The sequence below is a fragment of the Ursus arctos genome, unplaced genomic scaffold (assembly GCF_023065955.2).
Source record: "Ursus arctos isolate Adak ecotype North America unplaced genomic scaffold, UrsArc2.0 scaffold_20, whole genome shotgun sequence".
Lineage (NCBI taxonomy): Eukaryota > Metazoa > Chordata > Mammalia > Carnivora > Ursidae > Ursus > Ursus arctos.
Window position 1 is genome coordinate 33,771,923 of NW_026622875.1, and position 72,089 is coordinate 33,844,011.

Genomic DNA, 72,089 nt, shown 5'->3' on the forward strand with positions numbered 1-72,089 from the left:
ATCTTGCTCATTTCCTGTGCACCCCTACTTTGGAGACCGCTGCTCTAGGAGAATAAACGTGGTGGTGGCAGTACAGACTGGCCAGAGGGGGGAGAGACGGAAGGCTGGAATCAAGAGACAAACATGGTTTTCCAGGAACACCCAAGAAATAAAAGACATGTCTGATCTCAAGGAGCTTTAAATCACATAAAAAGACAGAGCATATTCTCGTGTTGCAATTCCAGGACAGTTACAAAGCAGTGAATCGATGGTTTGAACAGGGCTGTAAATTGAGGAATATGAAGAAGAAGGAGCCTGGCTTTCCCCAAGAATCTCTTGCTCTCTGATGCATGAAGTTGTAACAGAGTGATTTATTTCTGTTGATTATGTCAGCTTTATCCAGGCAAATAACTCTGAGGGGAATATAGGAAGTCCCAAACACTTTAGTATGAGTGAGTTTTAAGATATTTTCACACTTTTTTGGGGTCGTGGTGGGGACTAAATGTCCACCACAATGCCTGGCATCTCATGTGTGCTCAGCAATGAATAGCTGTTACCATGAGTGACAAGGTCAGCATGAGGGGGTCGGTTATGGGAAGGGAACATCCTTATGTATGTCTGTGAGATGCGTGCTGCCGGAAAGGCTGAAGCAATGAGGACGCAGTTCTGCTAGGATGGACGAAGGGCATATGTACACTCTGTGTGTGTGCACTAACTGAGGGGAGTGAATAAAATGATTCGTGTGCTGAGGGAAATGGTTATGTCAGTCAGGACCTTCATCTGGGGAAAGGAAGTTTGGGGAGTTGAATTTTGAGTCGAGAGGTGGCCAAACAAAAGAGAGTGGAAAGAACAGAAAAAATTCCCGGTGGGATCACTGACATTAAAAGAAAAACCAGAAAAGGCAGGCCATGCCTAAAACTTGAGCTTCTACAGTTTTGTGTTTTTGGAAAATAAAGTGGTGTTTACTTCCACACTTGCAGACAACCTTCTCATTCATTCATTGTCTAAACACATTTATTTAATTTCTATATGTGCTAGGCAGTGTTCTATCTATTGCGACTATATCATCGGACAGAAGAAACATTCGGTGCTTTCATGGAGTTTACATTTCACGGGGGGAGATGGACATAAAGATAAGTGATGACAAGCAACCAAGAGAAATAACACAGGGTTAGAGTTTGGAGTATAGCTCTGTGTGTGTGTGTGTGTGTGTGTGTGTGTGTGTGTGCGTGCACACGCATGTATGTGCACACAAGCATGTGTATCTGAGTTACATTCCCCAGAACACCAAGCCTGAGATAGAGCTTACATCCTAGTACTTTTGGGAGGTACAATCTCAGGGCAGTAAAATGAGGGGAAAATGAAATGTAAAGCAGAGAAATCAAGGAAAAAGAAGGTGTGCATTTTTGAACCGGCCACAGCATCAGAAGAAACAGATGGTTGCTGGATTACTCAGGACTTTTCCCAGAGAGACCATATGGAGCTTTTTGCTTGGGGGGAATAAGGGAGAGCAATTTATGTTGATTTCCTTCCATCCCTTGTCTCTCATTGATCAAAGTCCACCTAACAGAGTGTTCCACTTCTGGTTGTGTTATCTAGCCTCTCAAAGGCAGCGCCTGGAGAGCCTGAACCCTTTGTGGGTCCAGTTGGGTTGGACCTGGATTCCAGAACTCCCCAATGGAAACGTTGAGTCATCCAGCAAAGGTAAGAGGTGAGCAGATGATGATGACAACCAGGGCTTTGATCACATGGATTATGTTTGCTGGGGCTACTCCATCTGGGAAGTAGGGCAAATGGGTGATGCCTGGAGACAGGTGGAACAGAATGATTCTAAAGAAACACACAAACTGAATCCAATACATGAGATTTTCTTGTATATGGGGGTAAGACCTCCCTGATAAGGTATTATTTGAGCAGAGTTCCAAAGCAAGTGAGGGAGCCAACAATACGGATACCGTGCAGAAATTCATTCTGGCAGAGAGTACAAGTGCAAAGATCTTTTTGAGGCAGAAGGTGGGGGACATAGTGTGTTTGAGAGCAGAAAGGGAGCCAGTGCGGCTAGACTGGTATCACTGAGGGCAAGGGTAGTAAGAGATATGTCGGAAAGGCACTAGAGGCTAGGTTGTAAAGGGCTTTCTAAACGATGGTAGGTCTTCGGCTTTCACTCGAAGTGAGATGGACGTCATTGGAGTTTGAAGCAAAGGTATGACATGATGTGGTTTACATTTTTTTTCACAGGGATACATGAACCCCTATGTTTATTGCAGCATTATTTACAATAACCAGACTATGGAAGCAGCATGATTTACATTTTTACAGGGTCATTCCTGTTGAAGAATGGATGACAGAGGAGTAAAGAGGGAAGCTGGGAAACATCTTGGAGACTCGGGTCAGGTGGTGGTTGTGGATATGGTGAGATGCTGGGTTTTGGGTGTGTTAAATTAGGTCTGTTAGGGTTTGCTAATGGTTGGATGTGGGGTGTGGAAGAAAGAGAAAACACGATTCCAAGAGTTTTGGCCTAAGCAACTGGAAACAAGAAATGAGTCCCACTAAGGCCAAGTTCATTTCTTTTGGTAGGACTATTTTGTGTGACTATATAGGGCTGTTTTGATAAAATATCCTACAGGATATTTTGATAGAAGAAGCTGAGCAGGATCCTCTGTTGTAAAGTATTTTGAGTTCACTCATAATGCATAATATGTTCAACTAATTTATATATTTTGGATCCATTTGGTATGAGTAGAATGAAATTTAAAATTTCCATTATGCATTAAGTTTGGTTATAGTATCTCTATTAAAGAGAAAGGCTTAATTAACCCTGGAAGTAATAACTTGTCTAAGCGGTGTGTGTGTGTGTGTGTGTGTGTGTGTGTGTGTGTGTGTAGGGTGGTGAAATGTACTTATTTTTGTAGTCCTCCAATGAAAGCAGGCTGGAACTCCCTGTATGATATTTCAGGTTGCTTAAGATGTTGTCATGTTGGTTTTCATTGTTATTGATGCTAAACACTCTAAGAATGTCCCTGGCTCATGCAAAAGGTCCTGAAATATTCCAATGATTTATGAAACAAAGAGGCTTCCTTGATGTCTGCGAATCAACCATGATGACTTCGACGAGTGCAGTAGTAAGCATTTATTACAGCACATGGAACTCGGTTACCTGGCTGCTTTCTGTTCCATTAACACGTTGCGAAAAAGTCTTGATGGAGCTTTTAGCCATAAAGCATCCTAGAGTGTAATCTGTTTTTAGAAGATTAATTTCATCTGAAATAGTGGAGCAAATGATAAACAGCTTAAAGGAGACCAGAGAAATAGATCATGTTATGGCTGAGGGCAATAATATTGTTCCACACTTAAGAAAGCTTCGTAGGAGAAAAAAAAAATCTGGTAAGAAAAATGGGTTGAACTGTGTTTATTGGACCAAATTGGTTAGGATATTACTGTCAATGTGTGTTAAAGGGGAGGGAATATATAGGACCTTTTCTAGTTAAAAGACAAAGAAGTTGACAATTTTATTTTATTTTAAAAACATTTTGAAAACTCCCCCCAATCTTCCAAACTTTTTATCTATCATCTATCTATCTATCTATCTAGCTATCTATCTATCTATCTATCTATCTATCATCTATCTATCTATCATCTATCTATTATCTATCTATCTATCTATCTATCTATCTATCTATCTATCTATCATCTATTTTCAACCTGAACAAAGTGGGCTCAACCCCAAATGAGTCCTGGGGCCTAGCCAAGGAAGACACAAATGAGATCTAGTTGGTAGAAGTTGTCCTTGGGGCAAAGATTTTAATTAAGAATAGGGCAATAATTTGACTTGGAGGGGTTATGGTTAGACTGTAAGATTTTTCTTTTTATGCCTTAAATTCTTTTTTTAAAAAAAATTTCATTTATTTATTTATTTGAGAGAGCACGCATGCTCCAGCATGAACGGGAGGGAAGGGGATGGTGGAAGGAGGGAGGGGCAAAGGGAGAGGGAGAAGCAGGCTCTCTGCTCACCCAATCCCAGGATCCTGGGATCATGACCTGAGCCGAAGGCCGACGCTTAACCCGCTGAGCCACACAGGTGCCCCAAAATTCTTAATAATAGATGTTAACTCATATTTTTACTGGCAATGTCAGTAAGAAGAAAGTACCACCTCTGTAACTCACCACGGCTGAGCAGGTGAAACCGATCCAGGTTTTGGTGTAGCTCAAGACACACTCTGAATGATTAGCAAACACCGAGTACCTAGTTTATGCCCTGTGGAAAGACACCCTTGATGACAAATAACACTCTTTAGTGTTTTAGACAGACAGGCACAGAGAAAGGATATGCTACCTACCCAGGGGATAGTAGCATATGACATTTACCACCCCAAGGAGATGTTGCAGATGGAAAACATTATCCATTCCAGAGGAGTTTTTAGACATATTTACAGATGATACATCCATGGAACTTTGAGTGCTCCTGGAATATTCCAGAATCTTTGGACTTTGATATCATTCACTAATCATGCTTTGATGATGAGCCTGATGTGCCATTCTTTAGGTCTTCATAATATCTTTTATATTCCAATTCCAGGGAAACCTGATATAGTGAAATAGTCATGCATTTATTTATTCTTTTAGTCAACATTTATTCAGCACCTATCTGTAGGGTATTACTCTAGGTGGTGATAATTAACAAATGAGAGACAATTTTCTTATAAAGATTGTTACTATCTGATAAATAATAATAGTGATTATTATTAGTATGCTTCCCCAAGCTACGTAAATCCTGGTTGAAATGGGATGGCATTAGCAGTAACAGCACATACTTCTTGATGCTCCTCTTATCTATAATTGCAGGACCTCTCCTTCTGGAAAAGGGTCTGGTAGTCATTGCTAGGAGTCCCGTAGTGTTTCTGATGGGTACCACATATGGCCCCTGTTGTCTCAGGCTGCCGCTCTGGCTTCCTTCTGCTTAGGCCTTGAGTCTCTGGCACTTCACTGGCTCAGGAGCCCGTGACTGAGCTGCTCTCTGTGGCTTCTGCCTCTTCCACTGTGTATCATTGCCGCCCATGTGGGGGATCCCTTAGTTGGCAACTGTGCGTCACACTTTCTGGACTCCTCCGGATGCCGTAGCCACATCATATTCTTAGAGGAAGTAGATAAAATATCTCTCTCCCAAATTGGGGTCACGCGATGAAGCAGGGCTATTTGTGCTGTCTTATGGAGCTTCTTCCTGGTTTTCTTCATAGCTTTTCCTTCCTGATTCTTCTTCCACTCTCTCTCCTTCTGCTCACCCCCAACATCACCACAAATTTTAAAAAAAGTTCATTGGGATTGGGGGTGGAGGGCAGTGAGGGTATACAGACAAATCCAAGTGACACCGCTCAACTTGGGATTACGCCCTCCTCCAATAACCACTGTCAGTAGACTGGCTTCAAGATCTGCTTCCCTTTCCCCAGTTGGCTAGAGTTCTCTTAGTTCTTGTTGCAAATAGACTTGTAGCTGGCCCACTGTATCAGGCCTGAGGGCATGCGCCAACATGATGGGCTGAAGTCAATTAATAATCCACATCTGAAACTCATCACAAAGTATTTTCATAGATAGCATCTCATTTCTCTCACAAGAGCCCGGAGGTTGTTTTTTGTTTTTTTGTTTTTTGTTTGTTTTTTTGTTTAATCCATTTTACAAATGAAGTCATTGAAGTTCAGAGAGGATAACTCATCAGGGTCATACAGTTTAGACTCTCCATGCAGATTCCATCATGTGGCTCTTTACCCTCTGGCCTCCACGTATCTCTGTGAATTTCCCCTCTCTCCACCTCTCCATCCTTCCGTGTAACTGCTAGGCCCTAGCCATCGAGAAAGAGCCGTGAGCGATTTTCTGAAGGCTCCGTGCTCCCTTTTACCTTTGTGGCTTAGATTGGGTTCCCTGGAAAGAGATTCTGAGATGGATAATTATACGGGAAGTGCTCTTGGGAGGTTCAGTCACAAAGAAGTGAGGAAGGAAAGATGGTAAGGAATTGAGGAAGGTGAGTTTGTAAGGAAGTGAGAAAGGCAGGATTTGGCTTTGGGAGAAGCTCATGTGCAATGGGGTTGCAACTAAGGCTTAGATAATCCTATCAGGAACATAACCTTGGGCAGGATAGTTCCTGAGGCTGAGGGCAATTCCCAGTGAAGAACGAAGATGCAAGCAGTCAGCACCTGGTATTACCAGCTTGTGGGGTGGGGGGGGCTGCGCTGGGAGCTGGGGCCTGGGAGTGTCAGTCCTGAAGAAGGCATATGAAAATATCCACTACACATATTTCCTCCCACTTTAATGTCCTTACCCAGCTTATTGCTCAAATAAACTATGGCCGGATTTTAGTTTCTTTCATATTTGAATCATTTTTTGGTCTTATACAACTAATTTTTCTTGGGATTTCTAATTGACATTCTCCCCCTTCCCACCATGACATAATAAACATATGTTTTAATCTAATTGCTAAGCTCAACTTAAAAATGAATGAAATGGAATATACTTTCTTCTTAGAAATGTTTTTCTTGGATCCCCCTGACCTCCCATTCTATTTGGGAACAGCTGTTTCCTAGCTCCCTTACCCAGCTCTACTCCTGGGATATGTTTGCTCTGAACTCTTGTGCTAGTGATAATATTTCTTAGATTCCACATCTTCTTCCTTGTGTTTCTGTTGAGAGCCTCAAGTTACTTTTTACAAAGGATTAGTGGAGGCAAACTTTTCAGCAAAAAATGCATTCTTTTGCCATGAAATAGAATTCTAGTTTCAGAATAATTTCCACTCCTGACTTTAAAGAATTACTTTCTTGTCTAGTACCTAATGTTGCTGATGAGAAGTCTGTGGCCTCAATGATTCTCCTTCCTTTGTAGGTAACCTATCCTTTTTTAGCCGTCATTTTTGGATCTTCATATCATGTTCTGTGATTTGAAATCTCATTATCACTGAGCATGAGTCTCTTCTGTTTTTTTTTGAAGATTTTATTTTTAAGTAATCTCTACACCCAACATGGGGCTCAAACTCACAACCGAGAGATCAAGAGTCACATGCCTACTGGCTGAGCCAGCCGGGCGCCCCTGAGCCTGAGTCTTCTTAAGGTCATCCTGTGAGGCACTTGTTGGCTGCCTTTAGTCTCAAGGCTTCTGTCTTTTCTCAGTTATGGAAATTTGTCTCCAATTATTTTCCTTTCTTCATTTTCTTTGTTTCTTCTTGTATTTTGTTCCTGAATCTCCTCAACTGATTTCCTGTGTATTTTCCATTTCTTTATAATTCTCCTTATTGTTTTGGAAAACTTACTCTTCTTTTTTTCCCACCCTTTCTGTCAAAATTGTTATGTCATATTTTTAATTGCCAAAATCTCTTACTTTGATTGTTCCTTTTTATGACAATCAATTCTTGTTTACAGATGCAGCATTTCCCCAGCTCATGGCAAGGGAACTGGGCTTTCTTCATGCCTCTGAACCTCTCAGATGTTAGAATGCACAAAAGTATGTTCAAGTGGCTTGAAAGCAGTTCTAAAAAAAAAAAAAAGATACTGAGAGATCTGTGGGAATCTCGATGGAGCACTGAGGTTATACCCTATGATTACAATTTTGACTGTGGTGTGACATTTTTTATTGAGCTCTATGAAAATGATTTAAATGAGTTGCATGTTATTTTAAGTTTATTAAAAATCCTATCCTGGAATTTCCCGAGGTTCGTTATGACTTTTCAGGTATTCTCTGGGCCTCACGTGTTGACAGAGTATGATTAACCCAGGCAAGGCAGCAAAAAAGGTCGAGGTTAATTGCATTTATTCAAAGTGAGAAATATTAAGGACTGCTATTCCATTAAGATGAGGGAGCCAATAGAAAGAAGGAGACTGGGGCGCCTGGGTGGCACAGCGGTTAAACGCCTGCCTTCAGCTCAGGGTGTGATCCCAGCATTATGGGATCGAGCCCCACGTCAGGCTCCTCCGCTATGAGCCTGCTTCTTCCTCTCCCACTCCCCTTGCCTGTGTTCTCTCTATCTCTGTCTAATAAATAAAATCTAAAAAAAAAAAAAAGAAGGAGACTTACGGTGGCAGTGTGGTTTTTTTTTTTTTTAAAGATTTATTTATTTATTAGACAGAGAGAGACAGCCAGTGAGAGAGGGAACACAAGCAGGGGGAGTGGGAGAGGAAGAAGCAGGCTCCCAGCGGAGGAGCCTGATGTGGGGCTCGATCCCACAATGCGGGGATCACGCCCTGAGCTTAAGGCAGACGCCCAACCGCTGTGCCACCCAGGCGCCCCTGGCAGTGTGGTTTTTATGAGAAGTCCACAGAATGTGGTCACTTGTCTAAGATTTTTTTTGTAAAGAATAAAGGACAGGCTTCAATTTAAGGTATATATTCTCCCTTATCCATGATCTTCATTGCTGAAGTGATTCCAAACAAGCATTTATTGTAAACAAAGGATAAGGGACTGAGAAATAATTTCCAATGCCAGGAGATAACAGTGCTGATGACTCACTTCCCTTCTAAGAACTGTAGATAGTGGAGATTTCAGAATCCACTTTCATGTAATATATTACCGGTATTTTTACATTATAAAATCTGATATTTGTAAGTGTTGCCTAGGTTATAATAATTGAGGTTGAATTATTCCTGAAGCTTTTTTGGTAAAACCTTTACTGTATTTTCTTTAGGCATGAGAAAAGAGAAGTGGTAACTTCCAGCCCTGGCAAAATTTCCACAATTCTCCCTAACCCCTCCAATAAAAGTATCTTTATTTATTTATTTATTTATTTATTTATTTATTTATTTTAAAAAGCACTAGATTGGGAATTTAATGCCCTTAGGAAAAATCTGCAAAAGGGTTTTCCATTGATAGATGACCTAGTCTTTGCCTCCAAGGGTTATAAAATATTATCATTAATATCATTAATATTATATGATGGCATTGTTCAGAGAAATACTACCCACCTATTGAATAACTTGTGTTTTTTTTCAATTAATGTGACTGGATTAATAAATGCATTCATACTGGAGTACTAAGTCCAATCGACCCCTTTATACTTCTTTGGTGTGGCTCCAGATGAAGTAGGGCTGGGTTTTGGGCAAGTTGGGATGGATGAGGTAAAGGTTATTGACCTATTGATTTTCTCTGAGACTTTGTTGGCAACCCTTGGTAATATCTAATGTTAGTATAGATTTTAGAGTTTACTGAGAAATATGCTCTAAGAGAATACTCAACTTTGGAATTTTGAGAAAGGGATGTCGCGGTCACATGGACATGGAGATGAAGACATTTGTTAAATTTAAACATTAAGTGTAAAGTCAAATGAGCATTACTCTTTAATATTCTAAACTGTAAAATAAAATAAATCAAGTCCAGTAGCTTCGAGTTGACACAAAGACATGTTTCCCCCACTCTCCCCTCCTAGGATTCATCATATTAATACCCATACAAAAATAAAACCAAACATCATTATGCATTTTCTTCTATTTCACCACTCTCCCTTTTTTCCCATTAGCCCCTTTCTTGGATTTTGAAATATAGAGGCATTGATAACAAATTTCAAATAAACACACACACACCAGTGGGTATGAAAAACATTTCCCATGGTTGAGGAGCTCTCGATATTTACCACTCAACAATTTCTCTGGCTACCTTTAAAAAGGCTTTCAGGTTAACTATTGCAAACCCAAACATTATAGTTTCTACCATCCATCTTCAGAATCCAGGAAACAGATCAACACGTGAGCTACAGGCAGTTGAATCTATGAGCAAACCTTCCAAAGGAGCTTAATACGAGCTAGTGCAATTCTCTAATTAATCACATTACATTTTAGAAACCTATTTTGTTCCAAGTACTCACTATATAAAAATTTGGGGGCTTTGTTAATGGTCTGTGATAGGGTAAGTGTACAGATGTATGCCTAACCAAGAAAAGTCCAACGGAACACATTTTGTTTAAATTAATAAAGAACTGTGGAGGGAATTGGGGGTTGAAGGATTAGGTAATGAATAAGAGAAACAGATGCAGATGAAATATGACTTCCTTCGTGTGGCGTATTTCAGGGAATCTTTAATTTACCTGAATATGGCCATGAGTTATGCTTAGAGTATTGTATTAGAATTCCTTGTAGAAAGGGATTTAGATATACATGTAAAGTTAAATATGGTTAGACAGTAAAATATTGATTGCTTACCACAAACAATGCAGCAGGGTATCTAACACTTGTTTTCCTTGTGGAACATAATAAGGTAATTAATTTATCTCTAGCTGAGTTTTATTTGCGAAAAAATTTTTTTTGTGTGGAATAGATGTGAATGTATTTTGTGTGTATTTCAAACAGCTCTCTATTTGTGCTGTAATAACCACGTGCCGTTTGTGGCAGCACTTTAATAATCATCACCTTGGAAATGGGGCTACTTCCTTCTTCTTTTAAATAGTAAAATACAAGGCTCAGTAGTAAAACAGCACTCCGGATATAAAAGCTAATGACTAATAGGAGAGTTCTGACCCTCTGAATTGCGTTTACTGTTCACCAATGATTATGTCATTAGGAATGAATTAGATAGTCAATGAGGTGAATCTTCAAATCAAAGCTGCCACTTTGAAATTTTCAATAATTTGTTCACTTGTAGGATTAGGCTAGTATTTAACAGCCATTACTGTTCTATTGCTGGGCTTATGTGGCCGTGAAAAGCAGTTTTCGTCTGGTATCATTCTTTCCGTCTCTCGCTGTCTTTTTTTTTTTTTTTTTTTGAGCAACTGTATTTTTTAAAGCTAGAGTTCTCTGATTATTTACTCCTGATAAGAACAGCAAGCTAGAGCCAAAATAATCTACTATTTACTATCTGGAAATCACAGGAGAACACAGAGTGGGAGGGTTGAGAAGAGGTCAGAGGACTGTCCCGAACAGGGGACATTCCAGAAATGTTGAGGGATGGCAATTCTTGCTCCTGCTTCGTACTATTTTTCTGCCTAGTGTTTTTACTATCTAAATATGTGGAAAAACATAATGGCTATCTTTTTTTGTTCGGTCTACTGGGAGAATTCATTTATGACTCTTTACGTCTAGTTTTGCATACTCTTTTTATTGCAAAAACATTAGTTTTTTTTTTTGTGGCTACTCAACTGCTTGTGCAAATTGGAATAATAGCTACAACAATAGCTTCCACTTCTCGCGTGTTCGCTATGTCTAGACGCCATGCTAGGGACATTACCGGCACCCCCACGCAGTTCCTACTGCGCACTGTGGAGCTGCAGGATGGGGAGTACAAGGCACCTGGCTGAGATGCAGATAGTAACATGCATTTTCATTGGTCGCACAGAATCACATCATTGCTTGCAAGCCTCCCTCCCCCACTTGAAATTATTAATTTAGAAGGACAAACCTGCAATATTTCCTAAGAACACAGAGAAAAAAGATATGGTAAAACTGACTAGGGGGGAAGAACTGGAGGAAAGAAAGCAGATGCATGCATAATAATTAAAGTAACAAGGAACAACCTAAGAAGAAAACTTGCATTAAAACCAAACCAAAACAACTTGGGGCCAGTGGATTGGAAGAGTTTGCTATGATTCGGACAAAATTCTTCAACTGGGAATTATGAAAATAGCAATTATTGACAAACAAGTCTGGTGAATTTTCTAAAGTCTAAGAATAAAGAAAAAATTTCCTTTGAGATCCCCTCTTCAACCCAGCGATCATTTAGAAGTGTGTTGTTTAAATTCTGGTTTCTTGAGATTTCCCTGTTGTCTTGAAAGAAAGTTCCTGTGAAGGTGGTCCACGTGATGTTGGGCACCAAGTTTGAATCGGAATTTCCTAAATGTGTTTGGTGGAATACTAAGGTAGGATTTCTTTCTTTCTTTTTTTTTTTTTTTTAAGATTTTTATTTATTTATTCGACAGAGATAGAGACAGCCAGCGAGAGAGGGAACACAAGCAGGGGGAGTGGGAGAGGAAGAAGCAGGCTCATAGCAGAAGAGCCTGATGTGGGACTCGATCCCATTACGCCGGGATCACGCCCTGAGCCGAAGGCAGACGCTTAACCGCTGTGCCACCCAGGAGCCCCTAAGGTAGGATTTCTAAACAGTTAACATGAGGACGAAGTCCAAGAGGTTTGGGAAATATCTGGGGGGAACAAAGTTAAACAGATTTATTTCCTGCAAATATTAGTTCCTTTAAACAAAGAGGAATTAAGAATTTCCAAGACGGGAATAAAGTAAGTAATGTTTCCCAAACCTTCAGTCATTAAGTCCCCTTCCCTATTTTTTTCTCGATGAATTCTTTTGGACTTGACTCCGGGGAACAAATTTTGGGAAATATCTTGAGTTATGATTGCTGAGGAAATTTTTGATGATGCTCTCCAGGAAGGGTCACAGCACCCATGTTTCAGAGCAATGGGTGGTTGATGGTTTCTTCCTCGAGGCTGCAAGTAGATTTACACCAAAGAGAGCTTAAAAATACCACTCCCTTGAAAATAGACCTACCTGACCACCCAGCAATTGCATTACAAAGATACAGTTGTAGTGATCCAAAGGGGCTCCTGCACCCCAGTGTTTATAGCAGCAGTGTCCACAATAGCCAAACTATGGAAAGAGCCCAGATGTCCATCGACAGATGAATGGATAAAGATGTGATACACACACACACACACACACACACACACACACAACGGAACACTACTCAGCCATCAAAAAATGAAATTTTGCTATTTGCAATGACATGGATGGAACTAGAAGGTATTATGCTGAGCAAGATAAGTCAATCAGAGAAAGACACTTATCATATGATCTCTACCCGATATGTGGAATTTAAGAGACAAAACAGAGGATCATAGGGGAAGAGAGGGAAAAATAAAACAAGATGAAACCAGAGAGAGAGAGACAAACAATAGGAGACTCTTAATCATAGGAAACAAACAGAGGGTTGCTGGAGGGGAAAGGGTGGGGGATGGGGTAACTGGGTGATGAACTTTAAGGCAGGCATGTGATGAAATGAGCACTGGGTGTTATATAAGACTGATGAATCACAGACCTGTAGCTCTGAAACCAATAATACATTGAATGGTAATTAATCGAATTTAAATTAAAAAAATAAATAACATAAATCATAAAAACAAAAACAAAACAGAAAACACCTCTCCTATGCCCCATGGCTGAGGAGTTTGCTGATTTTACCTGCCCAAGGAAAACATGGAGTCCCTGAGCCCTTAGGTGAGTTGGGGGTTGGGGGGAGAGAGGAAGGGAGGGGGAGAGAAAGAGAGCAGGAGAGAGAATCTGAGACTGGTATCTGGTTCACTGTGTGTGTGTTAAGTCATCTATAGTTCTCGCTACAGAAACAAAACTCAGTTATTCCGAACACATTCTTTTGTGGGCATCACGAATGCAAATTTCAAGCATCTCTTGTTTTCTCTCAGATAGCACATAGAAACCCAGACCGAAAGGGATTCTACAACGCGATTGTGAATCAAGATTTTAGTGGTTAGCCTCCAATGACCTGGTCATTTTAATGGAATTTTGGCTTATCGAGGCTTATCTCTGTTCAGTGGCTCTATGTGTTACGAAAGGGCTGTGATATGCTGCCGATGAAGGAAGGCAGGCTCAGAGAGTTAGGGATTGGCTAACGTCACACACACGGCGCGTGGCGGAGCTGCTGCTAGAACTTTTTCTAATGGCCAGGCTTGTTCCCGTTGGCCACAGTCCTCAGAATAGGTTGTAGTTCTTGCACAATGAGGCCATGAAATAATTCCCAAAACATCTCAAAGTGATGAGTTAGTAGGAATTTGATGAATATAATGTTACCATGTAATAGTCATTTATAAAACAGAAAAAATTGTATGCGACTTCCTTCCCTAAGTAAGAATACTGTTCTCTGCCCACATTGAAACTTTTATTTGGTTCATAGTCTTTGCAAATGAAAAACTGAATTATTTTAACAGGGTATTTGAGATTAGTTCTATATTGTTTTCAGAGTATCTGCTCAAATAACTTATTTCCTGAATATGCCTCTTGAGAAAGTAACCAGTCACAACAAAAGTCTGATTTTTAAAATTATCTCCCTTTGAAACAAACAAAAAAAAAATTTTTTTTTTTACCACAAGAAGATACAACCAATTAATGTTCTTTAGAGCAAAGGACATTCAATTAAGTTCATATTTCAAAGTTAACCTCTCTGAAGGACAGAGTTCCTTGATTTAAAAAAATGTCCTTGATTCTAGTCGCCATACCTTATTCACTGCTAATCAAGCCCAATTTGGGGGAGAAAAAAATACCTGGTTTAGAATGGAATTGTGTGAGAACGGGCTGAATTTGAATTTTACTTGATTGAAATAGTCGATCCACTTATGTTGTTAAATGGCATTCAAAGTTGAACCAAGTAGAACCCAAATGCACAGAGACCAGGCTATAATTTTTGTCCTTTTAGAATTCATTGATTTTTGAAGTTATTGGAGCATTTGTTTGTTTTTTCAAGATGTCTGCCATCTGACACATCCTTTGCTGGGTATTTAGAAACATGCTTACTCGCTCTTTGTTTTGTGTTAGGAAGTGGATTCTTTCCTCTTAGCCTGGCTTATCTGCATCTGCAGTAATTAGTTGGGTGATGAATTAAATAAGTTACACCTGAGTTAGTTGAGAGCTTTAATCTGCCTGCATGAGTAGGAAAATTCTAAGCTTCCACTGAACTGAAAACCCAAACTCACTGGCAGGATAGAGGGTGACAATGGTCACAGCTAATGAGGTTCTGTTGGAAGGGACTGAATAATCATTTAAAAATCCATTCATTGGCTGATCTGGCTGTCAGGACAGGGCACTGTCACACATATGGCCTGGCTGCCTAGGCCTCTGTAGGCTGTGGTTAGTATAACCTTTCAGGAGAGTCCACTCCCCAAGTCATTAACAACCACATTTGAACAATAGGAGCAAATGTATGATGGACTTGTGTTTCTTAATCACACTGAAATTCTGCAGTTGGCTAACAGTATCCTGTATCGCGGGAAAAAAAATGGCTGTTACATCTTCTGTTTGTTTCTAAGAGCCAGCAACAAGCTCTTGGCATCAATATGCACAGTGGGTTTTCAAACACTCGGCAGAAAACATCAATAGCATCTGCTCACACCCCATCACCCTACCCCACATTCATTTGGTGGGTAGCTCTAGCGAGCTGGATGTTAGATTCTGCACCTTTCTGTGTTGAAACTCAGGATTTATACTGTGGACTAACTCCAGCATAGTTAGAAAGTTGCTTCGAAACAGTTGCATTTTATCTTCAGCCTCATTCGTGAAGCCCAGCCCACTTGACCAACTAGCAGAGCCAAAGACTGGAATCTAGTCTTAGCCTCTCTCTGACTTACTGAAGGACCATGAGAATCACTGCATAGAGTCAAAAGGCCAAGATTTAAATCATGACTCTGTATTGGCTAGCTTTGAGATTTCGGTCAAGTACTTTAATTTTAGCCTGAATTTCCTTCATCTATATTATGGAGATCAAATTATAATCCCTGCATACTCCACCAGGTAACTACTTCCAGTTGAAAAGAGCTTTAATTGTTATTTCTAATACCAAATTGAAATAAGTGTGTGCTGTCTACTTTCTGGTCATAGGTTTATCCTCCAGAGAGTGTCCACCACCATTCCCCATAGCAGGTATTTGTGATCAGCTATCTTGCAGTTCCTAAGCTGTTGTATTTCCACTGTAAGCACCCCTCCTTGGTGCAATCATGGCATATTTTTCCAGACCTTTATCCTTCTGCTCATACTCCTTTAGGAGGCTACTGGTTTTCTCCATGTACCTGTTAGGATGTGGCACCTAAAATTTGAACACAGAACTCAAATTTGGGTCTGATATGTGCTTAATATATTCTTATTCTGCAGAGCTCAGAATGAAGTCTCAAGATTGCCTTAGTGATTTTTAGCAGCTAGATCCACTGACCTTAATGAGATTCTAACCTGTAAAACCCATAGGTCTTTTTCACATCAATGTCACATGCATTTGCATCTACTTCCTATACCTAATAACAGTAAGTGATGGCCAACTTTTATCAAGTGTTTTCTAGGTATAAGTCACTATATGATTTGCATATAGTGTTTAATCCTCACAACAAACTTATAGGCAAATTCTGTTACTTTCCCAGTTTTACAGATAACGAAGCTAGGACTTAGGGAGAAAGAAATGCAATAGACTTTTCTGTGTTAACCTTGTATACTGCAATCCTTCCAAGTTCATTAATTCTAGGAGCTTTTCTTTTCTTCTTCCTCCCTCCCTCCCTCCTTCCTTCCCTCCTCCTCTTCCTCTCTTTCTCTCTCTCTCTTTTTAAAGATTTTATTTATTTATTTGACAGGGAGAGAGAAAGAGAGAGAGAGCACAAGCAAGGGGAGCAGCAGGCAGAGGGAGAAGGAGAAGCAGGCTCCCTGCCGAGCAAGGATCCCAATGTGGGGCTTGATCCCAGGACCCTGGGATCATGAGCTGAGCTGAAGGCAGAAGCATAACCAACTGAGCCACCCAGGCACCCCTTCTCTCTCTGTCTTTCTCAATAAGTTCCTTGGAATTTTCTATGAACACAATCATGTTGTCAGTAAATGGGACAATTTTATCTTCCCCTTTCCAATCTGTATGTATTTTCTTCCTTTTTCTTGACCTATTGCACTGGCTAGGACTTCTACAACAATATTGAGTGGGCATGGTCAAAGTTGACATCCTTGTCTTTCTGATTATAGGTGAAAAACATGCAGTCTTACCCTATTAAATTTGATGTTAGCTGCAGATTTTTTTATAGATGTCCTTTATAATTTTGAGGAACTTCCCTTCTATTACTACTTTGCTGAGAGATTTTAGGATGTCATGAATGTATCTTATATTTTGTGAATTTTTTTTTGCATCTATTTATATACCACATGTTTCTTTTTTTAGGCCGCAAATATAGTGAATTATATTGATTTTTAAATATTAAACTAGTCTTACTTTCCCAGGATAAACTCCCTTGGTTGTGTTGTATTACTCTTTTTATAAATTGTTGGATTTGCTAATATTTTGTCAAGGATTTTTCTACCTATTTTCATGAGGGATACTGGGGTGTAGTTTTGTTTTCTTGAAATGTCTTTGCTTGGTTTTGGTATAAGACTAGTACTGGACTTGTAAAATTAGTTGTGACATGTTTTGTCTATTTGTATTTTCTGGAAGAGAATATGTAGGATTGGTGTCATTTTCCCTTTAAGTTCTTGGTGGAATTTGCCAGTGAAACCATCTAGGCCTGGAAATTTCTTTTTCCCAGAAGGTTTTAAACTAAAATTTATTAAATATTTTTGGAACTCTTTGGGTCATCTATTTTATTTTGGATGAGTTTTGGTAGTTTGTGGTTTGCAAAGAATAGGTTAATTTCATCTGAGTTTGTTTCATCCATTTTCTCTGTTGTTTTTCTGCTTGACTTCTGCTCTGTTGACTTCTGCTCTTATCTTAATTGTTTCATTTTTCTGCTTAAATCAGTCTTATTGTGCCCTTCCTTTTCTTTTGAGGTGGAGGCTTGAGAATTCTTTAACATGAGAATTTAATACTATGAATTTCTCTCTGAAAATTTTGTTATGCTTGAAATATTTTCTAGGGGCACCTGCGTGGCTCTGTTGATTAAGTATCTGCCTTTGGCTCAGGTCATGATCCCAGGGTCCTGGAACGGAGTTCCGTATTGGGCTCCCTGCTCAGCAGGGGGTCTGTTTCTCCCTCTACCTCTGCCCTTTCCCCTGCTGGTGCTCTCTCGCTCTCTCTCTGCGTCAAATAAGCAAATAAAATCTTTTAAACAAATAAAATATTTTCTAATTTCCCTTGGGAATTTTTTTGTCTTTTACCCGTGGATCAGAAGTGTACTGTTTAATTTCTAAGTATGTGCAAATTTTTCTGTTATTCTCCTGTTATTAATTTATAGTTTAATTCTGTTATGGTCAGAGAATGTATTTTGTATGATTTAAATTCTTTTTAGTTAGTTAAAATTTGATTTGTAACCCCGGATATGGTTTCTAGCTACAAGAGAAAGTAAGTCTTTAATAGCCTTGTACCTTTCTAGAGCCAAATCTCATGGTGAAGTGTGAGAGGGTGCGCCACTTGCAAAACAGTCCTTTTTTTATGGGTTTGATGTATGGGTGGTGTGTTTTGTTTTACAGCAATGAAAGGAAAAACACACCGAACTATTCTGAGAAATCAGAGATAAAATCTACATTGGCAACCTAAGAAGTTTAATGAGTCCAGGAGTTGAGGTACAAGTTGTGACGTAATTAAATTTACATTTTAGTATATAAGGTACAGCTTGTTTGTGATCATATTCAGAGTCCTAGCTGGCAATTAAAATTATTTCTTTAGAAAACAGAATAACCTCAGTGTTGGCAAATATATTTTTACATAGTACCATAACATAAAAAAATTAGGTGAGAGTCAGAGGTGCTTGCTTCACGCCGAGCTCCCTTATGCCTTTCCTACTGGCCCTCAGCGGCAGTTGCTGGCATAACAGTCCAGATTACTGGGATTCTACCAAATATAGTTCAAAAACTAGTTCTGTGCGTAAATGATAACATCCAATGTTCGGAAATCCCAGACTTTTTAGTCAATAGATAGATAGATAAATAAATAAATTCAACAAATATTTATCATATTTCCCAAATTCCACAGACTCTACTAGGTGCTAAAAATAAAGTGATGAATGAGATTAGGCAGATCTTTATTCTCATGGTTCCAAAAACTGGGGGTAGGGAAGGAGAATATTATTAAATTTGCCCTGTTTGACAATGTTGCTAATGTTCCATATTTTTTCTAATTGTTTTTATTATTATTATTATTATTTTTTAGTTTTTGAAGTAGCAATGAAATCATCTGCAAATAATGATCTTAGATTTCTTTCTTCCAAATATTTATATCATTTCATTTTCCTCTTGTATAACATTGGCAAACACTGACAAAACAATGACAGTCATTGGAAACATATTTTTCTTGTTCTTTAGGGGACTGCTTCTAGTGTTTCATCATTAGGAATAAGGTGCTTATAGTCTATTTTTGATAGCTACTTGTAGTATTAAAGAAATAGCCTTCTATTCCTGATTTATTGAGAGTTTTTTTCTTTCTAAAAAATCAGTACTGGGGCGCCTGGGTGGCCCAGTCGGTTAAGTGTCTGCCTTTGGCTCAGGTCATGATCTCAGGGTCTTGGGATCGAGCCCTGACTTAGGCTCCCTGCTCAGCAGGGAGTCTGCTTCTCCCTCTCCCTCTGCCGCTCCCACCCCCATGCTCTCTTTCTCTCTCAAATAAATAAATAAAATCTTAAAAAAAAATCAGGCATTATTATTGAGTTTTATTAGATATCTTATTGGTATTTATTACGATCATCTTTTCTTTTTAACCTATTAATGCAATGAATCACATTAATAAACTTTCCTGCAAATATTGAAATAATTTTAAGTTGGTCAAGGTATGTATGTGTGTGCATGCATATTTAAAATAATGATCTGGATTATATAAATTTTATTTTACTAAGTTGTTTTTACTTATATATAAGTAAGATTGGCTTATAATCTTTTGTGCTCACATTATCACATTTTGGGGTCAGGTATAGGGTATCCTTAAGAAGGAATTGGGAAGTTTTCATAATTTTTCAGTGATCTAGAATTATACTGTCCAATATGGTAGCCACCAGCCTCATGTGACAACTTAAATTTATATTTAAATTAATTAAGACAAAAAATGCAGGTCCTAATCCCCATAAGATTATCAGCAGTTTCTCGAAAGGTAGTTTAGAAGCTGCGTCTAAAACCAGAATGCTTCTCACACTTTCGAACGGGTCTTTACATTGCTGCCTTGCTTACTTTTCTTTAAATCTTTTTGCCCACAGTTGTTGCCATGGTGGGGAGGAGGTGTGGTGGGACAGGAGATAGGGTGAGGCCAAGGGAAGGGCACTAAACAGAGGTGACATCTTTGACTTCCTTCTGGGTCTCATTGTCTGACCTCCGATGTTTGAGTTGCTTATTGACAGCGGGCTCTTGCTTTCACACTATGTCCTTTCAATGTTTTTTCAAAAGAAGGTGCCACTTTTGGAGGATATACTCGGGTGAGGTGTTGTTCTTCCTGCCCTTTTCACTCTCTAGGGTAAAAATCTTTCAGCTTGCATTGCAAGAAGTCCAAACATTTTTGTGCCCAGTTTTCAAGATTTTCTAAAACCACACACTGAGTGCACTCAGTCTAGTTATCTTATTTTTTAAAAACATTTTTTATTTATTCATTTGAGAGAGAAAGAGCATGCAAACAAGTGAAAGCACGAGCAGGGGTGAGGGTGGAGGTCGGGGGGAGGAGGGTCAGAGGGAGCAGGAGAAGCAGACTCCCTGCTGAGCAGGGAATCCAGACTCGGGGCTAGATCCTAGGACCCCAGGATCATAACCCGAGCCGAAGGCGGGTGCTTAACCGGCTGAGCCGCCCAGGCGCCTCAGAGTTAGTCTTGTTTCTGTCCATCTAAGTGGTCCTTACGTGGGTCACTCTCATGCCTGCTGCTCTGCCTTCTGGGTTGATTGACACAGCCTCTCCCACTATCCAGTTTCTTCAAGGTCAAGCTGAAGCTGGACTTCCTCTAGGGAGCCTCTCCCTCGTGCTCTGACACAGTGGTTCTGAGTCACCTGGAGCGCTCATGGAAACACAGATGGCAGGGCTCCTCCATCAGAGCCTCTGATTCAGGAGACCTGGGGTTGGAGCGGAGAACGTCCTTCTAGTCAGTTCTCTGGGGATGCTGATGCTGCCTGTCCACTTTGAGAACCACTGTTCTGAGGCATCACAGCAATTGACATCAGCGTCACGTCACTCAAGACTCAGTGGTCGTGTTGTTCCCTAATTACACCACAGGTCTTAGATGGATCTCCCTAACCAAAAAATGGAACGCCGTGACTGAAGGGAACTCAGAAGCTTGCTGTGTTCTTCCGGGAGGAGGGTGACCCTCTCTGTCTTTGTCGTTGGCTGAGTCTTCTCCTTCGCAGGCCCCAGGCTGGTGTCTGCCACCCTTTGTGGTTTGCTCACCCTCCCCTGGGGTGTGGTTAGCCAGCAACTGCCGCATCTGCGGGCCTGCAGCTGTGGCTCATTGCAAATTAACCCTTGGCCACTGGATGCCACTCTTCTGTCAGAGTTTTGGGTCCACCTCTAGCTGTTTAACTCCTACCAGTGAATTATTATTTCTGGTTTTGCCCAAGGGTTACAGTGTGAAGTTTGATGAAATTGTTTAACTGATCGTAACGTCCATCTCTCCAGCGAGCTGGTGCCCGTCTTAGGCAAACCACAGAGAGTCTCAGTTCTAGCGGCGGCTTGTGTCCTGGTTTAATCTGAGTCATCCAAAGCCTCTTCATTCCCCAGGCTCCCCCACTGTGACGGGCTTGCTGAGGCCAGAGCTTGGCAGTTTCATGCCTGTGCTGCTCCTCGTCTCAGTCAGGAGACATGGGCACATCCTTACATTCTTTCAACAGTCATTGTTTGCTGTACCTCTTCTCCGCCTCCCTGGGCTGCGTGCCATGCCCCTTCCACCATACTTCCCCAACATCTTCCATGTATTTCTATTGGAGATTTACAGGGCATTGTATTTATTTGCTTATGTCAGGAGGCTGACAGGATGGAGGAAAGTGTGCAGGCTTGGAAATCAGACTCAGACTTTGGTGGATGACCCGAATGACCCCAATTCTTCATCCTTTTGCCATATGACTTGGCAGTTCCAGTCACTAAAAACTAGAGTATATTCCTCTGACTTCCCTGGGTTTGTCCATGTAGCTTTCTTTGGCCAGTGGAATTCAGCATAGAAGATGCAACCAAGTTTGAAAGGTGCTTGCACAGCTGATTTGCCCTTCTGGGTGTCTGCCATGCTCATGAGAACAATATGTCCAAGATAGCCTGATGTGCCCAGAAAGATGGTAGACACTGGGAGCAGAGTCACCCTGAATCAAGCCCAGCCTGGATCAAATGGCCCTTTGCTGACCTGCTGATTACTAAGAATAAATGAATGTAAGTTTAATCTGCTGGTGTTTGGGGTGGTTGGTTTGCAGCAATTTTGTGGCAATACGTAGATAGATTGGGATTCAAATCAGATCTCTAAAACTCACCAGCTGTGGTTTTGAGATATACCCAGGCTTTCTGATGGTCTCACATTTAAATGGGGTCAGTAGTAGTCAATCTTTAGGGTCCCTGTTAAGTAGGTAAAATGCCAGGCATGGGGCCCTAAACTCACCTCTACAGCTATTGGCCCATTGTACATACCCAATAAATGTGTGTTGGATGCATGAATGGAGACTTAAAGAGTGATAATGGTGAGAAAGTCACATTGTGGGATTCAAGGGCTTGTTTACAATATTGCAAGCATGGAATGAACCTATAGAAGTTTTCTAGGGATGTCAGCCTCCCTAAATTTCTGGGGAACAAGAAGATTCCACGAAGTATGAGAAAGCACTTCTATGTTTTCTTGAGGCCTCTTTTGTCTCTGTGATCTGCTGATCCTAGGATCCTTGTTGCCTGAGCATTTATTTCTTCCCACGGGTCCTGTGGCTGTCTGATGCGGCTCGTTAGTGTGCTGTTTATGGCATGACCCCTCCGCTCTCATACAGCCTGGTGGTTATTGAGTACTTACTGTGTGTGTTATTCTCTCACTCAATCCTCACAACCCCACCAGAAGAATTCCCATAGTATAGAGGAGGAAGTGGAGGCTCGGAGACACCAAGTAGGTCACACAGCCAGGAAGGAGGAGAGGAGATATTCTACCCAACATCTGACCCCTAAACCCTTGCTTTTACTTTTATTTCATGCCGCACTATAGATGAGTGGCTTTTTTTTTTTTTTTTTTTTTTTAATAAATGGTCACCAGAAACTCCAGAGTTACCCTATAGGAATGATCAGGTGAGTGCGAATGGAGACGTCTGCAAGAGCATGGGGAATGTGACATTACACAAAAACCCTGACTACAGGTTTGCTGGGGTCCTGTTTGCAACTCAGATGCATGTGACTTTTCTTTTTTTTTTAGTGTCTGAAAGTGGTTTGTGAGTCACTCACTCGTTGTTCAGTCTCAATGTCATTTGCCACTGAACCTCAGGAAAGGTGCTAGGTGGCCTGCTTCTTTGTCCTCTGAGCTAATCGTGATGGGCAGTTGTGATTCCAGCCCTGCTCTCATCTCATTAGGATCTTTCCTAATTAATGTTTATAGCTCGCCCTGGTGCCCTGAGATGGAAGCAGAGAGAAAGACTTGCCAAATGATTGCACTGTGATTTTCATCCCACTGATTGATAATGGACTCTCAAGATAATCTAAACTCCGTCCTTGGGTTTAGGGCTGGCTGGCCCAAATGTGTGGCTGACCCTCATGTGTGGCTGGTTAACTTGGACTCGGGATACACCTGCAGGTTTGATGACTTCTTCACAGTTGCCACAGTTGGCCGCTGCCTAGGATTTCGTCTTCTTCTCTTCCTCTCACATGGAGAGATCCAGGATGCAAAGTTGAACTGTCTTCTTCCTACCCATTTTTTATCGCTTTATTTTTACCACAGTGAATTGATTGGGAACACCATCAATGAACCTGATGCCCAGAAGGTGGGACTTTTTCTGAACAAGTCGAGCAGAGTGGAAACTATGCTATTGATTACCTTAACTAAGCTCCCCCACCTTTTTGTTAACAGAACACCAATTTTGTTCATATAATTGCCTTTCAGGTGACACTATCCCCACCTTGGGGGCAAATCCTGATTAGTCTAAGCCACGTGTGGTCTTCTCATTGTCCTAGACAGTTAATGGTGTGGGGTGGGCACGTGACCCAGTTTGGGCTACGGAGACCCGAGGAGAAGTCTGTTAGTGCAGAGACACTGGGAAAATGTTTCCTCACTCTGAAAGAGGAAGCATCAGGAAGAAATGGCGTTTTCTGGCTGGTTGTCGTCCTGCCTGCAGGTGAAACCTAAACCTTGGCAACTTTCTTGTGACCAACTTTCTTGTGGAAGCTCACTGAGGAAAAGAAATAAGCTAAGGGAAATAGGGCTGAATAAAGTTGGTCCTTGACGGTTTCACTGAGTCTCTGAATGAACCAACCCTGGAGTCATCCTCCTTTGGTGCTTATGTTATGTGAAATAATAGACTATCTTCATTGCTTAAACCATTTAAAGTTGAGTTTTTTGTTAAGTGCAGCTAAAAACATCATAGTGATACCTCAAAGGAGTTATCTGTGACAATATGAAAATTCCACGTAGATTTTAGGATTGCACTGGCTGTCTTAGCTCTTCTATAGCGGTTCTCTGTTTCACTGCTCTATGACTCTGGCTCATTCTCTTGCATTCCATTCAACACTGGCCCGCTCTGCAGTCTGAGCTCCTGAGCGTGGTGCTTATTGATGTGATGCAGAGGGGACACATTACCAACATGGAGGCATAATAGGCAACCTTTAAAGATCCTTTGTCTACTCTGAGCATTTATGAGCAGTGGCAGGGCATAAAATGGGATAATCCAGGGAAGCAGATATGCTTGATTTCCACTCAGCCACTTACTAGTGATATGGCCCTGGATTATGTTATGTAAACTCTGGGCCTTGGTTTTGTCACATATAAAATGGAGTCCAAAACACCCCCCATGTAAGATGGTTATAAAGATTAGATCTAATAAATGTCTGGCCTTAGCCTGCCCCTCCAGTCTGCTTCTGTTCCAGCCACTCTAACCCTTCCCCAGTCTTCCAAAGTGCTTTGCCTTTTCTCACCACAGGACCCTTGCACATGCTGTTTTCTCTTTGAGGGATGCTCTTTCCTCACCCTCTCATCCCCCACCATTTGATGAACTCCTATTTGCCCTTCATGCTCTCAGCTCAGGTGTCCCTTTCTTTCCTGAGTCTCCTCCATAGATCATCTTTCTTTGTTGTTCTCATGAAACCAAATTCCTTTCAGAGCACTTATCACAAGTCTTAGTTATTTCTTACTACTTATTTCTTATTATCTTATTACTATGACTCTTGGTGAATGTTGGTTTCCCCCAGTAGCCTGAAGTTCCAAGAAATCAGGGCTCATGTCTCATGTTGATATCTGTGGTATCCCCAGATGGCTATTCCTATATTAATATTCAATAAACTTTGTTGAATGAATGCATGAATATGCAAATTTCTGATATTTAGCAGGGGCTCAGTAAATCGTAACTGCCATTGTTAGCGTGTTCTCTTATCAGACTTTCCAGCCATTTCATATTTCCTTATGTTCTTTTGAATGGAATCCAGAGTATTTCATCACTAAGTTGCCCTTTACATATGGTATAAACGAGCAGATGGTGGAGTATCGTCAGAAATCCCAAAGGACTTTACTTCTCTGAGCCTCAGTTTCTTCGTTTATGCAATAAGTCAGGTCCTTACTTTTCTGGCATTCTTAACACTCTCAGGTGTAGGGCAAGTCACAGGGGGAATATGGCACATTTTCCTGGTTCATTGATTGTACCTGAATATTTAGGGAAAAGGAAACCTATATAATTAATTAATACAACAAAAATGCTTTATTGAACCAAATTGCAAAATGTGCACAAATTTTAAGGCAAAGGGATCCACCCCCAAATTTTTTGGTGATGTGCATTCATGTGTCAGACTTACCCAGGCCCTGTCCTTAGGGATTTGGTTTTAACTGGCCCAGAGTGAAGCATCCACATACATACATATATACATATATATACACATATATATAAATATATTTAATATTTTAAAGCTCTCTGTGGGATACTAATGTGCAGGCAAGGCAAAGACCATTGCTCCAGGGTACTTTGGTGAAAAAAGGCGACTCAGTGCCCTGGGATGGATTCAAAGGTCCTTTCCAGTTCTGACCTTTTTCTCTACAGGTCTTTTCAAATGATCTTGCAGTTCTAAGATTCTGCATCTCGATCCTTCAAGAGCTGCTTTGGCTCTTCCCCGTGGGAGGGTATTCACTAGCAACCCAGGCAATAAACTCACGGGAATTTTCAAGGGTGCTTGGAAACCATCCTGTGGCCCCTGGTGATAAACCTGCCTCTATTTTTTCCGACAAGAAAAATGTGCACATTACCCAGTTGTCCCCCATCTGGCCAGTAACTGGATATCGTCAATCAGGAGTCTGACCCATTGCCTGGCCTGTGTCACCGTGTGGGCCGCACGGCACAGAACGTGAAGCCTTCTCCTGACAAAGCATCTCCGCACACTGCCTTTTGAGCAGACACATCTAGAGATCTTAATGCTCAGCATACAGGGATGCTAGAAAAATCGAATGTGTTTTATTTATAAGTCCCCTTGCTCCCCCTTCCAACCTCCCCAAGAAAAAAATCGCAAGCAGTGAAAGCAAATAATTTTTCAAATCGATCGTTTTATGAAAATGCCTGTTTTTATTCTATCTTTTTTAAGGACTAGAGAATCACATAAATGACAATTCCAGAAACCGTAGATTTATGACTTTTTTACTTTCCAAATATGTTGGCACAGAGTAAAAAAAAAATAAAATTTTGTAATTTCGGGAAGAGAATAATGTACTTTTTTATTAAAATGGAAATGACACACTGCTGCATATCTAAGTTGATTTAGTGTTTTTATTAGTTATATAACTGTTTTAATACCTCACTAACTATTGCGTTCTCCCTTAAGGTTTCCATTGTTCACATACCCTAGAAACAAATTGATAATTCTGAAAAAATAAAGTATTTCTTGGTTGTTTGCTAACAGCAGAATAGCAATCAGTCACCACAGGGTTACTACAATGGGCATCATTATATCTGGATCCTTATCAATTTCACTATACGGGTAAGTATTATTGCTGTATACCGGAACTCCTTTGGTGTTATTGCTTAATTTTAATTGTGATTGTAAAATGTGAACAATGTGGATCTTTAAACCACAATTAAACACCTGCTATACTTGTTGTCTGTTGGCATTTAAAGATATATTGAGTATTTAAAAACTGCTGATTCAGATATTACATTGAGCATAAAAATAGATTTAATTCAAGAACAAATGTTTGCTCAAGGAGGAAGTTCCAGGAAAGTTTTCGGAAGTCAGATAGGTGAATCCAAATTTAAGTTTGCTGGGGAGAGCCCAGACCCGATAGGAAGTGTAGTCGTGCAGCAGGACGTTCTCAGGCCCCCTCCCGCCGCTCTCATGCCGGTCTCCTTCAGCAGTGGGGCTCTGACTCTCTGTCCCACTGACAACTTGTTAATGAAGAACCCCTGTACAGGAAGCACCTGCCCAATGTTGATGAGATATTAACAGGAGGAATAACAGAGCTACAGAGGTGCAGGGGAGGGGAGTGAGGAGAAGGGGGAGTGAGATCTGCTTTCAGCCCCAGGTCCCAGCCCAAATCAAATGTGAAAAATAGATGGTTCTGGCCTTGGGGGCTGACATCCTGCAGATGGAGGGTGATTGGAAGTGTCCTGAAAGCCATATTCAGAGCGAGCATTGGTCCCCGAGCTGGGTCTGCGGTCTGCAGACTGAAGGTTTTCTTGCGTTTCTTTCTGACAGGTCAGTGGATGGCTCCATCGTCTCCACCGTTGTAATTAACCGTTTCCACGGCGCCCGCACAGCACACTACTCAGCTCCAAGTTTCCAATATCATTTAAAACAGCGTCATTTGCCTCAGCTCGGATATGCTTCAGTGTCTTTGGAAAAGAGCATTTCTTGTTTTAATTTCCCAGCAGTGTTTTTATAAACAGCAAAGAAGGGAGTAGTCTGGGTGGGACAGTGGGATGATAAACGAATCTTTCCTTGGAGAAATAGGACCACAGGTTGGATGTGAGGAGCAGGAAAGAATAAAATATACTGAGTTATATTCATCTAAGCTTAATTTTTTACTTAGGAAAAATCAAATCAAAATAGATTTGCAAATCCCAACTTTCCATTTCAAGTGAACGGATCTGATGGTGTGCGCGGGAGCCGCTCAGCTGTGTGGGAAGGTTCATCCAGGACGATTAAACTTTTTGCAGAGACTGCAGAGAATGCAGCTGAGAGGCAGATGCATGATGAGACGTGACGGGGGTGGAGCTTGTGGGCTGGGGAGTTGAATCTGGAGTAAAGAACACAGGTAAATTCTATCCAAGTCTAGAAGTTGGAATGGCATACTCACGTATGCGGTCAAACTCCGGGCCCCTCTGAACTAAGCTCCGTCTCAGTGCCCTGACACTCTAATAAGAAGCCAGCCAGCCTTATCAAATAATTCTGGTGTTCCGTGAGAGTCCCCTGAGGACCCAGAAGAGGGGATTACCTAAAAAAAGAACCAAAATCTCTCATTTCACAAGGACAAGCCATTCTCCCTCCCTGTGTCTCTCTGTTATCACCAGGACCATGGAAGCAATATCCTCCCAGATTGAAGTCCTTGTGAAATTCTTGATCCGAATTGAGGGTGAACGAGGAAGCCTCCAGGGGAACTGTGTGTTTTCTTCCTTTAAGATCATACAGCCTGAGCTCTTCCTCTGCTCCGACACACAGGAACACAGGGGTGATGGTGGGGGGGGGGTAGATCTGGGGAAGAGTGTGGGCATTAAAGAGTCTACAGGTACATTCTGCTTTATAATTATAGCTTGAAACTGAGTCACTTTAAAACTGAATTTGAAGAATTGTTCCTCTTGGGTCTCATTTTAAGGGACCCTTGGATATGATATTATACCCAATGAAGACCCACAGTGGGTGCTCAATAGATAATTCTGAATGAGTGAATAGATACAGAGCAGACCCATTGAATGGATCGTGACAAGAGTTGATACATAAAGACATTCTAATTCACCAGCCAACCTTGCACAAGGATGAAGAAAAATAGTTAATATCTCTGATTATGCAGGCTTATTAATGAAGGTAACATCAGCCGCGCTAATACACAAACCACCAAATCTCAATGGCATAACCCCATGTTGGATTTCATTCTCATTTAATGTCTAGGGGGAGTGTTCCTGATTGGGGAGGGTCTCCTCCAAGCCCTGACTCAGGGACCCTGGCTCCTCCAGTCTGTGGCTCCTGCAGCTTCAACATGTGTGCTCCCAAGTTTGCTGGGGGAGGAAAAGAGTATGAAGGACCAGGCGTGGGAGGTTTCTAGGAGGCAGGCTGGGAGGTGTGCCATGCATTTCTTCTACCCACTGTCATCCAGAACTCGGTCCCGAGGCCATACCTAACTGCAAGGAGGAATGAAACTAGTCCAAGAAGAAGAGAAAACAGTTTGGTAAACAGAGGAGAGTTGTTCCAATGCGTGTTAGAAGAAAATAAGGGCTTAGGAAGCATGCCCTGGCTCTTCCACCTGCTGAAGGAAAAGAAAATATGCTGAACAGTTTGGATAACCTTTGGCATGGATGGGGATGTAAAAATTTCCCACTCAGGGTATGAACCTTGAAATGGCCAGAGTGTCTCAGACTCAAAGCAAGAGGGGAAGTGGAGGATGACTTCTGTTTGGAATGGACGGACACTTTTGTTTTGGGAATTGTCTTAGATCTAAGCACGTGCCATTCTTAAATAAGTTCCCACTCTCTCAGATTGCTAGTATGGTCATCAAAATTATGTTAATACATCCCTGGAGACCAAATCACCTGTTTCCCAAGGACTGGCCTTTCCTTGACAATGCAGTGATAGATACAGGTCAGTGAAACTGACACGATGTGAAGCTGGATTTATGTCATAAAACCCATGTGATTTATTGATATGTTCTTATCCCCCCTAAAAAAGTCATTAGGAATTTTGTGTTTCTTGCATGTATGACTTTTTCTTAAGAATAGTGCCCAGAATGGAAAAGAAAGGGAATTTGTCTGTTGTCCTAAGAAGATTTCCAGCACACTTTTTAGACCAGTGCTATTCAGAGTTGTTACCTGACTGGTGCCAGCTCTTGAATGTTACTGGTATACAACAAGTCCAGATTTTGACAGAAAATATTTGGAAGCTCTTAAAGCAATTTGAGGATATTTTTTGATCTGTTGAATATAGTAATAAAAAGTGTGGGCTTATATTTTGTACATCTTTGTTATGAAAATGAAACCAAAAATAATTCCTTATTTTACAAAACTGTTGGTCTGGGATGGATCGGAAACAGAAGAATAAAGTGGTTCACCACCAGGGATAGTTCGAGAAGCACTGCTTTAGATTTCTGTCTTAGGATCCACAAGGTGGGCTGCTGACTATATGCGAAACCGTAATGCTCTACAAGTGGACAGCATTTTCATCACTGGTGTGTTCATCGAGCTGATACACTCTCAGGAAGATCCTGCCTCTTCTGCCCCTCCAGAATGTTTGAGAAAAAGACAAAGCAGGGAGACACACAACAGAATATGTTTTCCAAAACCACTACATATTGTCCCAAAGGGCTTGGCCTGTGTTCTGATCAATCTGTGGTCCAGGATCTTACCGGATCCTTAATCAGGGCACAGACCCAACGGTGGGATTGTCCTTGAGGGACGTCTTCATTGTCTTCCTGTTCTCAACTCACTTGTGGGGTTTTTCTCTTCCCCAACAGGGAATGTTTTTGAGCAAAGGGGCAGCATGATCAAAGGATATTTCCAGAAAATCAGACTTGTGCACATGTACAGGATTGGTTGGACTAGGGGAAGCATAGGAGGCCCCCGGGACAATGGTTTTGATTGTCTGGCATATAATTTTTTGAAATGGGTCACTGGAATCACCTTGATCTTGATGTTACCATGGTTGCCTGCGTGAGAACCCCAGTGCTGTGAGCCCTCATTCCCCATTCCACTGATTAGGGTGCTAGAATACCATAGGAGCATCCATTGGACTCCCATGTAGAGCTAAAGAAAAAAAAAATATTTTAAATCACTTTTCTAGAACAGCAAAGGATTTGCTGTTGACAAGAACTAAACCCCTAATAAGGGAAAAGCTGTATGGAGGTTTTGAACTGTAACTTACATATATTACTAAAGGTATGGATAAAAGTATCATTGCATAACTGCAGTGAGTCCCGAACCTGAAGACATGTATTATATACACTGACGCAGGCAGAGAGGAGACCCTTCTCCTGCTCAGATCTGGACAGGAGTCCTTTCTTCAAGGCCATCTCTGCTACTTCGTGACCCTCTGGCTGTTCTCCATTACAGAGAGCCGTTCAGTCAAGTACTTCTTGAGTCCCTGTTATGTGCCAGGCATCATGCAGGGCACAGAGAATACAAAGATTAGTAGGCTGATCTCCGCCCTTTTAACATTTATATCTCAGTCTTGAATTGGCTGCTTACATAGCTTTGGTCAAAGCGCAGATCAGATGATTGATATCCGAAAACCAAAGGATTTTCCAGCTTCATTTCTGCAAATTCTCTAAGTTATACCTTTATCTGTGGTTCAACCAACCAAATGCTACATATCTGAATATATTGCCTATGTATGATTTTATAGTGTAGACTTGGCTTTTAATAAGCAATAATACCAGAAACATAGAAATATGAAGAGCATGAATTCATCTTTTGTAAAACTTGTGTTGAAGACTTTGGCTATCTAGTGTCCCCAAACAAGTGTTTGCAAAGTAAATTCTTTGTATAACTCAGTGTTAATGAAAAACTTCTCTTCTAGTATTTTCGCTTATTAGAAAATAGGATTTATGCAAGTTGTTAAATTTTCTCTCTTGCTTTGGCTACCAGGATGCTCAAGGCTAGGTTTCTGGTGAAGTTACCTATTTTCCTTTCTTTATGACATTTTTTCGACCAAAAAAACCCGACCTTTTTCTATATCTTTTATATGAAGCCATTTCAAATTCTTAAATAAAATATAAGAAAAATATAACAACCGATCTTCCTAGTTCTTATGTTCCATAGATGAGAGAAACCATATGATAATTGTCTTTCTAGGAAGATCGGTAGGAGAAGAAAGGGATAAAGAAAGGGGGGGGTAATCAGAAGGGGGAATGAACCATGAGAGACTATGGACTCTGAGAAGCAAACCCGAGGGCTTCAGAGGGGAGGGGGTGGGGGAATGGGATAGACCGGTGATGGGTAGTAAGGAGGGCACGTATTGCATGGTGCACTGGGTGTTATACGCAACTAATGAATCATCGAACTTTACATCAAAAACCAGGGATGTGACTAACATAATATAATAAAAAATATTATTAAAATAAAAAAAGAAAAATATAACAAACACACCATTCTATTATAATTTCTCTTCTTTACAGTTACTGGGGAAATTCCTTAATGACAGAAAACCCCCCAGAAACCAGGAGGATCCGCTCTTGAATGCAGCACTCTTTTAAGACCCATCCCTAAGTGTGGTGGTTGGGATTTTACAGACCATAGTCATTTTAGGTAGAAGAAAAGAGTGCAGTCTGGGCGAAATACTGATTGCAACGAACTTTGCCTTACCCCAGAGCCTTTTCCTCACAGCTAATTTCTGTTTGTCCTAAAAGCCAGCAGAATTGCACCTTTGTCGTATAAAACTCCTTCATGACCTGGACTTATGTATTCTACTGTTATGTAACTTTGTAACTTTTTCCTGATTAAGGATAACAATTTTTTTTTCTTTAATTACATTCATTCATTTGTCTAGGCATCATCATTGAGCGTGTTCCCTGTACGTATCAGGCGTCGCTAGAGAGTAGAAATGTACAGCAGAGGCCATGATGATGTTTTTGAACTAACCAGGTACTAGCCTCGAGGAGCCTGCAGTCTGAAGGAGACAAACACCAAGTCCAAGGATCCTTTTCAATGATGAGGTTGATATTCAAACAAACAAACAAACAAACAAACAAACAAAAACTCAACAAATAAAACAACTTCTCTGTTACGGCGTGTTCTACCGTAACATGTTATGGGCATGATAGAGGTGGTGATCCAGGCAGAGAGGATCTGTGAAAGCTATGGAAAGTAATGGAATCTACGGAAATGAAACTCATGGGGAAAAAAAAGCACATGAAGTAAAGAGAATATTGTTATGAAAACTTCTTTGAAGCGTGGGAGTCAGGCATGTCTTTCAATGCCATGTAGTAGCGTTGTCTAACAAGGCCACTTAAGAATAATTGATTATCTTGGGGATGTGCCTTTGCTTGACTTTGTTGTTTACTAGTAATTAAGGGCTCAAACTCTGAAGTCGCGCCTTAGCTTGTAGAGCTCGTATGGCAGAGGGTGCAAATCATTTCTGTCCAGTGGCAACCATGACCCCAAAGGTTATGGTTTTTATTGTCCTGTGGAACATTAATCCGTTTTGTGTTTAACCTTGCAATCTAATTCTAACATTTCTTTTTAAATGCCTATAAATACCCCATTCCTAAAATGCTCTCTGGACTGGATTTACCTTCTTACTGCCTCCCTCATTAATGAGTTAATAAATCTTTGACAGATGCTCTCTTTATATTGGTATGAGAGTCTTATTTTCAACTATGAAAAATTATACTTGACACTATGTGTAGCATTTTGCACATCTTACATTATTATTAGTGCAAAATCAATTTCCATTCACCATCTTTCTTAATAGAAAACTTTCAGAATCTCTCTTCCCCTGCAGTTTCAATGAGACAAATGGGAAGTTGCTTGCTTTGTTGTAGATGCATGGAAGGGCCCAATTATAGTGTGTCTGATCTTCCATCTGAAAGTTCAACAATTTTGCCATTTTATATTTTTAACTTCTGGTTCCTTCATGAGGTCCCACCATGGTCCACAGCACAAGGATGCTTGATGTGGAGACACTACTGGGGAGTCTTCATTTAATCCACTCAGTACATTACAGCAGAGAATTTCTCTGACATTTTTCCCAGTACCTTTGCCATAATAACGCCATGCCAGAGCCTGTAAGTAGATAGCAGGACATGTCATCAAGGGCTTCTGTCTCTCATATTTGATTTAGCTCTGTTTCTATCCTTCCAACCATAATAATTAATTAACTGATTCAACGAACATTTATTGTGCACCTGAAAGAAACTTTCCACAACCATAGAACAAAAGCAGTAGACGTTAGTGGAGTGCCTAGGCATGGTTCTAAGTGCCAGGCACAGTTCTAAGCACTCTATGTTATTAACTCAGATAAAAGAGATTTCTATACATAAAATCATATATGGCTGTACAGCTTAATAAGATTAAGAAAGAAGACTGCATTAAGATGGCTTTTCTATCTGGGGTGCCTGGGTGCCTTAGTTGGTTAAGTGTCTAACTCTTGATTTCAGCTCAGATCATGATCTCAGGGTCATGAGGTTGAACTCCACCCCTCACCAGGGCTCCATGCTCAGGGGGAGTCTACTTGAGATTCTGTCCCTCTACCCCTCCCCTTGTGCCCTCTTTCTCTCTCTCTCCTCTCAAACAAATAAATATTTTTTTTTAAAAAGAATGACTTTACTATCCCAGAAAATTTTTGTCCAGAAAATGAATTTGTGAATACAGTAGTCCCTTATCCATGGTTTTCCTTTCTGCAGTTTCAATCAGTTCTATCCAGAAGCAGATGATCCTCCTTCTAACTTATCACTGGAAAGTCGATAGTAGCCTTATGTGAAGTCATGTGGCCTGCGTCATGCACCTTACTTCATCTCCTCACAAAAGCATCTCACATCATGACAGGAAGGAGAAGGGTGGGAATAGTATGATAAAATATTTTGAAAGAGAGACCACATTCATGTAACTGTTATTACTGTAGGTTGTTATAATTGTTCTATTTTATTATTAGTTATTATTGTTAATATCTTCCTGTGCCTAATTTATAAATTAAACTTTGTCATACATATGTATGTATAGGAAAAACATAGTATATATAGGATTCTGTACTATCCACAATTTCAGGCATCCACCTGGGGGCTTGGAACGTGTCTCCTGTGTATAAAGGGAAACTACCATAAATTTATTGTTTTAGGAACTTGTGGAAATCCATTTTTTTCCTGTCAGATTAACAGGTTAGTAAATCAGGTCTCATCAGGATAATAACAGCTCTTTCTCAGAATAATACTTGATTAGCTTATCAAATACTGTCTACTCTTCAAGGGTCTCTTCAAAACCCTTGTCCACTGAGCCTACGAATCCTAAACTCTTCTATCACGAACTTTACTCCATTCCAATCAGGGTACCTGCATTGAAATATTGTCTTAAAATTTAAAGTACCTGCTTTTCACTTCTCCTTTCTGAGATGCTAGTAAGACTTGTCAAGGCATTGGATTCCTTTGGTGCAAGCAATAAACTTGGCTTTGCTTGGTCAACAGCTCATTTTGATGGTCTCTTCAGGGAGTCCGCGGTTAACACCTGCCTTCCTGGAAGTTACATTCTAGTGAGGGAGGCAGACCTTAAACAAATAAACAAATATTATAATTCAAGGTAGAGGTAGGTCAATGCAGGAAAATAAGACCGGGGACGAGAATGGAGAATGAATGCTAGGAGGCAGGAGCTGCCTTAGGAGGGCTGCTTTGAGGACATAAAATTTGAGCAAAGACCTAAAAGAAGTGAGAAGATCTGGGGAAAGGATGTTTTAGCTGAAAGGAACAGGGAGTACAAAAGTCCTGAGGTAGGAAAGACTGTGGTGTGTTTAATGGCAAGATGGCAAGAGCCTGATGAGGTAAAGAACTGAGGAAGCATGAGTTTGGAGACATGAAAGGAAATCATGGGAAGATGTTTGGATTTTGTTCTAAATATGAAGGAGAAGATGTTGGAGGAGTTTAAGTGAGGAGTGACGTGATCTGATTCAGATTTTTAGAAGATCACTCTGGCAGCTCTATGGAGACTGCACTGTGGGGGAACGAGCGGATTTTGGAAGAGGATTAGGAGGCTATCATAGAAGTCCAAGTGAACAATGATGTGGTCTAATTTGAGTGCTCTCGATGGAAGTGCTAGTTGGACTCGGGGTATATTGAAGTCAGAGCTTAGTTTGGAGAACGGTCTTTTGGTTTGAACACTTTGGTCAACGGTGGTGCCATAGTGAGACCAGAAGACTAGAAGAGAAGGAAGAGGAGGGAAAACCAAGAACTCTGATTTGAATTAAGCTTGTGATGAGATGGAGAGATGTAGGACTTAAAGCCAAGCTGGCATTATATAAACTCGCTCCCTTTCTCTCTGGTGGCTTGATGGCAAAAACCTGCTCTTTGGTTCTACTACCTTCCCTCCTTCTCCTTCCAGCCCCCAATATTCTCTTTTTCTAATCATTCCTAGTAGGAATGACTTGGAATTTACATATGCTGAAGTCAAAATGAATATACAAGTTAATCTACATATTCTAGAGTTTCACCTAAGGGAAATTTATAGTGGGGAGAAAGATTATTTAATTAGCAATATATTGTGAAAAGGGCTATAGCATAATTTTTTTAAACAGTTACAATTTTGGATCCACTAGTGGGTTGGGAAATCAGCTTAGTAGGAGGTGAAATCAATTTAGTGGGTCACAAACAGCATTTGAAAAAATGAAATAGAACAGAGAATAAAAGAGTGCATCACACTTAATAAGGGTAAGTATTATGTGAAATTTTTGTTTCATACACACACATAAATATATACTGGACCACAGTGTAAAGTGAATTTTTTTTTACAGTGAATTGTAAAAGACCAAAAGTCACTGCTATAGGAGAGGTGTGTTGCAAGTATTAGTTTTCAGATGGATAGCAGCAATTTCAAAGTCTAATGTTATATTTACAGTTACGGTTAAGCCAGATAACCTGTGGTGCTTTAATTTTTCTTATTTATAAAATGGAAATAGTATTTTCTCCTTATATATAAATCTGGATCCCACTGGTGGCAAGTGAGAGAAACTCAGGTCCAAATAGCTTACATTAAAGGAAAAAGGGCTTTATTGGAGGGATTCTGGGCCAGCTTATGGAGTCTGAAGCAAAAGCTTGAGGAAGAAATGGACAGCTTTGGAGCCTGGGACTGGACTAGGGGACTTCATTTTGTTAGGACCCTCTGTCTCTGTGCAGCCTGTCTTTGCTTGGTTTCATTCTTTCCTGTGGTGGACAGTATCTTTCTATGGAAGAAATTATAATGATCATTGCCTTGGGCTTACATTGTTCTAGCTCTGAGGTCTAAGAGGCAAGAGGCCTCCCTTGCCAGCATCAATTAGATAATCTCAAGGAAAGGCTCTGATTGGTCTGTTTCTGGTCTCATGTCCATCCGCAAATAATCACCCTGAGGAGGGGGATGAGGGTTTAGATTGACCAGTCTGGGTTTTATGTATAAATGGTGTGTGTGTGTGTGTGTGTGTGTGTGTGTGTGTGTGTGTATACCTGTGCATGCACATGTTTTGGAAGAAGTTGAGAAAATGTATGATAGGAAGACAAGAACTACTACACCTTTTATATGCTACCAGAATGTTCCGAGAATTAATAAACTATAGTCCACAAGAGGTTCTGAACTTGTAATTTACCTTGAGGAATAACTTAAATGTCTTCACAGTAAGCTAGCATCTGCGGAACAAATTCTTGGGCTCATACAAAAAGCAAGATGTGATTAATGCTACAGGAGGTGCCTTACAGGCCACCCCACCCTCTGCTTGACATGAAGAATGCCTTCCCAAGGTCCTTTGTGCATCAGTCCTAGCTCAGTTGGGTCTGTGTAGAGTTTTGTGATTTATTAAGCACATCGGTTAGAGCCAAGTCTACATAGGAAAGACCCACAAACACCCTGGAACCCTAAAATTCTTCAAAAGATCATGGTTTCTAAATTTTGCTCTTTCTGAGATTCCAAATGCTTCATGTTTAAAATAAGCTTCATACTTAGGAAATGATGATATCTGGTAATGGTGAGGAAAAATATTTACTAATGAAAATCTAAATGAGGGATGATGAAGCTAAACACTATTAGATTTGGTTAGTTTCCCTACATGATTGGTTGAGGGCTATCTTATCCACAGGAAAAAAGTTTCTTTATGCCAGCCATTCTTTCCTTAGAAGTATCACCTCACTCCAAGTAAATCATTTAAATATCTTATGCTGCTCCAGTGAATGTCCTGGCTACCCAAATATTTTCTCGTCAATCTTCTGTAATAGGTTCTGTCACGTTGGGCCCTCCTGGGACTGAAACAGGTTTACTTTAAAATTTTATGAGATCAACTCCTCTATATCCAATGGCTGGTCATAGAATGGGATTATTAATACAGAATAAGTAACAGGCAACTGAATTAGAGGACTGTAATTCCATTGAGAGGCTCTAGATTTTTAAATTAATTTAATGCTTATGAAAGCTATAAGACTGACAGCCCCAGAGAATGAAGTGGGCTTTCCCCCCTCCGAGTAGGTATAGCTGTATCGGAGACTATGACCGAAACTTTTGGCAAGGCACGTCAAGGCGCTTTCTTCATCCGTAGTCTCTGTGGGGATAGCTACATCTGTCTTTGTCTGACCTCTTTTTTCGGAATGAGAGATGGTGGCAGGGCTTTGTCGTCAAAGATACTTGGGTGGGATTCCTAGTTCTGTCTCTTACTTGTAGTGCAATTTAAGTAAGGCTGCCAGATAAAATACAAGATGCCCAATTAAATTTGAATTTCAGATAAATTTTCAGATTTTTACTCTAAGATATGCCCTAAATATTACATGGGACATACTTATATTAAAAAAAAAACTTTATTTTTTGGTTTTCTGTTATTCAGATCTAGCTGGGCAGTCTATGTTTTAATTTGCTAAATACGGCAACTCTAGACTTAGGAAAAATCACTTAAACTCTCTTTGTCTTAGTTTCCTCATCTCTAAAGTAGAACTAATAACATTTATCTTGCAGGGGTGCTGGAGGCTTAGATGATATAACGTATCTGACAAAGGTTTATTGACCGCCTACTTTGTGCGGTGAACAAAGCAGATAAGAATCTGTGCTCACGAGGTTTATACGCTATCGTCAGAGAGACAGACAATAAAGAACATGAATATTGTGTCAAATGGTGATATGTACCATGGAGAAAAAAGCAGCAGTAAAGGGATAGCGATTGGTGGTGAGGAATTGGAATTTTAAGTAGGTTGGTCAAGAAAGGGTTCACAGAGAAGGAAATATTTGACTAAAGCCTGGAAGGAAGTAAAGAAGGGATCCAGTCCTGTGGGTAGATGGAGGGAGCTCATCCCAGGCAGAGAGACCAGCAAGGGTAACGGACTTGAGGTAGGAGGTATCTGGTGCATTGGAGAAACAGTGGGAAAGCCAGTGGGTGAGGAGAAGGATAATATGTGTCAAATGTCTGACATGTGCTTGGTGCTCCTTATTCCTTCTGTAGACTTATATGGACCCTGACGAATGCTAGTCAACAACCAAAGAGTCTTCTGGAGGGTCATACTTTTCCAAAGCTGGCCTTAGGGCCTCAGTATCCCAGTCATAAAGTGGGGATGAAAATGACATCATGGCCTCCCTTAGAAAGTTGTTAAAGGGGGCAAGAGAGTCAAGACATATGAAAAGTTTTGTGAACCATAAACTGTCCCACATAGGTAGTAGTATTACTCAGAGCTGCACAAAGCCCATTAGCTCTCTCTACTTTCCTTTCCAAAAGGGCGTAGGTAGAATTCGGTAATTTCTGAAACTGAATATGCATTCCTGCTTTCAGCTGATTAGTTCAAAGCTCTCAATTGATGAATCTAAGGTTATAGGTTTTGGTTGCGGTGATAGCCAATTAGTTTTACTCTGTTTCAAATTGCAAGTTATAGAGTAAACTCCACTTTCCAGAAACTCAGATGGGGTTAGCCCATATGTCATGAAGGAGCCTTGCTGTGAGCTTCAGAGACATACCAGGAGCATGGAGGTAAGGCTGGGGGTGGGCAGGTAAGACATATTGGAAAAGGCCCTGGGAGTTGGTGGGCTTGGTAGAATCCAATGTCAGCAATAATTAGGTGAGAACAGAAATTAGAATTGGAATCAATGCAGAGTTCTTGATCAAGTCTTAAAGGAGCAGTTTGATACTGAAGATAATTTGTAACAAGGAGCTCAGGAGCTCAGGCAAGGGCAGGGGGCCGTGGAGTAGGAGGCTGGATGCTTGGATCCCAGAGCCAGGGCACTACTTGCTAGAAAAATGGGATGGAGTACTGGGATGGAGTTTTTTCTTATGTATGGTTGGAAACCAGCTCTACTGAGATCATTTGGAGAGTTAAAATGCGATTGCTAGGCTCCTCTGAGTCAGAGACAATGGGGTGGAGCTTGGGAATCTTAAAATAGAAATGACGCTCATGATTCTGATGGAGAGGATCTGAGGCCTGTAGGTGGAGGTAAGTGTGTTCACCTGCTTTGGTGAGATTTGAAGGAGAGAGGATTGTTTCTGTATTTTTGTTTTTAAACATTTTTTAAAGTGTAATCTTTAGCCCCAAAATGGGGCTCGAACCCATGACCCCAAGATCAAGAGTGGCATGCTCCACTGACTGAGCCAGCCAGGAGCCCCAGGAGGATTATTTTTACATTAAACTGAATTATCTCTGTTGTATTTTGGTTTTCATGCCAATTACTGTCTTATGTCTCTGTATAGTTTCTTTTTCCATGAGTATTAGTCTTGACTTCTCTGACTAAATTAGAGTTATCTGATGATCAAAGACCATGTCTTTCACTTCTTTATGTCCTGAGCAGTACCCAATATAGTGCCAGGCATGTGGAATTTCAATAACTACCTTCTGACTTTAAGAATTAATTACACAGCCATCCTTGCTTCCACCTTACCTGTGAACAACATTTTTGCAAATGTGCTGATGGTCTTAGAGAACTAGTGTGATAAGATGTGGATGCATCTGCATAAAACTTTTCTCATTATTTGTAAAATGGCTTATTGCAATGGTTCTTTACCTTGGATGCATGATAGTGTGTTTAAAAATCCTGATCCCAGGCCATAACTAAGACCAATTAATTAAGAATCTCTGGGAGTAGGACTCAGCCTTTACTAGAGAGGGAAGGGGAAGTGTTACCAGAAGCTGGGAGTTTGGAGGAGGAAATTCTGCAGGGCAAGTGATTAAGTCTTGGAAGGGGATTTTGAGGGCCTGGTGCTCAGACCTCTGTGGGAGACATGGCTGGATGGTGCTCTGAGCTCTGGTGGGGGCACAGCCAACCATGCAGGTGGGAAGGCTTGGTTGGTACTCAGGCAGACAAAAGAGCAAAGCCATCTGGTACTCATTCTGAAAGTGGGGGGGGGCACTAGCATGGCTGCTACTAGCATTGCTGAGAGGGTGTGATACGCCTGATGCCACGAGTGCTGAAGAATTCGGTTGGAGCCATCGCTGTCCTCCGCTGCTGGAGTGATGTAGACAGCAGCAGGAAGCGGGAGGCTTAAGTCTCCCTTCCTCTTTCCTTACAGTCTGTAAATTGGTAGGCCGCCTGGCAAGAGTCTGCAGATGTAGTTTGTAGACTACTAGACCAAGTTCATGGGGCGCCAGAGAGCAGGATGAAAAAATGGATTCATTGCTGATAGAAAAATAGAATGATAACCAGCATACCCAGCGAGTAAATGATAAAGTTAGGACTGGTCCCCAGAGAGTCTTGCGTCAGAGTCCAGGCTAACCAACACACTTTACTGAAGAGGCTGGCTCATCTTTCCTCCCCTGTGGGCAGTACATAGCTGGTCTTCTTTTCAGAAGCTGAGACAGTAAGGGACACTAGCACCTTGTTCCTTGGTTGGGTGTCTGTCGAACCTCTGGATCTGCTGATCTGCCCAGTGCCAGCTGAGTGGGGGAGAAGCATGGGGAGAGATCACATAATGGTTCTGGTGAGAAGGGGGAACCGAGTTGCCTTCCTGAGTTCCCAAATTGAAGATGGACCCTCATGCCCCCAAGCTGTAGAGCTGAAAATCTGGGGACTGGATGAGATTAGGGACTGCTGGGTTTTGGGAGACCTCTCCAGTGTGGGGTAGAGACACTCGCACATTAGAGAGCAGCCGATGGGGGTCGGTGATGTATATGGTTGCATTTCTCAAGGAACCGCCAAAGCAGGGGGAACAGCAGGGTTGGATTCTCTCCTTGTGGGGCCAGCGGAGACCACTAACTGCCTTATTAGGTATTAGGATCATGAGAGAGATCAGGCACCTAACCCAGGATAAAGGGGTATTCATGTAAGGGAGCAGTGCTTTTACTCAACAAAAAAGACAGCCACCTGGCCAGCGCTGTCACATTAGGAAATAACCCTTTTCTCTTCCTCCTTCCTGTGGAACACGAAAGGAATAGCCATAGGGAAGAAGGAGGTATGGGAAAGAGAGAGCAGATCATATTCCCTACATACTACAGAGCCACAGTGCTACCGCCCAGGGGATGGGGAAGTCTGAATTAAATACAAGTTCTTAAGCACTAAGGACGATGTCTTGTAACTCACAGGGGACCATTTTATCACTGAAAGTGAGTAAAAAGTTATGGAATCAGGCTGAGGTATCACATGGGATGACCACTCATCTATAGAAAATTTAGGTGATCTGGCAGAGCACACTTGGTAGCAGTTAGTAGAAAAATAAAATAGCTTCAGGTTTATATCTTGATAAGTTCAAACTCCTCAGCCCAACCAGCTAGAGTTTATAATCCTTATAAAACCAATGTCCCATATGGCTCAGGCTGGAAGCTGCATCTTGTTCAAGAATCATATTTTCAAAGCCAAAAGTAATTAAAAAGGAATTCTCTTCTCTATTTGGATTTTGGAAATCTGTGATAGGATTGAAATACAAATCTACAGCAACTCCTTTCCCTTCAATCAACTCTCTCAACATTGCAGTGACTCCAGCCCCTCTCCTGTTGAATTACTTTAAAAAATTCCCCTTTGTCAGAAGTGCACCAAGCCTTCTCTCCTGCGTCTACCTGGCTCCCAGCACCTTCATATGCAAATTGTCTTTAGCCATTTTTCTCCCCTTCTCTTTTTTTTCTTTTCACTTTTCTTGTCTTCTTCCCCTCCTCTTAATTCTGCCTCAGAAAAGCCCAAAGAGCCAGTTAGGGAAGATGGACTCCTTGGAGGGTGTCGCAGAGATGCTGGGGCAGCACAGAAGAAGGGAACAACAGGAGGGGGCTGCTGTCAGGCAGGGGGTACTGTTGGCGTGGGGGCGGGGACAGCCTCAAATCCTCAGACGTTGCTAATTCTTGTTGATCACACCTGCAAAGAATCAAACATTTTCTGGTGCTTACAGCTCACGAAGTATTTTTACCTATCTTATCTCAGTTGATCCTTAACGCCCCAAGAATGAGTATTATGCCCCCTGTACAGGTGAGGAAAGTAGGCTAAGGAAGGCTCCCGGACTTGAACAAATGAGTAGGACAGAACCTCAGGATTTGAAACCATGACTCTTGACTTTTTCCAGTGTTGCTTCTCTTCTGCCATCTTTCTCTCCAACTGGTACTTGATTTCCTCCATCTGCTGCTCTCTCAGAGGAGGCTTTCCCTCCCTTTCTTACCCTTCTCTCTTTCCCCTACTATTTTGGACCTACTGGCAATTTTCTTCCTGATTTGAAATCACATGGTTCTTATTGACCAAGAAGCAAGAAAGACTGAGAAGTTTCAGTTTTTTATTTTTTGTTTGTTTATTTGTTTTTTAACGACAGAAGGAGAAGGCTTTTAAAGAGACTTCATCAAATCCATTCTTCCTCAGAACGGCATATATATTTGGCCCGGATGTTAACGTCGTGCCTCATGTACAACATGTGGCTGGGAAGTGAGGAAAGAGACCAGTTTAACAAACAGCAGCAAAAACATCCGAATGCTGGGGGTGTTGTCACTGTCCAAAATGATCTGAATGCTTCTTTTGGAATGTTTCTCACAGGTAGTTTATAAGCCACATAACACAATCCATCTATTTATTATTATTATTATTATTATTATTATTATTATTATTATTATTATTATTTTACTTAAGCTCCTTTTGGCCCCCGAGTTCCTTGGCTTAATCCATTGCCTTGTTCCCTAGTCTTTTGTCTGCTTCAAGGAATAAAGTCTACTCCCAGAGGACACATATTTGATATTATCAAATCTGAGTATCTGTCTTTCTATCCATCATGTCTGTCTCTGTTAAAATAACGAAGAGTCTACCAGGGTGATTAGATGCATGGGCAGATTCAGGAACATGACTTCATGGTCATCTGACACTCAGCGTTACTAACACAGGCCCAAGCTGAAAGATGTTCCGTGACATGGGGCAAGTGACTGGCTACTGACTGGTGAGTGGGTGAGAGATGGCAGTCAGGGGAGCAGCTCTTGGGAACTCCCAGAAGCTTCCAGCTTTGGCACATGAGGTGAAGCAGCTCCTTCATGGGAAGGGTCATCCTGGAGACAGGTAAGTAATAACAGGCAACCTGGGAGCAGGGAATTCAGAAGCTGGGGGATGGGCACACAGATGTCGTTAAGGGGACCTGAGGGGACGTGGGCCAAGCACGGACATGATCTGATTGGTCATGCATTTGATAACATTGGCCACTGAGGCAGGTGACAAATCTGGTTTGCTCATTTTCCCTGAAAAGACGTCCCCTGGCATTGCTGAGGACTGATTGGGCCGTGCCATTTTATGGGCACAGAAACATTCTTGAAGAGATGGTTATTTAACCTACTTCAATAAAGGGAAATAGAATTGCTTTATTTTGTTTTCCTTCTGAGTCCTACTCTCATGTGATTATTCCGAACCCTCCAAAGAGGCAGAAGAAAAATTCCATTTGTAGGAATCAGTCCATGCCTTTGTGGGGCCACCCCGTCCTCAGCCTCGCTGCTTTAATTTGGGTGCCAGGTTAATTCCTGGGCTTGCCCAGCGGTGCTGGTTCCCTTTTTTGTCGTGAAACCAGGTGAGGTATCAGGTTCTGTTCTCTTGTAGGTAGGATAAGATAAGAGGATTGGGGGCGAGGAGACGGTGGGTTTCAGAGGTGACCCCAGGCTCTCTGCAGACTGCAGCAACTTTGGGGCAGCCTCAGAGAAGGTAGACCTAGAAGTCAGGGAAATCCCCAAGAAAACTGAAGCCCTCATTACTTTTTTTGCCAGTTTTGTTAGGTTTAAATCAAGCACTTTATTTGTGAAGCCTGCTTAAAAATCATCCCAATTTTATATTGTTGCAGACTCTGTAACCATGTATCAATAATACACATAATTGCAGTTAAGGCATAGCGACTGTATTAGTTTCCTTTGGTTGTTCTAGCAAATTCCACTGATTTGGGGGCTTAAAACAAAAGAAATATATAGAGACCAGAAGACTGAAATCAAGCTGCCAGCTGACCTGCACTCCCTCCTAAGGCTCTAGTGGACAATCCTTCCTGCCACTTCGAGCTTCTGGAGGCTCCAGGTGTTACCCTGGCTTGTGGCTGCTTGACTCCAATCTCTGCCTCCATCCTGACCTGGTCTTCTCTTCTTCCTCTGTGTGTCTCCTCTCTGTATGTCTCTGATAAGGACATCTGTCATTGTATTTAGGGCCCACCCAAATAATCCAAGATGATCTTCTCTCAAGGTCTTTAACTTAATTACTTCAGCAAGCATCTTTTTTACAAATAAGGTCACTTTCGCAGGTTCTGAGGATTATGCTGTGGGGTGCATAATTTTGGGGGCCATCATTCAACCCACTATAATGGGTTTGTTGATCTTATTATACTTTAAAAATATCTGACCTTGGGCATCTAAAATTTGCTGTAATCACGAGCTAACGTTCCTGAGCATTTTCTCTGTGTCATACGTGGAGTCTTTGAGTTTATTGTTTTACAATAATCCCTTATAACAATTCTATGAGGTAGAATTATTATTTCCTATTATTATTTCCATTGCACAGATGAGACAGCCAACGTTCAGAGAGGTTCTTCTCCAGGACCACAGAGCTTCTGTGATGGTGAACCGTGGGGCCAGGATTAAGTCCAAGTCATTTTGCTTTGAATTTGGGTCCTTAACCATTATGTTGTGGAAGAAATAACTAAATATACATCAAGTTTCTCGAAAGCTTTGCTTAAAAACAAATATTTTTTTTCTCTTCAAGTTCTTAAAAATTGTTGGTAAGCAAGTAATGTTAACACCCATGCATTTTCTAATTATCCATGTGCTTATCTCAATCGAAAATCCAAAGCATGTAGCAAAACCCAGTAAATGAGTTCATTTGAAAATGAAACAAATATTACCCTTCTAGGAAATAACCAGTGGTGGGGTCTTCTTTCTGAAATAATTGTAAATTTAAGGAAAAGCAAAAAGCTAAGTTTTGCTAAGCAACATTAAATTCACCAAATTTCCTTCAATATAAGGAAGTATTTGAGAGTCTGGATTATAGAAACACAGAACGCAGCACACCTTCAATTGAGCCTTTCCTTGAAATCCTCCAGTGCGATTTTTTGGGCTTTCTTTACTTACAACAAGATCCAAGGATTTTTGAATTAACTTTGGCATGTGGATTAATGAGATGCAACAAGAGAAATTGCTCTGTGGTCTCTTCTAGTGGAAAGAACAGTTGATTAAGACTCTCATGAACAGTTTCCAGTCTGACTTGAGTCAAACTAGCTGGTGTGACTTTTTGAAAGTACTTCATTTCTTTGAGCCTTAGTCTTCTTACTTTAAATGGGCAGGATCAGACCATTTCTTTGGTCTTTGATGGTTTGATAAAAGCTATGAACTTCTCAGAAAAGTGCCTGTACACACAGTTTTATACACAGAGTCACATGCTTTCTGCAGCCCAGTCTTGAACCTCCAAGTTGTCTGGAGACCCCGAGTTACGAACTCCGTCATCGACCACCTCTGAGGTCCCATCTAACTCCAATAAGTTAGGATTCTTTTCATATCCATATTACCTAAATCTCTTAAAGGGGGAACTATGTGTGACTTTACGAAACAAAACCCTCCAATAAACAGAGAATGAGTAGAAGGCTGGGTGAGAGCTGACAGAAACACACCTGCTTTACCGCTGCGGAAAAGATACACATTTTGAGCGTCCTCCTGGACTACGAAGACCCTATAAAAGTCTTTCAATAGTCTGGCACATACTGAAGGGGTTTGACTTTCAAAAGATTTTGAGTTTCGAGTTTTCATAAAATGACATTTTCCATCTGATGCCAGGGAGGCAGTACGGCTTCCGTCACAGCCAGGATCCGAGTGAAATGGCTGCTGGCAGTTCCAAGGAGTCAGAAAAAGTTCATGCGGCAGAGGGTTCATGCCCTGTGCGCAAAGAAGCTGTGCTGTGCTTCCAGGGTGGGTTTGTGTGCGAGCTGGCGCTCCAAGGATGCTCAGCTGGCATGAGGGGAGATGCCCAGAGACAAGATTTCCATCACAGACACAACCCGATTGTTAGAGCTTATGTGTTAAAGGAATCACACTGATTTTTCTCTTTTTGGCTGAATTGGTTCTCCTGTGAAAGCCCTCTCGCTTTGCTGTTTCCATTTCCCCACAACCGAGTCGTCACAACATTGTTTGGTTTTGTGGGCTCTTCACTAGCCGAGGTTCGGTCGTTGGCGCTCTGACCCCCGGGGAACGCCTGCGCAGTGAGAACCTGATGCTGCAGGTGTTTGTCCTCAGTTTCCTGTTAGAGACACCTGACCAGCAGGTGAGGTCGGCTTAGCCCAGCCAGGCTCGTGCGCGGACTTTTCCTCGGGGCCTCACGAAGCTTACTGTAATGGTTGCTGGTGTCAGCCTTGTTCGAGTATGAGTGTATGTGTGTATGTCCGTGTCCACACACCCAGGTGTGCGTGAGATTCAGGATGATAAAGACGAGGGAGAACCAAAGAGGACCAGGTTCCATGGCAACAATGACGAAGTGTCAGACCCTAACTCCTGATATCCAAATCTAATCTTGCTGCATTGTTCTGAAACACTGTCCTCTAGGACTTTCTGCGGTGGTGGCAATGTTCTTTATCTGCACTGTCCAGTAAGGTAGCCACTGGCCACATGTGGCCGTTGAGTACCTGAAAGGTAGCTATGTGATGGAAAATGGAAAAATTTAAATTAAATTAATTTTAATTTAAATAGCCTCATTTGACTAGTGGCTGCTATACTGGACAGCACAATTCTGGGCTGTCCCTTCTGAGTTCATCCTTAAGGAATATTCTCCGAATATGAGACACTGCGTCTTAAATCACTGTCATCCTTCTGATAGGCAAACCTAATGATCAGCTTAGAGAAAAAAAAAAAAGCCTTATTAGCTTGTCTGTATAAATAAAGATGTGCCCCATTACTGCCTGCTCAATAACTTGGATTCTCGGTAATATTTGCACGTAGCTTTGCGCACACGTGTCGCACGCACATCAAGGCAGTCTCCTAACGGGTGGCCCTGTTTCTTACTTATCCCTGTGATGTCTGCCTAGGCGGTACCTGCCAAATCCTCCTTTTCCTACCCTCAGAGTTTTTTGTTCTTATTCCATTCACTTCAAAATATCATTACCATTGCAAACAAGGAAAATGTGTTTATCAGAAACTGCAAACTCCTTTAGGGCCTCATAGGATTAATCACGGTTATAAAGTTTTATTAAACACAATTTTTGTTTAATGACAAGCTCCACCAGTCCTTCCCATTCCAAACCAATCCTGTCCTCAGGGTGAATTGCGCTTAGCAGATTGGTTTCAACAGACTCTTCAAGACAATCCCTATTACTTTGTCATGCACAGAGATATTTTTCTTCCCGGATAATTTGAACTTCCTTAAAAATCACATCTGTTTCATACTTTATTTATTTGTAATTTAAATCCTTAAATTGAATCTTTCATTACTAACATCTGGGCTTGAAATGCAGCCCACTTGAAAAAATACAAATTTTATTTTATTTGTAGTTACCCCCCTTCACTCGGTAGCACTGGTACAAACATTCTCTGGCCAGAGGCAAAACAGCCGGGTATCTTAAAGCTGTGATGCTGTACCACGTGTAACGTGGCTCACTTGATTGTCCCTGAAGTGACTGGCAATTTGCCCAGAATTAGACTGAATGCACGTAATAAGCTGTAGAATTTCCACAATATTGACAATTAGATATCTCTATACAGCAGCAGCTGTGTATTGTTCTCATGGTATAGTCCCCTCAAAGCACCTCCTAAAAAGAAAAAAAAAAAAAACCTGGCAGAAGGTTGCAGGCAGCAGAAAGGTAATATACATTGTATGAAATATCTCAAATTCAGATTAATCGAGATGTTTCTATTAGTACAGTTTTCTGCAATGGAAATCATGGCTGAAACAGAATGCTTTGGAATAAGAGTTTATAACAGCACATCTGTATCGGGTAATTGCTATATTTTTAGCATGTTTCGGAAGAAGCTACCTTTCCTCATTTTCATTCATTGTGAAAGGGAGGGAAGTGGATCTCCAGCCCTCCTGGAGCATTTCAAGTCTTTGAGAGCTAGCAGTTCTGACCCCGCAGACGTGTTGATATGCTTTTGCCCTTCTGAAATGGCTTCGGTCATTTAAAATAACTCTCCCTATTCCCTGAATGGAATTTAGCCCCAAGAAATCATCTCGTTTGTGGATAGTTCTCATGAAAAAGAGCTCGGCTTCTAATTTGTCATTTTTGCACTCCTAATGCGCAGGGAGCCGTTTGGATAAACAAGGAAACATCTCTCCACGCTTTACCATTTCTCATAATATTTTTCCACCAGCCCATTCGTTCCATGATTATCGAAAAGAAAGGAGAACATGAAGGAACGGATACTTTCCCACTATCTAGAAGCCACTGCCTACAGTCCTAGGATTTGAAGGTGACTTTAAACCACACGTTTGAAGTTTGCATGATGAGTGGCTCATCTTTGATAGTTTGCCCACTGGATCTGGGGGAGGCTGTTGTCGGCAGCCAGACTCGGCAAACTTTGGGTTTTGTTGTTTGTCTCCTTGCAAGAGAAGTGAACGTTTTTAGAGAAAGCTGCTGTTTTTAGAAAAATACCATAAAACCTCAGGAACAATAAGATGTGCCATGTTTTCTATTGCAGATCTTATTTTATCAAGCTAATTACCGACAAAATGTAGCTAAATTGCTGATAGTCTTGAGACTGATTAATTCAGGAACAAGACATTGTTGAGCTCTTCAAAGGTTAGCGGCAGTGTTTGGATGGCAGAGTGGCAGAGGGTTCCTTCTCACCTCAAATTATATTGTATCCTTCTTTCAGAAAACGGCGCATTACTAAGAATGCATTCAATTTTGGTTCAACACATACATTTATGTCCCCATTAATGCTAATTAGAGGAGAAAAGAGAAACCAAATTTCTTATTAGTGAAGAGAACTGACTTTGAAACTTGTAATTTCTCTGTTGCAATCCAGTTAAAAAATCCTGCGCACCCTCTCTCTTTTAGAATTTATTTATATTTATACTTCCATTCCTTTCCCTTCCCTGGGTCCAATCTTTCACACCGGCTCATTAATGATTGCCTTTCGTATTTACAAAGCACCAGGAGCTAGGTGGGAGCCCCCTTCTAGGAACTGGGAATTCTGAATTCTCTCGCTTGGGCTCTCTGCTCCTAACAAGCTGGGCGACTTCAGACTAGCTGTTCCTGCCTCTCAGGGCCTCGGTTCCCCCCCCCACGTGAACGTCAGCAGAACTCGGTGATCTAGAAGATGCAGTGGATCGTGACAAGCAAGTAACAGGTGCCGTGGACCCTGGAGCCGGGCGGGTGAAGATCTCGTTCATCAGGCGAGGGAAAAGGTGCTTTCTCGGCAGCCACGCTCACCCACCTTCCGCCCTGGGTGCTTGCGCCGGGACTGCGGCGGAATCAGTGCCTAATGAGGTCAGATCGGGATGCGGCTCCCTGTGAACCGAACACAGGGCTGAGACGGCACGAAATGGCATCGCTCGGGTCTTTCTGTTGCCAGCAGCATTACATTGAGTCCCTTCGGTGCCTGATGTACTCTCATAAAGGGGGTTAAAGAGCCAGTACATTAATTGACTCCAGTCCTAAGTCCCTTTTATAACCTGTGTTATCAGCATAAGTACAAGTGTGGTGTAGTAAGGAATATCATTATGAAACAGATTTCCTGAGAGAGGAATTAGCTGGCTCTGGTGGGCATCCCTCCTGTAATGAACACGCTTCCCTGTTTATGAATACAGTTATAGATGTACTCCTAACAATTCTGTCGGGGCGGGGGGGGGGGGCGGGGGGAGGCTTCGCCCGATGTCTCCTGCCTACCGGAGCGTTTTCTCCGACTGGTTCTTGAAGGGTTAATTTGCAGTTTACTATTGAATAACATAAAATGAGCTGTAAATAATGTAATGATATGTATTGTTAAGCTACATATACCATACCAGGTGCTAGTACACCCACTCCTCACTTAGATATAATCGGGGCAGTCAACAAACACAGATGTATTTTAACAAAGAGAGAGAGAGAAAGATAAAGACAGAAAGAACAAGAAAAAAAATTAAAACATATGTAAGATAATTTAACCAAGATAGAGATCCAGGTAAAACTTGGCCTATTTTTTTTTTTTTTTTTTTTTTAAACTCAGAGTAGCTTCCCTGTACTGGGTGAAATACAACAGCATTTTGGCTTGTTTTTGGAACACACACGAGCCAAACACGTGGGAAACACCTTGACAGGCCTTTTGTATAACTACAAGGAAACTGATAATCCTAAATAAATTACACGGGAAAAATATGAATCTTTGAATACTAGTAATTATAATGGTTATTTTTCACTTTTGTAGCACCTGCAAATGATGTATATATAACAAAGCTTCAAAAAGCTCTAATTAACTTTTTATTTTTTTCCATTTACTGGCTTTAACCAGTTTGCATTAATTGGCAATTTATATCTATATATTTTTACCAAATATTTCTATTACTTTTGAGTGGCTGGAAATCACACATTATTGAATTTATTTTCACTGAGTTTGTTTTTAATTTTTGTCAGCCACTTGCTCTAAACTTTTCTTTGCCTGCCCTGCTCTATCAAGAGAGTGTGAAGGGAAGTGGAAAATTCTAGGTTGGTCTTGTGGGCAGGAGAGACCCACGCCTGCTTCTATGGTGCAGTGACATGACTTCTGACTAATGGTGCCAGTCAGAATTCCTAACTGTTCCTACCAAATGTGCAAGGGCTCCGCTTGGAAGACCTCCAGGCTCAGCTTTTCGACAGATTACTCTGGGCTATTCATGGCACCAGATTAGTCCAACCGCCATGAAGACGGTGCTTTGTTCTGCTTTTGGGCTTAGGGCAAGTCAGACCCAGATGAAGCAGCGCTCTGAGGGGCCTTAAAACGGACACCAAATTTAAAACCTCCCAATTTGCAATCCTGATTATTCTGAAATTACCCAACTGCTGCCACTTTGGGTGGCAGTGCCAGGGGAAGAGGGAGTCTGAGTTTGTCTGGGGGCTAAACTTGTGACCTGAGAAGGAGAAAATGGACACGATTTACCTCAGGAAAACTGGAGGAAGGAGGAAGCAGCCCATACTTCCGTTTTTTTTCCTCTCTCCATCCTTTCTTTCCTTCCTGACTTTCTTTCTTTCTTTCTTTCTTTCTTTCTTTCTTTCTTTCTTTCTTTCGTTTTAAAGGAACATCTGGGCGCCTATGTCATCTATGGAGAAGTAGACATGAGTTGGGAGGCTTTGAGAAGTATATATAAAAAAATCTCTCAGTTACTGGGGAAAAAGAAAGTTACTGTCTAGGGGTTAGACTAGTGATCTGGAAAGAGGTAAAGAGACATGTTTACCTCAGGAAATCTGAAGTGGGAAGAATCAGATCAGGGGTGTCTCTGTGTGTGTATTATACTTTTTTAGAGGAACAAATATTTTTTAGCTGCTATGCACATAGAAGTGGAAGCTGGTGGAAGGTCTTGGCTAGTGTCAAGCATCTCAGACCAGGGATCTGTCTTTCTGGCTGACCACGGGCCTAGGCCAGAGTGAATGCTGCCTGAAAGTAAGACATGGGCCTCTCAGGAAGCAAAGGCAAGATGGCCACCACAGCCATCTGCAGGACATCAAAGGCTGCTGCCTGATGGTGCTCGGGCTGCCAAAGCTTCTAAAGGGTTTGGCGCCTGACTGGAAATCGGATGCAAACTGTCCATCTGCCGCATGGCACCAGCGACAGCTGATTCTTTTGCAGTCTGCAAGATGGACCCGGCCTAAGCCAACCGGCCCCCGTCCCTGATTGCACAAGGTTTGTCCGACCCGTTTCATTAGCCAGACACACAAGATACAGTATGTGGTTTTTCATTTTGCTCGGTACGTGACACTATAAACACCAGTGCTGGGGACGAACTGAGAAACCAAAGGGGACACACTGCTGCTTCTGCGGAGAAAGCATATTGGCAATGTTCAAAGCATATTGGGGCATAACAGTAGCCTAAAAACCCCAATATGGATTAGGACAGCTGACCAGATGTCTTGACTGACATTTTTTAACAAGTTTCAAGGGTATCCCTATAGGACATAAATGCTAGCTCTACATCTGTGTACTTCTTTTCTGTCCACCCCCTCCCAGCTTCAACTAAGTGTGTAGTGCATGGAAACTCAGAATGTAGCTAACAGCTCCAGTGACAAAGAAAAGCTTTGACGTGCTCAGAGTGTGGACTACCTACCCAGGAAATGCCTGACCTCCACTGGGAGGGAATGGCCACTTGCAGCTGAGGGAATAAATGAAAGCATGACCCCAAAGTGGATGTGGGCAGCTCTTCTGCAAGCTGTCCCTTTGAGGGCAGAGGAGTAATTTTTGGAATTGCAGACGGTTTCCTTCACTCTCCTCTGCAACAAGCTTTTATGGGCACTCCAGCAATTCAGTGTCACATGGCGAATTCAGTTTTGCTCCTGGCTAATCTGGTTGGGGCTGCTGCAGTCGGAAAGCCAGGCAATAGGCAATCATTCCATGGTGAGATGGAGGGTGGGCAGGAAGAGACAGAGCTTTGGATTTTAGGAAAGAGGAGCAAATTTATAATTCTAATTTTCTAAATTGCAGGCTTGTTGGCAGGAGAGAGTAAATTGGGTTTTAAAAGTTTGAAAATCCAAAGGAAAAGCTGTAGTTTTAATATTTGGGTTCTCAAGTGTGAGGGTTAAACTCTGGACTCTGTGGTAATGGCATATTTAGGCAGAAACGAGTCTTACTTAAGACTTCATATGTTTCAAAAGATTATGGTTTTGTTTCGTGTGTGTGTGTGTGTGTGTGTGAGAGAGAGAGAGAGAGAGAGAGATTTAGAATTGGCTAGGGGTTAATCCCAATCTGCATTTCGAGCTCTGGGAGGCGATAGTGTGGATTGAATGCAGCACCTCCTTTTCTTTAAGAGCAAATTAAGCCTATAACTTGCCACTGGGTAGCTTTGCCAGACTTCGTCTGAATATCTGGTTAGCTTTCTATCTGCATTCATTTGATCAGAGCAGAATATAATATTGAACCTACAATTTACCGGGGCTGATGGTCAGGATCTACAGGTTTCTTAGTTCAAAGCTTTTTTTCCCTTAATAATCAGCATTTAAATGCATGGAAAATAAAAATTTCACATCCAACTAAAATGTGCATGATAGCAAAGCCAGCCTCCTCTTAGAGCATCATGGACTCATGTGAGAGTTGGAATGGAAATTTGAGATTATCTTGGCCAAGATTCTTTTTATATCTACGAGGAAGTTTGATGAAGGAAGAGAACGAAACTCGGTCTCAGTCCTGTGTGTGTGTTTCCCTCTGTGCTTGAACTAGGTTAATCCAACAGCTAGACTCGCTCTCCTTAGCAGAGCAACATAACTACGTACCTGGATCGTTTTTTCTTCGGTTAAAAATTTAAAAAAGGAAGGATAATGCTTTTAGAGGAAGTTAGAGACTTGATAATGAAAAACTCCAAAATCTTGCATTGACTGGGAGGAATTATGCAACGAATGAAAACATTTCCTCAGTTCGACTGCACCCATCTGCTGTCTGCAAGGCTCTTTCCGAGACCATTTTACCTGGAGACGGGGAAGCACTGAGATTTGTGCACTGCAGTTGGGAGCTGACACAAACTGTAGAAGGCTCAGCCCAGAGCTCCTGGGGATGATCCCCTGCATCGCAAGAGCCCCCGTGAAGAAGGCAGGCACGCCTCCCCTCCACAGAGTTCCTCAGTCAGAACCCGTGTTGCTGACGGCAGCCTGGGCTTTACACGCACATGACGAAGGTTTATATGTTGGATGCAGAAACACACTATTTCATTGTCGAAGTTGGCACCGGCAATTCTGTCCCACAGATAGTTAAAAATAATGCCAGGTGCGGCATAAATAAAAGTTCCTAACAGACACTGTGCCGTTAGACTTGCTTTTGTAAATGAAAGTCTTCCTTTGTTCCCTACTTCTTGCTGAAACAACTTTTATGTCAGCCGATGGAAGGAGAAAGCTCCCAGACTCAAACCTTCCGAAAGAACGTGTTGTGCGAATCCGGAGTCTTACAGGACTCTTTATATCCCTTCTTTCCAGCTTGAAATCCACTTTGCTTGTTCGTGGCTTTTCAGAGGTGGATGGATGTGTAAAGAATCTTTTTCTTACCAGATGATGCCAAATTATAGGACAGTTTTGACCCCATCCCGTGGGGTAGGTTCACAAAAGTCGTTCCACGAGGCACAGTCACCGCATGTGTGTAATCTGCGTGGGTGTTCCGAAAAAAAATCACGAATGTGCTGAAGTTGCAATCTGAAAATCACAAATTAAAGTTCTAGAATGAAAACCGAGGGCAAAATGCTTTGGCACAACTGATGAGGATTTATTCAAATACTGCAGTTCCTGAGAGCTTGTGGACAAACTTCCACTTTTTAAAAAGACAGAATGAGCAAAAATTATTTTAAACGCCTCCATTACCTCCTCATTATTCTCCCATCCGTGTGGCTGGTCTCTCTGTGGAGTCAAGACTTCCTTAGATGCTGTGCGAGTGAGCAAATCCTGGTATATGTTTAGCAAGAGTCCGTCTGGAACTCTGACTCGATTCGTGGGAGATCCAGATGGAAACAACTGTTTTGTTGATGGGCTTGTTGGGGGAGACCTGGCTCCTACCTCTAGACCGTCTGGGTTGTAGAATGTGGCCAATTAGTTGCCTTTGGAAAGAACATGAAGATAGATTGAGAAGTTACCATGTGGGGAAGCAGTGGTCTGAGTCGATGTTACTTCCTTCCATGTGCACCTGGGCAAGCCATCCTCACGTACACGCACAGGCCTGGCATTTGTCCGTTTTCTGGATTTCTTTGGATCTACATGATGATAAATAGCTGGAAAGAAAGTAAAGAATCAGGTTAACCACCCAGGTGGTTTGACTGGATGTTCCAGGCATTTCAACAAACATTTATTGCGGGGTCTTACAAATCAGGCTGAGTGCTCAAGCCATCGGGAGACACCAACGTGGGTAAGATAAATTTTCTATTCTTAAGAAGTTCAGAACAGAGTCAAGCTTTGTGCACAATGCAATAGAGCTTAGCTGAGTCCTGAGAAGTTTTAGCGAGTTCAGCGGGTTACGGAGGAAAGTTATGGTTCAACAGCCCAGAGGCCTATAGGTCATGTCGATGAATCAGACGGAGCAGCTTGTTCAGCCTGTTTCTTAAAAAAATGTGTCCGTTGCATGGGGGAAGAGGTTTATAAATTCTAGCAGGTGTCTGTAACTTTGCAGACTGCCACATTTTCGGCGCTGGGTCAGGACTAGAATTTGTTCTAACACAGCAGTTCTGGGGTATGTATCACATAGCACCGATTGTATTATGATTAGGAGACTTGTGTCATGAATCATCCTTAACCAGGGCCTTTCTGAACACGTGAATAGAAGCTATTAATAATTATGCTGGGATCACAGGAGTAAACTGGGATGGCCTGAGTAAATGGGCTGTATGGTCACTCTAGTTATAGCCAAGACAACCGAGAAGGAAGCTTTCGCACCATACATGCGGGAGGGGTAGGCAAGGATTCCTGATGTGCCATCTCCAGACCCAAGGATGCCGAATTGAAATGATGAGCAAATGAATTTATTTGGCCATACCTCTTGGGACAGGACTCTTCTTAGCCACCTTTGCGCTCCCTCAAATGGCGGCCTCTGCCTGGAGGCAGACGCCCAGGTGATGATTAAGCCTGACAGTGATTCGGGTCATCTACTTTCAGATCATCTAGGGTGACCAGAGTAGTTGCATCTTCAAAGTCAAATGCAACAGATCATACATTCGGTTTATTACAAAAGAACGCCTGAGATAAGATTATGAAATATTCTAGTGATGACATAAAAAGATAGTTACGGTAGTATCTCTTTAATTTTTCTTTGATTTTAAAAATCAGATTTAAAATATTTTATTAACAGTATCTCATCCACTTCACTTGGTTTGCAAATTTTGCGAAGAAAAGCTCTAGGAACCAGAGTGATGTCTTTCTCGAGCATCTTACTTTGTCATGAATTGTACCGAACTTAGCCGAAATGCATTGTTTGGCACATAGTAAAAACTCAATAAACCTAAAATAAGTGAATAAATACACAAATTTTTAAAACCAGTAAAAACATCAATCACCTCATATCCTTTCCAACTTCTTTGAGGACTTTCCCCATTCTGAACGAGATCATCCCCAGGCAGACCTATCAATTGGTGTTTGTGAGTCATTCTGAAGGCCCTGGCCCGTGTCGCTGAGCTTTGTGTATATTCGTGTGTGAGAGTGTGTGTGTGCACGTGTGATTCACTGGCTGCTAAAGCCGAAAGCAAAAGATGTTACCGGAGCGTTGCATTGACGATTCAACACTTCGCTTTGCTCCTGGTAGGGATTCTACCCGATGCTTGTAGTTCAGAATCTGCACGTTCCGTGGGGCGGAAGCCCGCTCCGTGTACTTCTTTGTTTTCGCACGGGCAGCGCTGCCAGCTGGATGGACGGCTCTACCTACCGTCCCGGACAGGATCAGACAGAATTCAACTAGGAAGTGACTCCTTTAAAACAAGGATGACAAGGAGCATCTTCATCTGTGTGTATTTTGTAAGGAGAAGCTCAAAAGCGAAGGGACCCAGAATTTTGCACTGTATTTTCATCGAAATCATTAAAAGCAGTATCAAATGCAGTTTGCTTGACCCATGAAAATTTTTGTGTTACTTGATATTTGCTAGGAACTGTGCCTTAATAAACCCATCTATCTTTCCTCTTGTATTTAAGATAAAAAGCAGAGGTGCTATGAGAAATCTCAGTCACATGAGAAAAAAAATTCATCGACCGTATTTGGAAAGACTGTGGAGAGTAACAGGCAAATTGTACATTCTGTACACTAACATTTTATGCTTTAACCCAAACAAAATTAATAGTTCACTTGGGTTTTGGAAAGATTGCTCCTGGACCAGCAGTGTATTTCTGAATGACATAAATATAAGAAAATTAGAAATTAACTTTAAATGGATTTAGGCTTCTTACATAAATGAGAGCCACCCTTACACAAATTACTAAATCTATTCAGAGTAATTTATCAAGCAGTTATACGTTGTTTTGCTGTGTTGAAATTCCAGAAAATTTAATAACAGTATACTTTCTGGAAATTGCATTAGCATAGACCATTAATAAGTTAGACCTATGGAGCTCGTGTGTGTGTGGGGGGGTACAACGTTGCCATTAGCAATGTATAGTAAAGTGGAAACGGGTTATCATTTACACATATCTATGGTAATGCCGAAAGACAGGGTTTTCCAGGAGCTTTCAATATCATCTGAAATAAGCACTTAGAAAATTGTTCTATGGCATTTAGCAGTTAACATGAGCCAACAGTGGTGAGATAAGTGGTCCCAAATGAAAAGGATATATGGGGAGCCAATTGGAGAATTTTACAGCCAGAAGAGCTCTTATCACTTAACTACTCCAAACCCCAGATAAATAGGTTCAGAGAGGTCAAGTGACTTGCTCAAAGTCACACAGCTAGTTTGGGGTGGAGCCAGGATAGAACAGTGGGTCTCCCTGACTCTCGGCAGAATGCTTTGCTCACCATATCACGCAGAAATGGGAAAATGCTGGGTTAACACTGCTCACAAGTAAGCAGGGGTCTGGCAGCTGATGGGTAAACTTGGCTGGTGCAAACAATTAAGCGGAATAACTACAAAATTGCAAAAAGTGTGAAAATTAATTTTATCTATGCTCTGGGTTATTGGAGAAGCAGCTTCTAGCTGGTCAAATTCAAGTAACGGCTAACTCTTTGCACAAGGTTGCTCTGCTTTTAGAAAGCCATGAAGTAATGATTCCGAAATGTGATTCGTGCTTAAAACCTGTTGTCAGCATCCGATAATCGTGGCGAAAGTATTTGTTGCAGCCCTCTTACTCAGGTCCCCTCAAAATAAGTAGGAAGCCAAATAAGTAATTTTGTGCAAGGAAAGAGGTCGTTTAGGCCACAACCCAAGCCATTTTTATCTTACTTGGGGATTTTCCAATTGTCTTAGACACATCAAACTCGGAAAACAAAGACAGCTTCTCATTAAAAATTAAACCTAAGTGCATTTGTAAGCCACCTCTTCGGTTGGTGAAGGGAAGGAGGTGTGAGTGGGGACTTCGGCTGTGTTCCAAGTTTAATGAGGGGTGTTCACCCTCTTTGCCCTTTGACCTTGTCAACGCCCCTGCCGGGTCTCCTTTGTGTGGCTGTCCTCGAAATACAGTCCTCCTTTTTACGTGGCTCAACTGTTTTTGCAATTACAATGGTCTTGCAGAGCATTAAGGAGGAGAGGTTATCAGATAACCCCAAGCTTAAGGTCTCAACTGCAGCTCTTCACAGTTTTGCTGGAAACTCCAGTCTTGTTTCAGGGGTGGGGAGGACCCACCACGAGGCCGCCAGAGCGGCAAGTAATTAAAAAGATAAATAACTTGGTTTGGAGTGTTCCGACAATGGCAGGTGTGAGAATAGATTCTTTCTTCCCTTCCCACAGCTCCCCGTGTCACTTTCTCCCCTCATTCTTTTGTTATTATTGTACATATTTCAGCATTATTATATCTGCCACATTTCGTGACACTGCAAAAACACGGTTCAGAGAAAGCTGAACTTCTAATTGTGGTGAGAAAGAAGTTAGCTTAATTATTCTCGGGTAGTCGAAAAGATGCGTTTTGTCTCCCTCCCTAAGTCCTTCCTGCCTAATCGCCATTCAACACCCCTTTCCCGGCATTGCTATGTATGAACTTCATGCTGCTAGACAAATAAACTCTTTGGAAAAATGCACATTTTTATTTGGAAATAATGCCATCTCTTTGTTAGATTTGCAGCAATCCTATTTTGCCTCTACTGTTTTTAAGTCGAAAATGAAAAATTATATAGAAGATGTTTGTGCATCACATTGTGCTGAATGGTATGTAGGTCAGCATGCTGCAGCACGGAAGATAAGGGACGGGGAACAAGTGTTCTGTGTACTTACAAGCAAATATCAGTCATAATAGAGGAAGACAGATCTACAAGAGCGTTTTGGCTTCGGAAATGTTTCTTGTCATTAGCATTTAAAAAAAGCTATGAGACTCGGGCCTATCAGCACCGATTCACAGCAAACCCTGGCTTGCACAGGTTGTTATCTGTTTCGCACAGAGGTACAGCTGGTTAGCAAATGGATTTGCAGATTTTTTTTTTTTTTGCAGGGATGAGTAAAAAGGCAAAGAATCAGGTACTTACAACCCATTCAGAATGTAACAATTTTGTTTGTGTTATAAACCAAACCTTCTGTTTTTGCAAACTGCATTATTTTTAGAAACAGAACCAAGAAAAAAAAAAACCCAGCTGATTTAAAAAAAAAAATCTTTATTCATATTCCAATATCCCTAAGGGTTCTAATATCCATGAAGTAATACCAGCAAAGAGAGCAATAAGAACAGCGGACTCCGTTGATTCGGTTTACAATGCGGCTTTATTGTGTTAGCAGTCAAGTCAAAAGGCAATATCTAATATTTTTAATTTTTTATTTCTCTCTCTACTCTAAATGGAAAGGGGGAGAAGGTGCTGGGCAAAGGTGTGTGCGTGCATGTGTATGAGAGAGAGAGAGAATGAGAGAGCAGGAGAGAGAGAACATTATTGAGTCTTCATTTGGAAGGGTGAGGGTAATGTATTTTAATATTTATGTGAACTGATATCAATTATCAGAAAGGATATCATAGTGTAAGCGATACAATAGTTGCTTTTTTCTGAAACTATATTATATGATAGATATAGGTGATTGAGTTCTTTGGAAAAAAAGGCAATTACTGAGAAAACAGACAGCAAAGGTGTTTCTGTCTCCTGGGTCCGGAGATATTTTAATCCTTGGCTTTTTATTAAAGGGGAGCTTAGGGAGTTTCCCAAGTGAAGACATGGCGCAGGGACCACATCTCGTCACGTGGGTACATATACGTATCTGTCAAATATTTTCTGTAAAGGTGCTGAGTTGTGATGAGTGTCAGTGTGGCATGTCAAAAAGCATTGCCCCCCAAATCAAGCCCAGTGGATGAATTACCACAAATGATTAGGCATGCAATCAAGCAATCTAAGAGGCTCCCGATGTCACAGTTACTGTTCGCATAGAGAATACGTATATTACATCCCCTTCTAGTGCTATTTGCTTCATTACTAGGGAGGTGATGGAATCCTGTGTAGTAAGGCGGGATAAGCCAAATCCTTTGTCAACATCTAAGACTTGGATCAAAATTGGAATAAGGCAGGGTGGGTGGGGGGCGAGGATGAAAGAGTAAACAGAAATTAAGAAATGGATTGGATGTTCTGGAAACATTTGATAAATGAAACACTCTGTTGAAGTACAACACTGAGCATTTTTGATTACAGTACTTTATTAGGAAATAGACAATCAGCCACTTCACTTTTAAATCAAGTTTTCTTGAGTTAGTTTATTTCTCGGTTTGGCAAGGCAAACACATTTGTCTTTAGTGAAGTCACTATACCCTAGCCAACTACCTTTTGTAGCAGCATCCAGGAGTAGAATGGACCCTGCTCTCCCTGTTTTGTTTTATTATCCTAGCCTGTCCTTCCAGGGAGGTCCATGAATAGAACTACATTTCAGTGTAATTGGTTCCTTTGCAGTCCTACATATTTTTATGTTATGCATTTAAGAACATTAGTCTGAGAAGGGGTCCACAGGCTTCCTTAGGAGTCCATGGTCCAAGAAAGGTGAAAGAAGTAGACTTGAAATAGGATAGGTCACTGGGGATGAAACCTTAACACCAAAAAATACAAACCATAAGAGTTACTCCTACAAAACCCACCTCAGATCATGTGGCAGGGACGAGTTCGTCTCTTCCTTTCTCACTGCCTCTGAGGATCAGGAATGCCTTAAAATGCTGAGGGCTCAGCCAAGCTGAGGAACTGTGAAGGAAACTGTATCAAATGGGATGTGCTTTGGGAATAAAGAAGTAAAATCCTTGTCATTTATATCTGTGCATCTCTTTTTCCAGAAAGCTTGCCTTTCTCTCTCCCCCAACTTTCCCTCTCTCCCTTCATTCTTTCCTTTGAATAATCCTGATTTCTTTTGTTAAAATTCCCATAAACTATAGGCTTAAAAAACAACAACAACAACAAAGTTCTTTTTCTTCACAGGATATGGCCCAGAACAGGAGGTCAGCAAACATTTGTTGAATGAATGAATGAATGGATGCGTTTGTGCAAAGAGATGCTCTGTACTGGTGATTTCCTCTATGGACGAGCAAAGGCTGAAAAGAACCAGTATGATGTCCATCGAAGCTGGAGATGAAGTCTTATAGAAAAAAATTAGTCCTTCCAGATTACCAACTCTGGGCCTCAGATGTGAGAGCTCTCTAGCAGAGAGCTGATTTGATTATACGGACAGTGTCTTCTTTTTTTGTCTCTCCCCACATGGACTGCTCAGTCAGCAAGGACAGCCTTCTTGGACAAGAGGACTGCATGACATTCCCCAGGCACATCACCTGGGTCATAACGGGGGCTCTCTAGGTCAGGTCGGTCAGTACCTTTGTAGCCACTAATGTCCTCTTTAAAAACATTAAAATATACTTCATGCATAGAAATAACATAAGAGGAGTAGAACAAACATCCGAAGTTAGCAGTAGAACATTATAAATATCACTGAAGCCCCCTTTCACCTGTCCTAAATCCGTGCTTCCGCCTTTCAATGGGAGGAATGTAATCAATGTTCTGATTTTGGTGTACCGTTCCTTTGCCTTTTGTTTATGGCTCTATCACAAAGATGTTTATCAGGGATGTGTTATTAAGCTTTGTATTTTTTGACAAGCGGTATCAAATTGTCTTATGTATTTTTACGTGATTTGATTTTTTCCACTAAAATTATGTATCTGAAATGCATCCCTGTTAATACGTGCAGCAATACTCTGCCAGGTTTTAAGTGTTGCATGGCATTGTATTATGTGCATAACCTCAATTAGTTTGTATACTTGCCTGTTGATAGCACCTTCATTTCTTCCTGTTTCTTTCATGCCACAAGCCATCCTGCCATGAGCACTCTCATCCAGTCTCCTGGGGCACAACATGAAGAAAATAGATACATTTCAATTTATTAATGATATCTTTTTGTTGCAGAAAAGTATGATAGAGTGATCAATAAACATGGAATTAAATTAGGAACGATGTAAAATTTCGGACTTTGAAGAGGGACTTGTACGTGTATTTTTCAGTGGGAGATGGAAATTATAATGGTTTATCAAACTATTACGGTTTTCAGATACCTTTGGATATACATCTATGAGTGGTGCAAAAATCTCAGTATTTATAACCTGCCAGAAGCTATACCTTCTGTGACTATTCAAATTGGTGATAAAATTTTTTAGACAACTTAAAGCTGTGCAGGAAGGACCCAATTAAAAACACTCTTTTGAGGTTAGGAGAGAAAATAGTTTTAAAGACCACTTAGGAATGGGATTTCTGGGTCATAGTTTATGTGAATGTTTAACTTTTCAAGATAAGACCAAATTGTTGACCCAAATGATGGTTCTGATTTGCATTTCTCCCAGCAAATGATGGTCTGTGGTTCCATACTCTTGTCAAAAACGCTTGGTATAGTCAGACTTTAAAACTCTTGGCAGTGTGGCCTGGGTAAAATGGTATCTGTCAGGGGTTTTGTTCTGTGCTTCCCTTTGACATTGGAACGCTTTCTCATGTATTTCTTTGGCCATTTGCGTTCCTCCCTTCTATGAAATGTCTGTTTAAGTCCATCCCAGAGGAATTTCTGCTCCCTATTACCTATGCACTTCCCCCGATTTCCCACTCTCCTTCCTGTTAGGCGGGATCATGTGAATGGTTCTGGCCAATGGGACATGAGAGGAACTAGAGCATTTAGGGTTGCTGCATAACTCCTGAGCTCTGTCTTCCCCTGACGCAATGACCATGAGGCTTACATGGGAACGTTGGAACCACAAGGTCGGAACGGCTTGGATCACAGAATCACTTCATAAAGGACCGCTGCCTGTAAGAGTTGCTTGACCTGCAATAGGCAATCCATGAACAACAAATAAACCTTTAGAGACATACCGAAACCTTCAGGTTTATTTGTTGCTTTATCCTATTTTAACCTATTCTGACTAATATGGTATTTTGGTTCACTTTTTGATTTTTACTTTTTAGTGATTAATAAAGATTCCTTATTATTTATTCTTTACTGATCCTTTTCTGTTTTTCACGATACAAATATCTCCTTCCAATTCGTGGACTATATTTTTATTCTCCTTATGGTATCATTTGATGAACAGAAGTTCTTCACTTTAATGGAGTCAAATTTGTTAATCTTTTACTTTATGATTTGTAATTTTCCTATTTTTAAAAAGAAATCCTAGCCAACTCTACGGTCGTTTAGATAGCATTTTTTTCTAAAAGCGTTAATGTTTTGTTTTTCACTTTTAAGTTTTTGTTCATCTTAGAATTGCTATTTTGTCTAAAGCAAAAGTAATGCTCCCATTTTAGTTTGATTTCCTTTATGGATACCTACGGTCTATTATTTCCTCTTTGATATGCAATGCCACCTCTTTCATACATTAAGTTTCCATATATATTTGGGTCTGATTTGGGCTCTCTGTTCATTTGGTCTACATGTCTATTTCTATGCCAAAACTATGTTAATCACTGTGGATTTAATATATACTTTCTAGTAGGGTAATTTCTTTCACCTCGTTGTTTCTCGTGATTATTCCTGACCCTTTGCTCTTCCATACACATATTCTAAACGGCGGATCAAGTTCCTTGAAAACCTCTGTTTGGGTTTTGATTAGAACTGCATTGACTTTTTAGAAACATATAGGCGAGTTGATCTCTTTATTATATTGATACTGCCTATCCTTTTACTTCGTATCCATTCCATTTATTTAAGTCTTTTTATGTCTTTACAAATTTGATAATTTTCTGCATCAAGGTCTTTTAAATCTATTGTCAACTTTATTTTAAAGAACTGAATATTTGTCTTGCCTTTGTGTGTGGTATCTTTCAAGTTTTTGTTACGTGATGATACCAATTACGCCACTCTTGTTTCATTTATCCTCTCTGTCTCTCTTCTTTTTCTAAAGTATTTGAAAGAAAATCTCAGGCATTTTGTTATTTCACCCAACACATACTTCGGTATTCATGTCCAGATAATAGGGGTTTTTCAAAAACCATAGCAGCCATGTTATTGTCATACTTCATAAAATGAGCAGTTCCTTTATATCATCTAATACCCAGTTCATGATGGCATTTCCCTGATTGTCTGCAAGAGGGCTTGTTTGAGTGAGGATCCAAAATCTACCTGTGGCATCTGGTCGTCTTCACATCTCTTACTCGTACGCATCCTCCTCTACCATTTGTAATTGCTTTATTAAATTATGTAGGTCATTTGTGCTGTGGAATGTCCTACAGTTCGGATTTGGCTGCTTTCTTGTGCCATCTAAATTGTTCTCTATGACTCACATTTCCTGTTCTCTGGGAGTTGAAGCTAGAGGTGCACTCATACTGCATTCAGGTCTTTTTATATAGACCTCACTGCTGTTGCCCCTCAGCCAGAAGAAGTAGAAAGAGCGTTGTTACCAGGTAAAAGCTGGATGTAGAAGATGGGTCACCTGAAGGGTGCTGTGGCCAAAGGGAAAAACAGCCTTTGTTGGAAATGCAGCCTGAGCTGGAGTGGGAGGAATGACAGTAACCTCTCTCTGCTCCCACCTCTATCCCTGCCAGTGCTTCCCACTGGCTGAACCCAGTTGGGAACCTGTGTGAAGCAGTTCACTGGGGTCAGATTCCTGGGTCACAGAATAATGTTGAGGAGGGCAGAGAGTGGAGCTGAGCTCAGGACAAACAGAGAATTATCAACACAGCACTTGATCTTTCACTGTATTAATTAATGTTCAGAGTAATTAGTAGATGTTTTAGCCAACTTTCGATGGCGACTTATGAGTTTTTATCAATATTATTAAGAACTATGGATTTTTATATAGTTGATATTTTTCAACTATTGAGGTCATTATTCTTTTTAATGCTCAAAGTGCCCCATCTTAGTCCAATAGGAGCCCTTTTAAGTTGGCTCCTGTGTCCTTTGGAGATGACTCCATTAGTCTTATACAGCTTTCTTCCTTTCTAGCATAAGAGATGTCCTAAGCCTATCTTGTACATTTGCTGTTTTAGCTCTAACAGCAGTAATTTTTTTAAAAAGCCCTGTTTCCTTCTGTAGCAATTGGTATATAGAAGCCTTAATTCTGGGTGCTAAGGGTGCCTATTATTTTTGGGTCGCTATTGCCTCCATGCCTTTAAAGTGGACAGAAGTAGGAAATATGTATAGTTTTCTAAAAGAATGAGGATTTTCCAATTCAAACTTCAGTTTATAGAGTCTTAACCTAACTTTGATTATATAGTTTTCCTCTTACACAGAAAATTATTACACAGTTATTTGCTGTATCCTACAATATAATATCCATGGTTTCAAAATATCAATACTAGTATTCCTGCTAGCAATAAGACTATTGAATGGAACTTTAGATTTCTTTGTGAGTCTTTTTGTTTTTAGAATACATCCTGCCAGGGAGGTAACTTAAGATACTGTTTTAGCATCAATTGCAGTAAAGTTTTTCTACGAGTAGTTATGCCACCAACTTGCTATTTAGTTAGATCCATTTTTTTAAAAAAATTCTGGTTTCAATTTTGAAGCATTGATTATTCCTCTTTGATTTAATTTTGTTTTTAATTTATATGGTTCAAAAGTCAAAACTATGTAACAAAACACATTTGCAGAAGTCTGGTTCCTATCCCTGTCTTCTCCATCCTGCTCCTGATCTCCCTCACAGGTAACCATTTTTTTTTAAAGATTAAAAATTTCCCTTTATTGTTTCTTTTCAAAAAATATAAATGAATTGTTATACAAAAATCTTATTTAACTTTCCTTCTTTTGTACAATAGTATGTTTATAGTTAGCATACAATAGCAATGGAAGTTTAAAAAGAACATACAATAAATAGTTTTTGCATGTAACTTTTATTATTCAGCAATATATATTTGCAGATGATTCTGTATCAATATTTAGAGATTTTTTTTTACAGCTATTCCTTTTTGCAGCCTCATTATGTCACATTGTATGGATATACCATAGTTTACCCAACCAGTCTCCAGTAATGGACTTTTGGGTAATTTGCAGTCTTTTGATATTGAAAATAACACCACAATGAACAACTTCGTGCCTACATTATTTGCATTTTACCAGCGGATCTTTGGAGTAGAATCCTAGAAGTGGTAATTCCTGGATCCAAATATGCATATGAAATTTTGCTAAATAATACTGAATTTGTCTTTACGAGGTTATGTAATTTTTGCATTCCCACCACCACTATAGGAGACTGCTCACTTCCCATAGACTTGCTAGTCAATCATGTTGTTATGATCTGTTTCTTTTTTCTAATTTGATAGGTGAGAAATGGACCTTCAGTGTAGTTTTAATTTGCCTTTCTCTTTTTATGAGCAAAGCTGAGTATCTTTCCAGTTCTCTGAACTGCTTATTTGTATATATGTATATATATATTTTTTTAAATCTATTTTCCTGTTGGATTATTGGTTTTTTCAAATTTTCGGAGTTCTTTGCATGTTAGGAAACTTGCCCTTGTGTTATATTACAGATTCTTTTTTTTCCAGTTTGGCACTTGTATTTTGACTTTACTTATGGTATTTTTTGTGGTTTTTGCCATGAAAGTTTTTTGTTTTATGTGGACAAATAAGAAAGTTTTCCTACTCCAGGTTATAAAGAAATTAACCCATGTTTTCTTCTAGTACTTCTATCAGTAGATAGTACCTTAAACATTTTTTATTATGGAAATTTTTGAGCATACAAATATATGGAGAATAATGTAATGAATTCAGTTCACTCACCAATCAACTTCAACAACTATCATTACATGGCCTATCTTCCACTCTACTATTCCATATTATTTTGAAGCAAATCTTAGATATTATTTCATCTTTAAATATTTCAATATGTAAGTGGTCTTTTTAAAATTCACATTGTATGTTTGTTGCTGGCTGATGTAAGTTAGTTTGATGATGTTAGTTTTATTTTATTAATTTTTATTTATTATTTTTTACTTAATTTTATTAATGTAATTAATTTTTGTATGTTAAGCAAATGTCTTAAAACTTGCTTTAAAATAGTTTGTTTGTAGATGAGTTTTCTATGTAAAAAATCCTATCATATATTGATTACTGTAGTCTCTCTTCTTGCTTTCTAAATTTGTATCCTTTATTAAATTAAAAAAATTCGACCATTTTCATATTTTGCTGACTAGGATTGCTATAAACAAGTTTCTTTTTATAACTTTAAAGACAGTAATTCCAATATTTTATTTTATGTTTTGTGAACTGTAGGCTTTTGTAGAAACTCTTTTTCTGCTTAAGAAAGTTACCTTCAGGGACACTTGGGTGGCTCAGTTGATTAAGTGGCTGCCTTCAGCATGGGTCATGATCCCAGGGTCCTGGGATTGAGCCCCGAATCAGGCTCCCAGCTCCCTGCTTCCCGCTCCCTAGGGAGTCTCCTTCTGCTTCTCCCTCTGCCTCTGCCCCTCCTCTCCCCCCTCATGTGCCCTCTCTCTCAAATAAATAAAACCTTAAAAAAAAGTTACCTTCATTTTCTACTTTGTTATTAATTTTTTAATCATGAATTGATTTTTATTTTTTTTTAATGCTTTTTTGCATTGAGATGATCACATTTCCCCTTCCTTTCTCTCCTTTCTAAAGTGTGATGAATTATAAGACTTTCTGTAATTAAACCAGATTTGTATTCATGGGATAAACCCAACTTGGTCAAGATCCACTACATTTTAAAAAAAACTTAATAGCTGGATTCAATTTGTTAATATTTTGTTCAGAATTTTGCATCCATATTCATGAGTGAGATTGACCTTACTTTCCTTTTCTATTGGGACCTTTTATGATTTCAATATCAAGAGTATACTAGCTTCACAAAATAAGTTGGTAACTGTTCCCTCTTTTTGTATTCTCTGTATAACTTTATTTTTGTTCCCTGAAATTTTAACAGAATTCACCTATAAAACCATCTGAGCCTGGTGGTTTGTGGGGAAAAGATTTTTAAACAGAGACAATGTTTAAAAAGGTTTATAGGGTTATTGATATTTTCTACCTCTTCTTGAGATAGTTTTATTAAGTCGTATATTTTTAGTGGAATTTGTCTATATCCCTAAAGTTTTAAATTACTAGCCTACTGTTCATGGTAATCTGATTATCTTTTTTTATTTTCTGTGTCTTATTTTCAGTTATAATATGGTTCATTTGTGTTTTTTTCTTGACCAATATATTTATCCAGTATTGCTGTTTATTATAGTATCCCATTTTAATTAATTGTAATGATTAATTTGTATTATTTAATATTTTTGTTCCTTTTACTCTATTGACATTAATTTTCTTTTTATTTTTTTTAACTTTTAATTTGGACACTTTATTAAATTTCAGCCTTTCTGCTTTTCTATTACAAACTTTTAAAAATAGCCATACATCTCATTTATTTTGGCTTGTTGTATTTTAAATTTTTCTTGGATCTCTGGGTAATTTAGAAGTACATTTTAAGTGTCATAAAATAAGTTTTAAAAAGTTATCCTCTTGTTATATTTTAGCGAGGGAGTATGGAATGTATATATTTTTTGAAACTCATTGAAATTTTGTGCCCTGATTGTATTAACTTTTGTAAATGTTCCATATATGTTTCAGGCAATGTTCCTTTCTAATTATTTAGAGCAGGGCTTTTATATGTCATTAAATCGAGCCCATTAATTTTGTTATCCAAATCTATATCCTTACTAATTTTGAGGTCTTAATAACTAAGATAAATTTGTTCAACCTCCCACTAGAATGTGAATTTATTCACTTCTTGTATTTTGATGTATTTCAAAGCTATTTTATTTGATACAATAAATTTTAAAATTGTTTTCCCTTTCTGCTCTGAGATACATCGATATACCTATATTTGTATTATATCTATCTACTTCAGTTGTGCAGCTAATATAAATTTCACTCCTTGGCACATTTGAAGGCAGTTTGTTACAAAATTTAGAGACTATTATTTCTACCGTAATTATTCTTATATTTGGATTCAAGATGATATCAGATAGATTTTTCTGATGACTCCCTTTGGGATAGGAAAATGGGTCTTTTTTTTTTTTTAATCCTTTCATTGAGAGTGTGACCTCTTTTAGGGTCCCATTATTATGTAGGGGTCTGATTTCAACCTCTCTGCATGTATAGGCTTGAGACCTGGCCTGTCATTTTGTGAGTGACTGTTAGTTCCCACATCTCTAAGTTCATGTGCTGACTTTTACCCTCAGGATTGTCCTGACTTCCAAATTTTTTTTATTACGCTGGTTTCAATTTACTGTTAATTTTTTTCCTTAGGGGATGTCCCTTATTTTCTTGTCAGTTCAACAACATATTTAAAAGCATGTTTATTATAATATATCCAGCAGAAGTTATTTTGCGATGGACCCTTCTTATCCGAGAGTATCTAATGCATCATATTGCCAGAAGTATAACCCTCCCATCTTGCATTAGACTCTTAGCCAGTTTCCTTCCTCAATCCATTCTCCGTAAAGTAACCAAAATAACACTTTCATAATATTGATCTGCTAATGTTGCACATAGACTAAAATTCGAATTCTGGCATACGTGGCATATAAAGCCTACGTAATCTGTCCCTTTCCTACTTCTCAAGGTCATCCTCTACCTATGCACTCTGCAGATTTTCATCAAACATGCTGTCTTTCTTTCTGTTCCTTGATAGGCTAATGTTATGCTTACCTTAGATCGTTTATCGATCTGTCACCTCTGCCTAAAATGTTCTCTCCCAAATCTTTGTAGTCTGGTTCCCTCTTATTATTCGGTTTCACCTAAGTGTCATTTCTTTAAAGAAAACTTCTTGATCGTTCTTTCTAAAGTTGCTTCTCCATAACTCTGACGTCACCCTAGTTGTTCTCATAGCATTTATTGTCATCTGAAATTAACTTATTAGTTTACTTGTTAATTTTATCTCTCTCCTCACTAGGATACAAGCTCCATGAGGGCAGGGACATGAATCATTAACATTTGCCCAATGCCAAGGAGAATTTAGGTATTCAGTATACATTTATCAAATGAAATTCATTTTAAAATATATCTGTTGAATACCTTCTATGAGGCAGACACTGTTGTAGGTGCTTAGGACGCATAAGGGAAATGAACAAATAAAGATTCCTGCCTTATGCAGCTTATATTCTGAAAGGATAGATAGATATTAAATAATAAACATACTATGTAACTAATTACATAGCATGTTAGGAGGTCATATGCAACAGCGAAAAGGAAAATAGAATAGTGGGGAGGGGAAGTTTGCAGTTTTAAGTAGGATAGGTTAGGCCTTATTGAGAAAGTGATATGAGAGAAAAAGAAAGAAAGAAAGAAAGAAAGAAAGAAAGAAAGAAAGAGAGAAAGAAAGAAAGAAAGAAAGAAAGAAAAAGAAAAGAAGAGAGAGAAAAGAAGAGCGAGAGAAAAGAAGAAAGAAAGGAGAGACCTAGTTTGGTGGATATCTAGGGAAGAAGAGCATTTCAGGCAGAAGGAACAGCAATGCTAGGGTCCAAGGGAGTCAGAGTAGAGGGAATAGAATGAGAGGGTGGGAAGAGCAGATGAATTTAGAGAGGTAACTGGAGGCCAGATTACAGGGTCTTATAAACTATTATAAGAATTTGGGCTTTTCCTCTGAGTCAGATAGGAACAACTGGAGGATTCTGAGCTGAGGAGGGACACAATCTAACTGACATTCTAGCAGGATCATCCTGACTGTGGTGTTGAGAACAGACACGAGGGCAAGAGGAGGAGAGGGACAACTAGGAAGGGACAATTACAGTCACCCAGGCGAGAGATGATGATGACCTAGACTAGGTGGTGGCAGTGGAGGTGGTGAAAAGTAGTTGGATTCTAGAAACACTTTGAAGTTTCAGTCAACGGGATTTGCTAACAGTGTAGGATGATATCAACAATGGAAGGATGGAGTTGTCACCACCTGATAGGAAGACCATGGGTGAAGAAGGTTTTAGGAGAAAAGAACAGGAGTTTTGTATGTGTTGAATTTAGATCACAAGT